Source organism: Ictidomys tridecemlineatus, chromosome 10, assembly GCF_052094955.1.
Source record: "Ictidomys tridecemlineatus isolate mIctTri1 chromosome 10, mIctTri1.hap1, whole genome shotgun sequence".
NCBI classification, from domain to species: Eukaryota; Metazoa; Chordata; class Mammalia; order Rodentia; family Sciuridae; genus Ictidomys; species Ictidomys tridecemlineatus.
The window spans coordinates 1,616,655-1,686,823 of NC_135486.1; the positions used below are offsets into that span (position 1 = coordinate 1,616,655).

At 58.7% G+C, this 70,169-nt stretch overlaps 1 protein-coding gene across 1 annotated transcript; it reads right to left on the reverse strand.

The window, feature by feature from the left end:
- Nucleotides 1-3,082: 3,082 nt before the first annotated feature.
- Nucleotides 3,083-50,207, reverse strand: LOC101957788 (LIM homeobox transcription factor 1-alpha). Its single transcript, XM_078023141.1, has 7 exons — nucleotides 50,131-50,207; nucleotides 41,559-41,791; nucleotides 14,780-14,952; nucleotides 12,019-12,096; nucleotides 10,787-10,856; nucleotides 8,154-8,324; nucleotides 3,083-6,194 (listed from the first exon to the last, which is right to left on the reverse strand). Exons 1-7 carry the CDS (start codon nucleotides 50,205-50,207, stop codon nucleotides 6,034-6,036), a joined length of 963 nt encoding a protein of 320 aa, XP_077879267.1. The 3' UTR covers nucleotides 3,083-6,033.
- Between the last annotated feature and the right edge of the window lie 19,962 nt (nucleotides 50,208-70,169).

Sequence of the window (70,169 nt, forward strand, 5' to 3'; positions counted from 1 at the left end):
CTATCAGGTGATCCTGGCCACACGCTCCTGCATCAGCATCAGCCTCTGCCTGAGCTCCAATTCCTCCAAGAGTCAACCCACAGCCCCAGCCCAGAGCCCCTCTGCTTGCCCGCAGGACAGGCCTGGTGTCCAGTCTTGCCCACGCGAGCTCTTCGGTCCAGAAGGCCCTCCCTGCTCCCCACCTCCTGACTCCCACCCAGCTGAGGAGGCGAAGTCAAGCCCACCTTCCTCCCTCCCTGCTCCCAACGGCCTCTCGGGGCTCTGCGGGGGACACTGCAGCCTCTCGGGACCCTGAGGGGGACACTGCAGCCTCTCGGGACCCTGCGGGGGACACTGCAGCCTCTCGGGACCCTGAGGGGGACACTGCAGCCTCTCGGGACCCTGAGGGGGACACTGCAGCCTCTCGGGACCCTGCGGGGGACACTGCAGCCTCTCGGGACCCTGAGGGGCACTCTGCAGCCTCTCGGGACCCTGAGGGGGACACTGCAGCCTCTCGGGACCCTGAGGGGGACACTGCAGCCTCTCGGGACCCTGCGGGGGACACTGCAGCCTCTCGGGACCCTGAGGGGGACACTGCAGCCTCTCGGGACCCTGAGGGGGACACTGCAGCCTCTCGGGACCCTTCGGGGCACACTGCAGCCTCTCGGGACCCTGAGGGGGACACTGCAGCCTCTCGGGACCCTGCGGGGGACACTGCAGCCTCTCGGGACCCTTCGGGGGACACTGCAGCCTCTCGGGACCCTGTGGGGCACTTGGCAGCCTCTCAGGACCCTGTGGGGCACTTGGCAGCCTCTCGGGACCCTGTGGGGCACTCTGCAGCCTCTCGGGACCCTGAGGGGGACTCTGCAGCCTCTCGGGACCCTGCGGGGCACTCCACAGCCTCTCGGGATCCTGTGGGGGACACTGCAGCCTCTCGGGACCCTGAGGGGGACTCTGCAGCCTCTCGGGACCCTGTGGGGGACACTGCAGCCTCTCGGGACCCTGCGGGGCACTCCGCAGCCTCTCGGGACCCTGCGGGGGACACTGCAGCCTCTCGGGACCCTGAGGGGGACACTGCAGCCTCTCGGGACCCTGAGGGGCACTCTGCAGCCTCTTGGGACCCTGAGGGACACTCTGCAGCCTCTCGGGACCCTGAGGGACACTCTGCAGCCTCTCGGGACCCTGAGGGGGACACTGCAGCCTCTCGGGACCCTGAGGGGCACTCTGCAGCCTCTTGGGACCCTGAGGGACACTCTGCAGCCTCTCGGGATCCTGCGGGGGACACTGCAGCCTCTCGGGACCCTGAGGGGCACTCTGCAGCCTCTTGGGACCCTGAGGGACACTCTGCAGCCTCTCGGGACCCTGAGGGGGACACTGCAGCCTTTCGGGACCCTGTGGGGGACACTGCAGCCTCTCGGGACCCTGCGGGGGACACTGCAGCCTCTCGGGAACCTACGGGGCACTCTGCAGCCTCTCGGGACCCTGTGGGGGACACTGCAGCCTCTCGGGACCCTGCGGGGGACACTGCAGCCTCTCGGGACCCTGCGGGGGACACTGCAGCCTCTCGGGACCCTGAGGGACACTCTGCAGCCTCTCGGGACCCTGAGGGACACTCTGCAGCCTCTCGGGACCCTGAGGGGGACTCTGCAGCCTCTCGGGACCCTGAGGGGACACTGCAGCCTCTCAGGACCCTGAGGGGGACACTGCAGCCTCTCGGGACCCTGAGGGGGACACTGCAGCCTCTCGGGACCCTGCGGGGGACAGTGCAGGCTCTCGGGACCCTGAGGGGCACTCTGCAGCCTCTTGGGACCCTGAGGGGGACACTGCAGCCTCTCGGGACCCTGAGGGGGACACTGCAGCCTCTCGGGACCCTGCGGGGGACAGTGCAGGCTCTCGGGACCCTGAGGGGCACTCTGCAGCCTCTCGGGACCCTGAGGGGGACACTGCAGCCTCTCGGGACCCTGAGGGGGACACTGCAGCCTCTCGGGATCCTGTGGGGGACACTGCAGCCTCTCGGGACCCTGAGGGGCACTCTGCAGCCTCTCGGGACCCTGAGGGGGACACTGCAGCCTCTCGGGACCCTGTGGGGCACTTGGCAGCCTCTGGGGACCCTGGGGGCACTCTGACACCTGGTAGTCATGGACAGCCGTGAACCGGCCACACACGCGTCTTTGACCTGCGACACGGACATGGCGCCTGGATGGAGGGAAGAGCCCTCCCTGTCCTCTCACAGCACCTGGGCACCATGGGGTCCTAAGGCTCCCATGTGCCTGGCCACTTAGAAGGCAGGGTAGGGGCATGCAGGACCAAGGGCCAGGAGAGGCCGTCCTGAAACTCCCCTCTGACCCTCACTCACTCCACGGCCTCCACAAGGAGCTCCACTCCCTGAGCTTCAGAGAAGAAAACCTGTCTGACCAAATCCAGGGGCTGTTCTGAGACCACCACACGCACACACACTCACACACACAGGCTCACACATGCACTCACACACACGCACACACACAGGCTCACACACACAGGCTCACACATGCACTCACACACACACGCACACACACAGGCTCACACACACAGGCTCACACATGCACTCACACACACGCACACACACAGGCTCACACACACAGGCTCACACATGCACTCACACACACACGCACACACACAGGCTCACACACACAGGCTCACACACGCACTCACACACACGCACACACACACTCACACACATAGGCTCACACACGCACTCACACACATGCACACGCACTCACACCTCTGCAGGGCACGCAGCCCCACCTTGGCCCCAGGCTCTCTGCTGTCAGACCAGCCTCTCATCTCCCCCAAAGCAGGCCGCAGGAGGAAGGACAGAGCCTGTGGCTGCAGAGACCCCGCCACGCCACCGGAGCTCTGATTCCTTCCACGTCTTGGTAACTGGGACTGATCTGCAGGGTTTTCAGTGGCCAAAGATCTGTGTGCCTTAAAATGACACCCGACCCCTGGCTCAGGATGGGCAGGACCCGCAGAGAACCCAGGCCCTGTCCCGTGGGGGCTGGACGGGGGGGGGGGGGGGGGGGGGCTGACGGGGAAGCAGCCTCCTCGGCTCAGGGGAGCCAGGGCCTCGTGTCTTTACCCTTGATCTGAGGTTCCATTCACCTGGTCAGCGACCACACCTAGAACAGGCCCGGCCCACAGCAGGGCACCAAGGCTACCCCCCAGGGCAGGGCTGGAGCTCGCAGGCTCACCCCTGCCCTCTGAGGGAGGAGCTGGGCCATCCCTGCACCCACACAGAAGCCAGCTCAGGGCATGAAGCAGCCCAAGGCCACACAGCACACAGGTGAAGGGGCTGTGGCCCAGGTCTAGAGGCATCCGCTCAGAGGGCAAAGGAAAGAAGGGCAGCCAGTCGACGGGGAGAGGGTGGGAGCCCTGTACAGCACTCACTGTGCACAGGGGAGAGGGGCCCTCACAGACCGGCCTGGACTTCACCTGAGGACAAGCCCACATCTCCACTGCGCCTACACTGTAAACCCTAAGGCCTGGTTGAGGCAGCAGCAGTCCGCTCCCCATGGACACCTGTGCGGCCCCACCGGCTCCTCAGGTAGGCCAGGCCCTGGTCCTGAAGGACACACAGGTGTCTGTGGGTAAATGTCCACTCCTAGCTGCTCTGGAAGCTGGAGCTGGGAGCTGAGGCCCACGGAGGCTGGGGACAGACACAGGCCTCCCTGGTCTGTGACTCATCTCCCTCCTCCCAAGCCCCAGTGCAGTGGTGAGCCCCGGGGGAGACAGGTTTGCATAATTAAAGGTGGGGAGAAAACAGAAAGCAGGGTCCCCTTTGAGCACGCTCCTGGGGCCTGCAGCATTCGGAGCTCCTACTCGTGTCCCTCTTGGTCATGGCCTGCCCGTTCTCTACACTGCAGGTGACTGGAGCTCTGCCCTCCTGTCCTGGCTGGTGTCGGCCTCCAGTCCTGGGCAAGAAGGCTGCCCCGAGGCCCACCCTCACAGCCAAGCCAGCGTTCTCATGGCAGGAGTGCACGCTGCTCTGTGCCAGGGAACATGAAGCCAGAATGACCACACCTCTGCCTCCGGGGCCTGTGAGGCCGTGCCCTCGCCCCAGGGAGCGGGAGGCCTTCCCCGGGCTTTGCTTTGGCCACCCCTTATGTTTGCTAAAAGCTTCGGGTCAGGCCGTGCCCTGGCCCCATAGACACCACTCTGGAGCCCCGGCCCTGCTGCCCTCCCGCCCTGGAATGAACACAGCTCATTTACAAGAGGTCTTTAATTTCACCGTGGCCAGGAGGAAGTGCGGTTGACCCGTGTTCCTGTTCACTCACATGATGTCGGCCACGCCCTCCAGCTGAGCTTCACACAGAACCCGGGCTGTCCAGCATCTGCGAGCTCTCGCCGGTCACACTGGTGTGGCTGACTTGGTGGTTTGCATAAATCATACACGAGGGCACAAAAATCACAGGACACAGACTCTACCTTAAGGGACATGCTCGCTCCAGCTCACAGGGAGTGGAAGGGACCTGTGGCTGTGTGCCAGGCTCCAGTGATGTCCCCGCAGAGGGACCACACCTGTTACAGCCCCTCAGAAGAGTCCAGCCCACCCTCTCTGGTTCCCAGAAGCCCTCCTAGCACAGAAGACCCTTCCCAGCACCCGCTGGAGACCAGGGAGTAGAAGCCCCGTGCACAGGGCTGCTGCGGGCTGGGCAGACCCCCATCTCACAGGTCCTCCCAGCCTCGGAGAGCACCACGGGCTGTGCAGAAACAGCACCTGGACGACAGGGGCCTCGAAACGCTGCCACAAAGAGCCAGATGCTACAGGCAGCATGTCCAGCTTTCCGGGCCACCCAGCCTGACACATATCCTCTCTCTTATTTAAATGCCACCTTAAAAACCAGGAAGCAGGCCCTCAGGACATAGCTGGCCAGCCCCTGCTCTGGCACACCACCACGCCTGCTCTGTCCCCTGGTCCTGAGCCTGTGCCACTGAAGGACGCCAGCCTCCTCCCGAGCTGCCAGCTCTGCCAGTATGGGCTTCGCAGAGGTACGGGCGGGCCTGCCACCCTCAGCTGTGACACAGAGGCCTTCCTGCCTGCAGTCCCAGGCAGCCTGCTGCACCAAGTCGGTGAGCTGCTTCTATTTTAAACAAATACCAGATCTGGGCTGCAGCCCTACTACGTGTCCTGGCACCTCAGTGTCCCCAGGGAGGTAGGTCCACATGGTCAGCCTCACCCACACTTGTGAATGCTGAGGGCCCCCAACCGCCCAGCAGCATGTCAGAATCTGAGGGAAAGCCCAAGAATCTAGCCACACGGCTTCTAAGAACGTGATCAGAGATTGTTCTGTCCCCACCCCCCAGACCCAGTGATTGGACCCCAGGGAGCAGGACTCCTCTGGAGGAGACTGGCAGCACAGGGAGCTGCTTCCCAGGCTCGCAGGCTCTGGAGCAGACGGGCTCCGGCACCACGGGGCAGGAGGCAGCCTCTCCGCCCTGCTGACAGATCTCTTCAAACTAAAAATAAAGCTTATAAAAAGTAAATTATCTCATTTTATAACTTAAGTGCATCAAGCATTTCCTTAAATATAGTTCACACTGAAAATAAAGTTACTTTTGCTGTACAGTTGGAGTCTGTTATAATTATGAATAAACTTTGATGACAAGGTATGAAAGGTTATGCAATCACGCACACAGCTGTCTGTCTGTCTGTCGTGGGTGTACAGACAGACAGATATATGCACCTCTTCACAAGAGCTTCCCCAAACTGCGGGAAGTTGTTGGGAGCCCTAGGCATCTAACTTGCTTGAGTGTCTATATTAAAGTCCCTGTCCTTAATGATAAGCACATCTTCCTATCTAATCCTAAGACTCTTATTAGAAACACTGAACTAGGCGATCCGTAACACACTCAGTCTTTGGAAATGCTGAGCTACGCCAAATCATTATACGACAGCACCCCACACACCTCCCTCCCCAGCCCACCTCTGCCCTGGCCTCCCCGTCCTAAAGCCAGCGGCCCCTCACAGAATATGGTGGTTCCACGTGGGAGCCTAGCCACAGACGCTGGGAAGACTCAAGAGGTGAAGTACGAATTCTGCATGGAGTACAGGTGGTCAATGGGGTTGCCCACTCGGGACTGCAGGGGTCCGGATTCTGAGGTTGCTAGGAAACAGTCACCCAGGTTACTGAGGGAAGTGTCGTCACTATCCAGGTCATGGAACAGGGGCTCAGCACCTGAAATGGAGAAGAGGCACTGACATGAGGTCTGGGAGGAGAGACTTGCCTCAGTGTGAGGAAATTCAGCCAAACGCCCATCCCCTGTGACTCTTTCCCCAGGGGGAGGAAAAGCAGGGGCTGGGGACAGAGAGAACCAGGAGGGACATGATCCAGGGGTCTGTCATCTCCACAGGGGCTCCTGTCCAAAGTGCAACACATGGAACCATAACCAGGACACACAGTGCTAAACGGAGTGCCACAGAGCAAAGGACAGAATGCACAGACAGCAGGTGTGGGAGGCAGGATCCTCACAGAGGCTGGGCCAGGGACCCTGCAGAGGCTGGGCCAGGGGTCTGCAGAGGCTGGGCCAGAGCCTGCAGAGGCTGGGCCAGGGGTCTGCAGAGGCTGGGCCAGGGGCCTGCAGAGGCTGGGCCAGAGCCTGCAGAGGCTGGGCCAGGGGCCTGCAGAGGCTGGGCCAGGGGCCTGCAGAGGCTGGGCCAGGGGCCTGCAGAGGCTGGGCCAGGGACCTGCAGAGGCTGGGCCAGAGCCTGCAGAGGCTGGGCCAGGGGTCTGCAGAGGCTGGGCCAGGGGCCTGCAGAGGCTGGGCCAGGGGTCTATAGAGGCTGGGCCAGGGGCCTGCAGAGGCTGGGCCAGGGGCCTGCAGAGGCTGGGCCAGGGGCCTGCAGAGGCTGGGCCAGGGGCCTGCAGAGGCTGGGCCAGGGGCCTGCAGAGGCTGGGCCAGGGACCCTGTAGACTTGGCCTCAGAAGTGGCTCTCGAGAGTCTGACAGGAGCGTCCAGGATGACCACTGCCTCTCCAACAGAACACGCAGGCCGAGTGCCTTCTGTTTCCCAAGCTGCGTGATGCAGGACAGGGGCGGGGGGAGGACGGGGTGCACCCCCAACACAGAAGCCAGGAGGGCTCCTCCTGGGACAGCCGAGGGAAGCAGCAGCCAGAGGGGAGGCAAGGTGGCCTTCACCTGTGCCTGAAGTAACCAGGGGCAAACAGTGCAACCTTGTGAGGTCACCAGGGGCCTTCGGAGACTCTGAGAGGAAGAAGGTGACACAAACCCCCTCTGGCTGCTTACCAAGGCCTAGTAAAGAGGCCCCACTGGACTGTGCCATCTGAAGGATGGACACCAGGGAGGTGCTCGTGTGTCACAGGACGTCAGGGATATGCGTTGTGTGCACAGATCTGTGCATGGATGAGGTCAGCCAGAGAGACCCTGCGAGGTCCAGCCTGGTGAAGGCTTGCTGAGTGTGAGGTGTGTGCAGGTGGCGCGGTTTAACAAGAGAACTCATTTGGAGGGGTGGAGGGCTGGGGATTGAGGCCAGGGGCGCTTGACCACTGAGCCACATCCCGAGTCTTTTATTTTTCATTTTAAGACAGGGCCTCACTAAGTTGCTGAGGTCCTCACTAAGTTGCTGAGGCTGGCCTCAGCTTCCTGAGCTGCTGGGATTACAGGCGTGTGTCACCACACCTGGCCGTGAATGTTTTTAAGCGAGGGAGAAAGGTGGACAAAATCTTCGTGAGGATTTTGTCTTTGATACTTCTTTTAGCTATCAAAGTATCTTTTAGCTATCAGAGTGAGAGGCACAGTGATTCCATCTACAGATCAATGCATTGCACTCCTCCGAGACTCTGTGAGTGGCCCACAGTCAACCTGAGGTTGAGCTGTTAGCCTTGCAGCCCTGGGCTCACCCTCCTCGGGGGCCCCCGGGCCTCACCTCCGAGCACTGGCTCACAGAGAGAGTGGAGGGGACATGAGGGGTGCCCAGGGAGGAAGCCTGGGAACTCTGAGACGAACCTCACTGGTGAGCACACAGGAGCCTTCCCCCTGCAGCCACCAGTAGCTGACCCTGGGGTGACTCTAGCCCTGCTTTGCGGGTCACTTGTCATGCGGGGAAGCCACAGTGAGCATCTGGGAGGGAAGGAGGGGCCACGGCAGGTGGGAGCCCGTGGGCTCAAGTCCTCTTACCATAAGGGTGCATGTGATCTCCAGGCATCTGGGGTGGGGTGAGGCCCTGTCGGAAGGGGTCGGAGCTGTAGACGCTCTGCTCGATGGCCAGCAGCTGCTGCGGGGTGGGCAGAGCCGTGTAGGGGTTCATGATCCCTTCCATCCCAGCACTCCCGCCACCATTTGTCTGAGCTGCGGAACAGAGAAGGTGGCAGATCATTCTCGATTTGCAGCCCCAAGCCCCACCCGGACCTCACACCCCTCACCACCAGATGTCCATGCTGTGATCCAGGACGCCCCAGGCAGACACCACCACATCTCTCCGGACATTTGGAAATCACACTCTAGGTCAGACCTACACAGTGTGGGAGTGGCCACTGAAGGGTGCAGACACCAGGTGCTGAGAATTACAGAGGCCACCTCGAGCTGCCCCCCAGTGATGTGATGGAGGCTGCAGAGCTTCATGCCTGGGCCTTATCCCACCTTTACAAGATGGAAGGAGCTGAGCTGACATGAGTGGCTTCAGCCTGTGCCCAGCCAAAGGCCCTCACCTTGGAGGTCAGGGATGCAGTGGGACTGGGCAGTTGAATTTCCAGCACACCCTGGAAACATGGCATTTAAACAAAGGCTCGGATCCACACTCAGGTGTGGCAGCCCTGGAGGATGAACATAAAGGTCCACCAATCACCCATCAGGAGCCCCCAGTCCAGTGGGAATCATGACATCTGACCAGCAGACCTCACCGGATGACGGGAGGACTCCAGGACACTGCGTGCTCTAGAGCCAGTGTGCTGCTGGTGCCCAGGGTCTCGCCTCCTCCGCCTCCCAGTGTCTGCTTCCTGAGTCTCCCCAGGAGCCTCCGGGGAGCTCCCTAAAGCCAAGGATTGGAGTCTGTGTTCTCATAAGGCCCCGCCAGTACCTTCTAGATGGGATCAGCTAACATCACCCCAGGCCCTCCGAATATCGCAGGGCCCTGGGAGGCAGAACTGGCAGGGGCCATTTCCCCACCTGAGGATGCACAGCCCACGGTGTGAGGGATGGAACAGCTGGTCCCAGTCCCCTGGCATCAAGGAGAAGCCGAAGCAGCTCTAGCTCCTGACCAGCTCGCTGCCCACTTCCCAGCAGCCCATCCAGCTCAGCTCATCCCTCTGTCAGCATCTCTCGTTGTTAAGTGAGACTTAGGGGACTCTTGGCTGCAAGGGCCAAGTTATGGATCAAGCCTAGCCCAGACGTCAAGCAAGCTCAGGGTCTAAGCCAGGACGAGGACCAACGTCTGGTGGCACAGCCTTCAAGAAGCGGCCCATGGGCCTGCAGCAGTGGCCCCGCCTGAGAGCTTGTTAAACACCTAGGCTCTTGGGGCCACACGACCTTCCTTAAAAATCAGAACCTGAACTTCACCAAGGTTGCAGGAGGCCTGTGCGCACACTGCGTGTGAGACCCAGGCCCAGGCCCAGGCCGTTCAAGGAACCCGGGTGGGTGCTGAGTCCTTTAAGAATGACATGGCTCTAACACGCGAGTCTAACACGCTTTCTCCCTAGCACTTCTTGAACACAGACTGTCCGAGAAGTCCACTCCCCTCCCAACTCCTCACTCCTCCCCTATTAAAAAAAAAAAAAGAAGAAGGTACATCCAGCGAGGGGTGCGTGGAAAGCCCAGCCCAACAATACAACAGACACTAGTGTGGCAGTGCGTAAAAACGTGGACGTGTGACCGATGGGATTCTGCAATCTGTATACGAGGTAAAAATGGGAGTTCATAACCCACTTGAATCCAGTGTATGAAATATGATATGTCAAGAGCCTTGTAATGCTTTGAACAACTAATAATAAAAAAAAATTTAAAAAAATAAATAAAATATATATGATGTCGAAAAAAAAGAAAGAAAGCCCAGTCCAACAGAGGTAGTCAAAGACGACTCCCAAACTGGGTCCGACCCTCACCGACGTCAGAGGTGAGACTGGCGGAGCCTTCGTCCTCTGCGAGGGGGACTGTAACTTCGGCTCACCTTGGGGTTTATGTATTGTCATTGTTTTACACTATTTTGAAGGGGTGGCTCTGGTTTGGAAATGGGTCTCCTCCAGAGGCCGATGCTAGAGGCTTGGTTCTGAGCCTGTGGCACTGTGGGGGACGGGGCGGCTTCGGGGACCAGTGGGAGGAAGCGGGTCCCTGGCACGTGCCCGGAAGCTCCCTCTCTGTCCTTCCAGCCCCCTCGCCTGACTCTGCTTTCTGGTCCCCACGGGGCAGGCAATTCCTGTGCCACACACTCCCCACGGACCCCAAGGCAACAGGCCCAACGTGGCACCCCAAGCCAGACCATCTCTCCTGTGCTAAGTCGGTGGTCTCAGGTAACTGCACAGGGATGACAGGGTCTTCTACCAAACTGGCCGTCCTAGGAGGAGGGGGACTGGACATGAGAAACAGGACCCGCCCCTGGCTCCACAGACGTTCTGACGTGTGCCCTAACCCTGCCCGGTCCAGACCAGGCTCTGCACGAGCCAGAGCTCTGGAAGTGCTGCTGGGGCCCACGTGCTCTCACGGGCTCCCCTGGCTCACCCCCATGTGGCGGGCTTCTCTCTCGAGTGGGGGGCTGGGCTCCACTGAGTGCCCGTCACTCATGGAGCTGGGCAGGTGCCGGCCTGGGGCGCAGGGCTTACCAGAACTCAGCCGCTGCGTGTTCTGCTGGTCCTGCTGCTGCTGCTGCTGCCGACGGGCCAGCTTCTTCATCTGGTGGGAGAGACGGCCCATCAGAGTCGGCCACGACAGGCCACTGACCAGGGGCAGGGAAGGGCCTCCGCCCTCCGCTGAGAGGCTGGCACGTGGAGGAGGCACCTACCCCCATATGAAGCCAGGCTGAGGACGAGCACCCCAAGACCCCTCCCAGCTGCTGGGGAGCACGCTCACCCCACAGGAACAGGGGCTCCCTCTCAGCAAGGGCTGACCGCAGGTGGCTTGGGTGAGCCGGGACACTCTTCCTCCCCACGGCCACCTTGAGTGTGAGAGCCACCAGAGCCTCGGCTAAGACCCTTGAGCCCCACGTTTCCCAAACTGTGTCCTGTGGAACACTGGTGCCCTGTAGTATGTAAACACATGGTGTGTGTGTGTGTGTGTGTGTGTGTGAGAGAGAGAGAGAGAGAGAGAGAGAGAGAAACACTGCATTTTAAAACAAATGTCTTTACTGCAAGGTTCCCGGAGGTCTGAGTGCTTCTCTGCTTTATGCCTCCGTGGGGAAGGGAGCCTCTTCAGATGACTCACCCACCCCCAGCCCCACTCTGGGGAATTCGGCTGCAGGAACGGTCCCCTGGCCCACCCGGAGCAAACGCAGCGATGCAGCCCCTCGGCAGACCAGGGAGGCGGGACACGGGCACTTGCAGGGGTAGGAAAAGGCAGGGGCAGAAGTTCCAAGAGGGCCCACGACAGGGTGGCAGGCCCTGGCCAGCCAGGAGGGCAGGAGGGCAGGGTGGCAGGGTGGGCTGAGCTGAAGGGGAGGGAGGGCTCTCACGCCACCACGCCAACAGGCGGTCTTGGGCCAGTCGTCAGAGTGCTTTTGGGTTTCTCTTTGAAATATCAAAAATGAAATGAAACGAAACAAACAAAGATCCCCTGGTATCTGTAGTGCGCAGGTATACATTGAAAAATGTAAATTAAAGAATATGGTTTTCCAAGGACCTGATGGTGGCTGGCCGGATTCAGAGGCAGGGCCACCAGGACATTCCCCCAAACAGATGCCTCAGTGGGCCTTCCCTGGCGCCTGGCTGAAGACCCGCGGCAGCAGGATTGCTGCTGGAGAGAGCTGCTCTCCAGGAGCTCGGGCAGGAACTGGTGGCCAGGGCACAGCCCTCTGCTCCCGCGGCAGGAAGGGCGACACGGAGGAGGCAAGGAGCCTTACCTTAGCCCTCTGGTTCTGGAACCACACCTGCACCACTCGGACGCTCAGCCCCGTCTCCGCGGCCAGAGTCTCCCTCACCTGGAACAAGCCACGGTTACTCCTGTAGCGCCCGCGGCAGTGCAGGGCGGGAAGGAGGCAGAGCACTTCCTGTGCAGCCTCGGGGAGGCCAACAGGCCGCTCTGTGCAGAGCCCAGGGCCTGATTCATGCTCAGCCAAAGTCAGCGGCCAGACAGGCTTCCCTCCAGGTGGAAAGGAGTCCAGGCAAACAGACCCCAAAGGCCGGTGCTGAAGGCCTGTCCCCGGGCAGCATGACCAGAGGTGAGCTCTGAGGACTGGCAGGATCGCAAGGGCTCCAGCCTCGTCGGAGGATCAGTCCTGGTGACTGAATGGACCGCTGGAGGGGAAGAAGTGGGTCTGCCCTTGGGGACTCTATCTTGCCACCGGCCTCTTGCTCCAGCCCTCTCTGTTCCCCAGCTGCCAGGAGGTCGGTGGCCTCCTCGCCACACTCCCACCACGATGCGCTGCGTCACAGCAGCGGAGCTGGGGGACCCTGGATGAGGCAAAATAAGCCGCCTCTCCTTTAACTGTTCTGTCGGGGACCTGGTCGCAGTGATGGGACGGTGGCCGACCCCACCCACTTGTGAACTCAGACCCACGCTCCCAGGAGAGCTGCAGGCGTCCCCCGCTCTGGAGTCAGCCCTAGAAAGTGCCGGATGCTGCAGCTGCAGGCCACTGGTGGAGGAACAGGGTGAAGACCGCTTTCCCAGGGCTGTCCACCCTCCCTCCTCCCACCTAAATCCATGGACCTTTGTCCCTCTAACTCAGAGACTCTGGGGGTTCTGCATTGTTACCCTGAGGGAGCCCTTCCCAGAAAGAGACAGAAAATCGGGGCCACCTGGAACCCAGCAGGGCCAGCGGACACATGCACTGGGGCCAGGTAGGGACCAGGATGAGGGGTCCAGATAATAAAGAAGGTGTTTAAACATCTGTCGGCCATCCAGGCTCACAATGAGGCTGGCAGGAGAGCGGGAGAGGGGCAGCCCATAAAGTAGATTTGCAGAGAGGCCAGAGAGACATGGCCCCTCCTGGGAGTCTCGGGAGAAGATGGGATTGGAAAACGCCCTGAACAACACGCAGAGAGCGAGCCCCGGGCCTGGAAGTGCTCACCCTAATCATGCCACTGGGCTGAGCTCACATGGGGAGGATCAGGACTTTCAAGGCCCATCCACCCTCCTGCTAAGCGGGGCCCTGCACCTGCTGAAACCCTATCCACTGCTCAGAGGCCCGGCTCGGAAGCCACCTGTTCCCAGGGCCTTGCCTGATTCCAGAGTGGACGCCCCTCCCATGGCCCAGGGCTCCTTTGTCCTCCAGCCCACACCCTGGAGCTACATCCTGATGGACGCCACTCCTCGCTGTTGGTCTGAAAGGTGCCCAGGAACCAGCCTCCAGCACGTGGCCTCACGGAGGCTGGGAAGCCCTCAGGGGAGGACAACCTGTCCTGAGCAAGCCGCCTCCGGAAGCCGCTTCCTACAGTGCCCCGCGGAGTGCACCTCTGTGAGGGCGGGGAAGGAAGGGCACCTGGTGACAGAGGGCGCTGTGTTCCACCAGTTGTGACCCTCAGCCCCTGCCCCGTGGGCTAAGCCCCAGCCTCGACTGGCCTGTGAATCAGGGTGACATCCAGCAAAGACTTCCCTGGCTCCTCTGGCCTGGCCTCTTGCCTTCGGCCACCTTCAGGAGAACACGTCCCAGGAGGGCACTGCTTCTTCAGCCAGGACCACACAAGAGCAGGCGGAGCCGCCCACACCTGGACCCTGGGGGGCCGCAGCCCGAGCCCAGAACAGGCAGTGAATGTCTGTGGGGTGACTCCGACTCCGGGCTACCTGCTCGCTACAGCAAAGGCTGAGGAATTCCAATAGGAAGGAGAAGAAGCAATGCTGACCTCTTAAAAACGGTATTTCCTTCACAGATTTCACAACAACGATCACTCTCCTTTCACTGTGTCAAAGACAGTGCCCACACATGGCAGGCAGCTGGTCAACCATGAACGCTCAGTGACGGCCACAGTCGTCGTGGCAGCGCCAGGTCACTGTCCCAGACCCACCTCCTCCCTCCCACAGTGAGTCCTGAGCACAACAGGGCACCGGGTCCTCTCCTGCAGGACTGAGCTTCGCCCCCTCACCTAGGGAGTGGCCGAGCAAACCCGGGAACCGGCGCCTGGCTGCACGGCCCCCTCCCCTCCCTGGTGGTGGGAAACAGAGTGACAGCTGGACAGCCCTTGGGCCCCGTGTGATGGACAGCGCAGCTGCCGTCAGCCTCGGCCTGCTCTCCTTGGGACTGTGGTGTAGGGAGAACACACCCCTCTCTCACTAAGGCCCGAGTTTCTTTATACCAGGTTCACTGCAGCCCCCTGGGCACAGCCCCTACAGCTCGGAGGGGGCTTTCAAAGCCAGGGTCCATCTCCACCAAAGGAAAGCCTGTAGCTCGAAGGGGTCCCTGGCACACTGCACGGAACAAACAGGCCACCGCATCCCACATTCCTTGTCACAGCGTCTTAGCCTACACCAAAACGAAGGCTTCTGAGTGTGGACGGGCACCACACACGGAGGCCTGGGATCCCTGCCCAGAGTCCCCAGCAGAGCTCAGCTCCTGCACAGACTGACCCCTCTTCCCCACCACTGGGACCCCGTGTGCCAACCTCCAGAGGAGCCTGGCACCCAGAGAAGCAGTGCTGTCCCCTGCCCTCCCCTCTGCCCTCCTGTACCTTCCTGCAGGGCTTGGAGGAGACTTCGAACGAGGCCTTGAACGCTCTCCTTTGCTGGGTGGTCAGGATGGTTCTGGGGCGTTTGGGGCGCTTGTGGTCCTTGCCGTCCTCAGAGGCTCCCTTCCCTGCCCCCGGGGCAGACTTGCAAAGGCTCTCCTCCTCGTCGCTTTTGCCTGAAAGAAGGAGAAGACGCTGCAGGGAGTTCAGAGGTTCCTACAGCAGGGTGCACACCCCGTCAGGACAACCCTGCTGCTGCATGCAGCAGCCCGCGGCAAGGACCCAAAAGCTCCCAGGAAGAGCTAAGGAGAGCACTTCGAACCCAGGGCAGGAATCAGGAGGTCCAGGCTACACTGGGTCGTCGCCATAGTGCTCCGCCCTGGCTGGTCCAGCGTGCTGCCTCCTCGGCAGGAGAGCCTGCTCATTGGCCTCCCCGGAGCAAGAGGTAGCGGCTGTTGCTCAGGCACCAGCATGCTGCTCGGCCTGCAAGTCAGCAGTGGGTGCTTGTCATCAGGAGGACCCCCCAGGCCTCAGCTCAACACCGAGTGCTCCGAGCTTCCCAGACACCGTGAAGAACTCTGCTCCAAAGGCCATCGAGGACCAGCACTGGGTGGACCACCTGCAGGCTGAGGCCATCAAAACTGCTGTCCATAGCATAGATAACCCTTCACAGAGTAACTGCAGACCATGTGAACGGCATCCATTCCGTAGGCAGCAGGCAGGACAGGGGTGACTTTAAGGGGTCAAGACCTAGGACCCAGGCTACCTCTTGGGAAGCTGCGCCAGGCCCTGCAGAGCCGTGTGAGGAAGGCTTCCTGTACAGGGGCTTGTGTCCACTCATCCTAAGGATGGCCCCCCAGATCTCCCGGGTCCTCTTGGCTCTAGGGAGGACCTCTGCCCTGGGTTTGCTCTGCGCCAGTCCCTCTGGCCCTTCAAGGAAGCCCCCAGAGGGCCCAGCCACGTGAGCCTGGTCCCTGACCTCTTCAGCTGCCACCGAGCCGCTCCTATCGCCTGGCCAGCTCCGAGCTCCCAGTTTGGCTCCACCAGGGCCTTCTCATCTGAAGCTCAGAGGCCCTGTCCTCCTGCAAACATGTAAACCACAGCTTGGGCACGAAGGGCACTCAGCCGAGTCCCCTGGGCTGAAGGGGCACCTAATGCAGGCACAGCCCCATGCCAGTTGTCACCTCCCCGCCGCTTCCTCACGTGCAATAATGCCCACCCAGTGGGTGTCCTCGGAGTCCTGTGTGCAAGCAGCTGGGATCCTGCCATACAGGTGGTGCTTAATAGGTGCTGTCTTTTTCCTGGGCCTCCCTTCCTCAAGAATACAAATAAGAGACACTGAAAGGTCAAAAAGGGTCCCAGCCAGGGTCCTCCTCTGTGTGCCTTCCTGGGGACAATGCAGCTGGTCTCAGCCACGCTGGGAGAGGGGCTTCGGGTCCTCCTGGAAGGGGGAGACTGACCCTAGGAACTGAACGCCTCAGGAAGGGAAGAGACCCTCCCGGAGGATGAGAGGTTCACCCTGCAGGCCTGGTCAGTCCACTGCTCAGACCACCTGACCCTGTGTCCAGGGAGGCCCCCTGGCCCCAGGGAACCTCCAGTGGCATTTCTGCAGAAACAGGCTGACATCCCACCCACGCATGTGTCCTGTGGAGTCCTGCCAGGGTCAGGCAGCTCAAGGATGAGTCTGCAGGGCTGTGAACACTTTTCCAAGATCCAGTTTTCTCATCAGGAAGAGTAACTGTGGCCTAGCATGGTGCACTCGCCTGCACGCCCAGCCCGCCAGGAGGCTGAGGCCGGAGGACCACAGGTTTGAAACCAGCCTCGGCAACTTAGTGAGGCTCTAAGCAACTTAGCGAGACCCGGTCTCAAAACAAACAAAAAACAATAAAAAGGGCTGTGGATGTGGTTACGCACCCCGAGCTAAATTCCTGTTAGAAAGAGAGAGACAGAGAGCGAGAGAGCGAGAGAGACAGAGAGAGAATTGTAACTATTGTTGAAATTAAATGATGACTGCATGGGAAGGCCTGGGCTGCCTGGAACATGAAAATCGCCATAACTACTTCAACACAAAGGACGTGTCCTCAGCCCTAGATGCCTGTTTTCAGGTGCCAGCAGCCTCGTGTCCAGGGGAGGGCTGAGCTCTGGTGCTGGACTCTGGCATTTCTCTCTGCAGAACTGACCCCAGCCCACAGCGAGTGGGCTTTGTGCAGTGTCCCTGATGGGGACATCACGGCGTACACACTGAGACCCCTCCCCTGGGTGCTGGCTGCAGAAGGAGGGGTGAGTTCTGAAGTTGGTCCAGGGACAGGATGGCTGCGGTCCCCTGGGGCTCTCGGTCACTGTGCTCACCTTGCCTAGGGCACATGCCTATTTCCAGAGAGCTGTTCTCCTCCATGAACCAACAGGGAAGGGGGCAAAAGAAGGGCCTCCGAGGTCAGCCCTGGAAGACGTCAGGGGCCCAGCCAGGTGTGCCCCACCCCCTCCACACCCTGTAGGGGGTCAGGAAGCCGCTGTGTCCAGAGGGAGGAGGCGGAGAGGGAAGAGAGGAGGGGAGGGGCCGGGCCTGCCGAGGAGAGCCTGCCCTGGAGTCTCTCCGGACCCCTCTGCCCTTCGGCCTCTCACGCCTTCTTTCCTCAGCCCCCGAGGGGGTCTCCAGACTCTCCCTAGCATACCCGAGAGTGAGTCTCACCGGCTTTGCCTGACACAGAGGGCAGCCTCAGCAGCTTGAAGGCTGGGCTCTGTTCACTGTGCGAAAGCGAGGGCCTCACAGATGGACGGGGCTGCCCAGGAGAGGAGAAAGGGAGCCTTTGCCAGGAGTCCCCTGTGGCAGGCAGGACTGGCACCAGGCCAGATGTGGCTGCACGCTGTGGTTGCTGACCCCTGCCCTGGACCTCTCCAAGCTGCTCTCCCTCACAGCTTACACCTGAGACCCCTCCCCTGGGCTGACCCTCGGAGTCCTCCTGGCACCGTCTGAGGTTGCTCCCGGTCAACAGCACACATTCACTGGGCAGGACGTGCCTCTGCCCGCCCCACCACCCAGGGACTCTCGGGTGTCCTGGCAGGTCTGGGTGAGAGAGTCTGAGGACGGAGGGGTGGAGGGGCACGTGGCACCTCCCACACGCAGGCAGATGCCACACCCAGCTGGCCAGGGTCAGCTGGCCATTGCTGACCCTCACCAGCTTCAGGCACCGTGTGTAAACATGAGGGGCATGTGACATCCTCCGCTCTGCTCCTGGGACGGTCGGAGTGCCCTGCTCTTTCAGCAGTGCAGACCTGCTGGACTCGGGTTCCCATTTCTCCTGGGAGCACAGGTAGGACCTGGACTGCAGGCTTTGAACTTGTCAAAGAGAAAGGGAAGCTCTCAGAGCCGTGGGAGTGCTGCGAGCGGAAGATGAAGGAAACGTTCAAACAGCAGAGGAGCGGCTGCCAGAGACTCCCACACCCAGATGGGGCTGTGGCCGGGCCTCATAATTTAAGCCGACACCCCTCAGTGGAGATGAAAGGAACACCACTCGAGCTCTCCCACAACAAATGTCAGCATCCCCGGAGGCCGTTTAGACAGGCCCAGCATAAATCTGACTCCTGGAGGGGAGGCCAGAGAGCCAGTCTCCACGCACAGCCCAGCAGAGTGAAGTGAACTGGCTTGGCACCAAGTCCAGACGTGCTTCTCGGGGCCTTTCTTGTAAAAAGAGGGTCTGGAACGGCTCAGGCTGCCTCTCCCCCGCTGCTGTGCCTCCCACCTGCCTCGGACCCAGGCAATCGCAGATGAAAGCCCGGCGTGGTTTATGGCTGGGAGGCGGAGGTGCACTACCTGTGGGGCCTGGTAGATTCATCTCAGGTTATTGGAAAAATCCCAGCAGCCCATAAACAAGAGATATCCGAGGGCCAGGGAGGGAAGCAGAGACCCTCAAGCCAGGGAGGGCCGAGGCAGGAACAGCCGGCCACAGATGCAGTGAGGAGGCGCACAATGGAGGAAAGGTCTGGGGTTCTCTCTGGGTGGAGGGACAGGGGAAGAACAGGGAGGAATGTATGAAGACAGGAGGTGTAGGAGCTCTTCCAGCCGCGGCCCTGCAGTGCGAGGCTGGAACTCCATTCTTCCCTGAGTCATTGTGTCACCTCTGGACGTGGGGAACTCAAAGCAGCACTAAGAATCCAACAGGCCACAGTGCAGCAAGCTCAGAGAAGCCAGACCCAGGCAGCTGCAGCCTTGCACACAGCCCTCCAAGGAGGCCCCCACCTGCCAGCAAGAGCTCCCAGAATACTCCACCAGGAACCTTGCACTTGGTCACTCCTCCATGAGCCCCACAGAGGCTTGTGGGCAACACTCTGCACAAGGACACCCCTGGGACAACTCTCCTCCCTCCCATCAATCAGAGGACAAAGACCCAGCAGCACCTGCTGAGGGGAAGGCCACCAGGGCAGGTGTCACCTGTGACAAGCAGAGCTGACCTGGGAAGGAGACGCGGCCAGGGAGACTCCTCGCACCCCACTGCACGCAGGGCCGAGTGCCCTGAGCGCAGGGGCAGGTGGAAGAGTCCGTGCTCCTAAGGAACGGAAGCGGCCCTGGGGAGGTGGCCTGTGGGTGAAGGGCACCCACAGCGTGCGGCGAGGTCCCCGGGAGGGCAGGGACAGAAGCCCGCCATTAGGAAAGAGAAGCATCAATCACCAGAGAAGTTAGAGAAGGGAAGGGGCCCCGGGTCAGGGAGCAGGTGTCCCAAGAGGGGCTCAGCCGGCCAGGAGAGATGCAGGAGAGCGCGGCAGAATGAGTGGGGCGTGCCATTTTGGGGGGAGGTGGGGTGCCACCTGGGCTTCCTGGAGGGGTTGGTGTTGGGGAGCGGATGTCATCAGGAGGATGGACTTGGGTGCTGGGGAGGGGCTCTGTGGCTGCCTCTGCACAGGAAAGCGAGACCCCGCGACACAGGGCATGGTGTGCCAGGGACGCCTGGCCTCGGCCTCTGAACTGTGATGCTCATGCTCACACCTGGGTGGCAATGTCACTTCAGGCCTACTTTGTTCCTGGGCTAAGGGAACCTCTTGGGTCCCAGCACCAGACATGGACCCTGAAAAGATAAGCAAATGCCCATGTCCCAAACACCAGCTCTGTGCCCAACACCAGCTCTGTGCCCAACACCAGCTCTGCACCCAACACCAGCTCTGTGCCCAACACCAGCTCTGTACCCCAACACCAGCTCTGCACCCAACACCAGCTCTGCACCCAAACTCCAGCTCTGCACCCAACACCAGCTCTGCACCCAAACTCCAGCTCTGCACCCAACACCAGCTCTGCACCCTAACACCAGCTCTGCACCCAAACTCCAGCTCTGCACCCAACACCAGCTCTGCACCCAAACTCCAGCTCTGCACCCAACACCAGCTCTGCACCCTAACACCAGCTCTGCACCCAAACTCCAGCTCTGCACCCAACACCAGCTCTGCACCCAAACTCCAGCTCTGCACCCAAACTCCAGCTCTGCACCCAACACCAGCTCTGCACCCAAACACCAGCTCTGTGCCCCAACACCAGCTCTGCACCCAAACACCAGCTCTGCACCCAAACACCAGCTCTGCACCCAAACACCAGCTCTGCACCCAAACACCAGCTCTGTGCCCAAACTCCAGCTCTGCACCCAAACTCCAGCTCTGTGCCCAACACCAGCTCTGTGCCCCAACACCAGCTCTGTACCCAACACCAGCTCTGTGCCCAACACCAGCTCTGCACCCTAACACCAGCTCTGCACCCAAACACCAGCTCTGTGCCCCAACACCAGCTCTGCACCCAAACACCAGCTCTGCACCCAAACACCAGCTCTGCACCCAAACACCAGCTCTGCACCCAAACACCAGCTCTGTGCCCAAACTCCAGCTCTGCACCCAAACTCCAGCTCTGTACCCAACACCAGCTCTGTGCCCCAAACACCAGCTCTGTCCCCCAAACACCAGCTCTGCACCCAAACACCAGCTCTGTGCCCAACACCAGCTCTGCACCCAAACTCCAGCTCTGTGCCCAACACCAGCTCTGCACCCTAACACCAGCTCTGCACCCAAACACCAGCTCTGTGCCCAACACCAGCTCTGCACCCAACATCAGCTCTGCACCCAAACACCAGCTCTGCACCCAACACCAGCTCTGTGCCCCAACACCAGCTCTGTGCCCCAACACCAGCTCTGTGCCCAACACCAGCTCTGTCCCCCAAACACTAGCTCTGCGCCCAAACACCAGCTCTGTGCCCCAACACCAGCTCTGTGCCCCAACACCAGCTCTGTACCCCAACACCAGCTCTGCACCCTAACACCAGCTCTGCACCCAAACACCAGCTCTGTGCCCAACACCAGCTCTGCACCCAACACCAGCTCTGCACCCAAACACCAGCTCTGCACCCTAACACCAGCTCTGCACCCAAACTCCAGCTCTGCACCCAACACCAGCTCTGCACCCAAACTCCAGCTCTGCACCCAACACCAGCTCTGCACCCAAACTCCAGCTCTGCGCCCTAACACCAGCTCTGCACCCTAACACCAGCTCTGTGCCCTAACACCAGCTCTGTGCCCCAACACCAGCTCTGCGCCCCAACACCAGCTCTGCGCCCAAACACCAGCTCTGTGCCCAACACCAGCTCTGTACCCTAACACCAGCTCTGCACCCTAACACCAGCTCTGCACCCAAACACCAGCTCTGCGCCCCAACACCAGCTCTGCGCCCCAACACCAGCTCTGCGCCCAAACACCAGCTCTGCGCCCAAACACCAGCTCTGTCCCCAACACCAGCTCTGTCCCCAACACCAGCTCTGTACCCAAACACCAGCTCTGTCCCCAACACCAGCTCTGTGCCCCAACACCAGCTCTGTGCCCCAACACCAGCTCTGCGCCCAAACACCAGCTCTGTCCCCAACACCAGCTCTGTGCCCCAACACCAGCTCTGTCCCCAACACCAGCTCTGCACCCTAACACCAGCTCTGCACCCTAACACCAGCTCTGTCCCCAACACCAGCTCTGTCCCCAACACCAGCTCTGTGCCCCAACACCAGCTCTGCACCCTAACACCAGCTCTGTGCCCCAACACCAGCTCTGCGCCCCAACACCAGCTCTGCGCCCAAACACCAGCTCTGCGCCCTAACACCAGCTCTGCGCCCTAACACCAGCTCTGCGCCCTAACACCAGCTCTGCGCCCTAACACCAGCTCTTGCCAGGTGAGAGAGGACAGGCCTGGTCCCATCTGCACTGCAGCATGGCACGGACAGTCTTACTGCTGTCCCCCTAAGGGGTAAACACAGCCTCAGAGAGGCTCAGGAACCTGCACAACATACACAGGCCTCTGCGGCAGGCTGCTCTCACACAGGGCTGACCAGTCCAACCACCCCAGAGACACTCCCATGCACAGCAAGGAAGCCAGCTTATCAACCAGCACCTCAGCTATAGCAAATGACCGTCCTCACTGTGGGTTCTGGCCCAGGTGGGGGGAGACCCGAATGCCCCTTCTCCCACCAACACTGGACGGCTGTTCTTCATGTCAGAAGACCACGTGCAGCCATGCACAGGAGCTCTGACAGCCAAATCAGGAATAGGGTCTTTCTGTAAGTTTGCTGCTGAGCTGAGCACTCTTGTCTAAAACTCTCACGTCCCGAGGCCCAGTCTCTCCTTCTGCAAAACGGCCTAACAATTCCTCGTGCTTGGCCGCCAGCTGAGTGCGGCGTCTACATCTGCAAGGCCCGCCGGCTGTGCCCCGGCTCCAGGAGGCAGGGACTGCACTGCGAGCCTTCTCCTGCACAGGAGTAAACTGAGGCCGGGTAAGGGAAAGGGGTCTCCTGCCCAAGGGCACGGGGCTGGGACACTCCTCCTCCCCCGTCCTCCCCCCTGCCTGTCTGCCCGGCCTCCCGGTGACTGTGGAGCTCCAAGGACACCTGGCCCTGCAGAGTGCCCTGTGACCATTATTAAAGAGTGAGGAAAGAAAGGCTGGAGGGAGGCTCCTGGGAGTCCACCTGAGCTCCCGCTGGAGAAGGGACAGACCTCCTCTAAGTCCCCGTTACCACAGCCCCGCCCTGCAGTTCCCCTGCCTCCCACTGTCCTGCCCGCCACTGCAGCCCCCAGAGGGCAGGCTCGGGAAGACCTGCTGGCCGCCCGTCACCAGCAGAGCACACGGGAGCTGCGCTGCACTGCGAGGGGGCACAGGTGAGGCGTTTCAAGAAAGGCCCTTTGTTCAGAGAGGTCCTGGGCAGAGGGGGTTCCGTGCCGGGCAGGGGAGGGGCTGGCGGGTCAGAGCCAGGACATTCCCGGGTCATTCTCCAGCCTGCACTCCTGAGCTCCGGCAGCCTGCCCGGCTGGGAGCGCCCTTCCTCGCCCTCAGCAGCTGGTGCTGCTGAAGGGGCCCTTGTGTTTGGAGGAACCAGGACGCGCACCGAGACGGCAAGGCCACGCAGCTCCCCCAGACCCCCAGCCACGGCCACCATCACGCAGGCCCAGTGGTGGCAAGGCCACGAAGCTCCCCCAGGCCCCCAGCCATGGCCACCATCACGCAGGCCCAGTAACTGCAGGGCCACGCAGCTCCCCCAGCCACGGCCACCATCACTCAGGCCCAGCGGTGGCAAGGCCACGAAGCTCCCCCAGGCCCCCAGCCGTGGCCACCATCACGCAGGCCCAGTAACTGCAGGGCCACGCAGCTCCCCCAGCCATGGCCACCATCACGCAGGCCTGTGTGGTGCAGCAGCCCAGGTCAAGTGTAAGCAAGTGCCCCCTCACCGTCCGTGGCTGCATCTCCGCTGATGCCATACATAGACGCATCAATAGGGTATCAGGGAGTTTGGCAAAGAAGAAGTCGCTTGACACTGTGACACTCTGCAGGAGGCCAGGGGGCTGTGACATCTGTGGCGGCACAACCCTCCCACAGGTTTCAAGTCAATGCAGCCTCTCTTCACATCACGCACCCTGCTCTAAAATGGTGGGCACCTGAAGTTGTGCAGAGACCATCCTGTCGAGGTGGATTCTCTTCTCCCCATTGGGCCTGGGGACACGGCTCAGTTGGTAGAGTGCTTGCCTTCATACACAAGGCCCTGGGTTCCATCCCCAGCACCCAGAAAAGAGAGGAGAAAGAGAGAGATCTTCATTTTATAGAAGGTATAGACAAACATTTTTCAATACACAGAGGGTCCTCGCACAGCCGCCATTCGTATATTCACCTAAAAACGCCAGTTTTCAAAGTGCTTCACATCCATCTGTGGGCAGGACAGGTCCCTGCCTCAGTCCCCGCAGCCTGGTGCCTGGCAGAGCAGGCCAGGTGTGCTTCTATCAGGGGAAAGTGCAGGGATACAGAGGAGGGCGAGAGTGTTCCAGCACGGCGTGGGGCACGGACTGCGGAGGAGGGGAGCAGAGCTGACCACGAGGGCCCGGGGCAGCAGGGGGCTGAAGGAGCAGTTCAGTGTCTGGACGACCAAGAGCCCCAGACTCCAGGATGATTCTTGGGAACAAATTCCTGTTTCTGGGACTCTGGGTGTCCTGTGGGGGCCACCACACACTTTAAGGATTCAGACCATGACCATTCCCAGTCTCAACAGCAGCACCACAAAGTGACACCACACTTATTAATGTGAGGAAACCCAGAAGTTCTTCTTCCTGTGTCCTGAGCAGAGCAGGGGGTCTGGGCCCAGAGTGGAAGTGAGGGGAGCCACAGTGGGCAGAAGCCTCAACAGGGCGGCCAGGCATGGCTGGGCCTCCGCTCCCCAGCCTCCGCTGTACTGAGATGCTGTGTGAGGTAGCACGCCACTGTCCCCACCGACGTCTCTGCCACAGTCACTTCTCTGCCCTGTTTCCAGCCCTGCTTATTCCTAAGTCCGACTTAGATTCTAGAAGTTCTTAGTTCCCTCTCCGACTCTGGGGCGTCCTAGCTGAAGGAGGAGGAGCTGCTCTTGAGAGTCTCTTCTATCCTGGGCTGTCAACCTGGCCGAGGCTCCAACCACGTGGGTCAGGTTTCTGCAGCGGCGACCCATGGGTCCCTTCACGGCACCAAAATCAGCTGCTTGTGTGACTGTTCCCCAGTGGTGACCAAAGACCCCCTTCTTCCTTCCTTCCTTTCTTTTCATAAAGATGAAAGGACTTGTGGGTTTTCCTCACATTAAGAAGACCCACACTCGGGGCAGGGGGACGACCCTGCTGAGAGAGATACTGAAGGCAAGGAGAGGAGCCAGGCTGCGGCTGGAGGTGAGGTCCGCCCTGCAGGCTGGGTCACACCAGCGTGGCATGTCCCTGGAGAGGAGGAGCAGCTGCCAGGTCAGGATGGCCGCACCGGCATCTCAGCACAGCAGAGGCTGGGGAGCGGAGGCCCAGCTATGCCTGGCCGCCCTGTTGAGGCTTCTGCCCACAGTGGCTCCCCTCACTTCCACTCTGGGCCCAGACACCCGTGCTCCGCTCAGGACACAGGAAGTGCCAGCTTGGCTGAGCTGACGTTGACGTTTCCTCTGTCGGTGCCTCTGGTTTCTTTCCTACCCATGTTACAGGTTTCCTAAGTCAAGGGCCATCCTTTGATGCTCGGATTTATTCCTGTTTTCCCCACCTGCTCCGTCGCCTGGGCCAACCCCTGCAGGCTGCTGCACCCATCTGGCTTCAGCCGACGGGCAGCTAGGAGACAGTCTGAGGACACAGAGAAGCGGGAGGAATCGCAGTCCGCCTCGCCCTGCCTCCGCCTGGTGGTGTCTTTGGCCCTGCTGCCACCTCCTCCATCCAATTCACACCTGCCGGCTGGAGCAGCTGCAGCTTCCCCCAGCTGCTCTCCACCTGCTGGCCCCGCCCTCGGCCTGGGTGGAGGCAGCCTCCCTTTCCGCTGAGGGATGGCCTCACCGTGCTGCCTGGTGGGCAGCCCTCATCTCACCAGCCACACCCTCGGCTCTAGTCTCGCTGCGGACAGTGCCTCTCCTCGCTGGTTGTCCCTGGCTGACTCGGCACTTGAGGCTGGCTAGGGAGTCCGCAGGTGTGCTGACCGACACTCCATGTCGCTAGCCTCACTGAAATCAAGCCAGCTCAAGGCAGCTCCTACTCCCTCCGTCGTCCTCCTCAGAGCCAGGGTTGTAAGGCTGGTGCCAGAGACGGGAGGTGAGGGGACCAGCAGAACCGACCCCAGGACTCCAGTGCAGAAGTCACTGGACAGAGTCCCGAGGTGTGAGCAGTCAGCACCACGGCCAGATCCAGGGCCAAGCTGGAGGCCAGAAAGACCTTCAAAGGGGGCTCATTCGAGAGGCTGGACAGAGAAAGTGGACAGCTTATCCTTCTGCCTGTAAGTTCCCTCTCACTCTGTCTCCAAGATCTGCGCCTCTGTGGCACGTGCAGACCCCACAGCTAAACAGACAGTTCGGCCACGTCCTCACCACCTCCAGTTATGGTCAGGATGGAGACGTCCACAACCCGTGCTGGAAACGAGCTGCAGTTCGTGATTTTAAAATGTGTGACTATCCACTAGATCACCGCAGAAAGAAAAAGGATACGTGCTTTCTCACCACCCCAACTGGGCCACATCCCCATTTTAGGTACACTGTAATGTCACTTTACGAAGTGACCCAAAAGTGTCTTAGCAGATGAAATGTGGCATGAGCTCTGCTCTAGGCACCTGAGTCCTCTGAGCCAGTGAGCTGTCGAAAGCACCCACACCCTGGAGTCCCCAGGCTCAGGGCCTTGGGGAGCACACCCACCACCGGGGGTCACAGGTGGCCCGTGTTATCCGTCATGGCTGCTTCATGTGTGCGAAGCCTCTCGTGGCCATGCTCAGACGGAGTCAAGGGAGGCAGCCCAGCGGGCGGGAGAAGCCGACACCCTCCACCTGCCCAGCAAGGACGAGGTGGCCCGGGCAGGGTGCCCAACCTCAGTTTCCTCACTGTGAAATGGAGGTGATGCAGCGGGTGCTTTAGAGGACTTCCGCCTTGACCGACCCTGTTGAAACCGAAAGGGGAAGACATTTCTGAACCTGCCACCACAACCTCTAACTTGACCCATTCGGTCAGGAATGCTCTGTCCCCGGGAGCACTGGCCAATGGAGCAGACACCTTTTTCTAGTTGTCAGTGGGGGGCGGGGCACAGATGCCAAGAACAAACTGTCTCACCAAAATGCCGACAGTTTTCCTATTGAGAAGTGCCAACTAAGACAGTCACGGAGCACTCGGTCCCTTCAAGCTGATGTGCTAACCCCCAAAACCCAGGTGACCGTCCTAGGAGCTGGGTCCTTTTGGGTACCTGGCCCTGTGGCGGGGTCCTCATGAAAGGGTCACAGCCCTACGAGAGGATGCGGAGAGCTCTGGGCCCTGGCCCTTGTGGGTACGGGAAGTCTGCAATCAGAAGAGAGCCCTGGCCAGATGCTGACCTCTGGCACCCCAACCCTGTCTTCCGGGCACAGGAGTACAGGAAGGACTGTTCTAAGTTGGTGGGTGGCGTGTGTGACAGCAGCCACTGTGGACCGCCTCAGTGATCTGTCTATACAGCTGCACCTGTAGGAGGAGGAGGAAGTCGGCTGGGTGAGGTTGGTGACAAACGCTTCCCCCAAGGTGGCTGTCTAAAAAGAATCCTTGGATGATGGCTAATTATTTTTCTAATTTCTCCCTTTTATTAACGGAGGATTCCAAATGATGGATGGTGCCTGATTGAGATTTCTAGTTAATTGGGTCCCCGTGAACCGGGTCTGCCTATGCTCGCTGAAAAATTACAGTTATTGTTCTTATGTCTGAATCATTACTTCTTCCCTAGCAAAACTGGCCTAATGGGTGCTTTTACCCGTTCTGAAATCTCTGAACTCTAAAGCCTTCGGTTTGAAGCTAGTCTTTGAGACAGTCTTCGACAAGTGACTCATGACGTTCTGGGCCTAATGTCCACAGCCCTGTCCTTGCTGGAAGTCTCCCCACACAGATGACACATGCGCATTGAGGGCAGCACAGACTGAAGGAGTGTGTCTCACGCACCCCAAAGCATCCCCACGGGGGTTCTCTCAGCTCACTGATCCTGGGTGGACATAGGGGAGCAGGGCTGTGAGGCCATCCTCCAAGGCCCAGGGAGTGGGTTGGCAGGGAGACAGCCCTGGGTGGGGTGCAGAGGGACCCAGATGGGGTGTGGAGAGGCCACTTGTCCCCAGGCCTGGCCTTCCCACTGGGAGCTCCTGCACCTGGTTCAACCAGCTGGGGTTCATCAAGGAGGGACCGGTTTCCCACTCTGCTTCAGCCTGGGGGAGCATCAGACAATGCCCGTGCCTGGTTCCACCAGCCTCTCATGGGAAGCCAGGTCTCAGTGGCTGTCCCTAGAGAAGGCGCACAGCCCCCTGGAGCCGCGAGACACTGCAGAGGGAGTGGCGCAGGGGACGCTCCTGCTTGCTCTGAGGGAGGCTGCTGGCCTCACTGAGGTCTGCCTCCACGCGGCACACACCTCTGCAAAGGCTAGGGGCTCCAGGTTGTAGGCCAGATTTAAGAACCAAGGCCCCAACTGCACAGATCCAGAGACAGTCTCAGGAAAGGACCAGAATCAATGTCACATCCTCTTTCCACGCTCCACTCTGCAGAGACTGCATCTGGTGTCCTTTGTCCCTCCTTCAAAAGCCCAAAATCCCTCTGGTCACACCCCAGCTGTTAGATTAGGTAATGCCAGCTGTGGCTCTGTGTCATAGTCACGCATCCTGACATGTGAGAAGGGCACTTTGGTGAGTCGGAGGGTGGCCGCTTCTTGGGTCCCTGGCCCTCCTTTGCCTGTGCATGAGGAGATGCTGAAGGCGCCAATTGAGTCCCTAATGCTCAGGTTTAAGGAGGCGCTCCCTTTCGTGAGCACTGCTTAGAGTCAGGCACCACCACAAACACCTGTGTGCTGGGTCCACCCACCTCACCCACCGAGAGGGGAGGGGGCATCGAATGCCCAGGTCACCAGCCCCCCGTGGGAGAAGAGGAAGAGGAAACTGAGCCATTAACTGCTCATGTCCTCACCAATTTCTCTCCTCTCTCAATCATTTAAACATGGACACACCAAACAGTTGCCAATTTATCCACAGACAATTACTTCTTATTTTCTGATTGCATCAAGTGTGTAGAGGTCTGTATGGACCATAGAAAAAGTATCTTTTGTTGATTTTATCTTCCCTGGGTGGCCAAGGATCTGGTCACAGAGGAGAGACACAGAGTGTTGACTGAATGAACAACACTAGTTGTGACAGTAATCAGGAGGGGTGTGTGGAAACTGTGTGTGTGTGAGAACACGTTTGTGTGTATGTGTGTGCATACACGTGTGCACCATTTACACTACATTCAGAGGCCAGAGGGACTTCAGAAACTGTTGTGTGCAAACCTTAGCTGGTGCTTAAATCCCCTCCCCTCCATCCACTCTCCATGTGCTTGAGATAGAGCAAAAACTAGCCAGAGCCCCGGGTTGGTCAGTCCTGGGTGTACAGGATGGGCGAGGCCCCAGGACGGCAGGGATCACTGTAGGAAACGGGTGCTGTGAATCACTGGGCAGACACTGGGGCTTGCTCAGAACTGCCCAAGATGCCCAGGGTGGGAGCAGGCCCACGGGTCTTTGAAGACAGTGGTCACTAAGAAATGCAGGTGTCCCTGCTCAGGCCTGGGCTACCCTTCTGTGACTGGTGTCTGTGGCCTGGGGGGACTGCTCTGGTTCAGCACCTCTCCAACGTCACGAGGCAACGGGGGCACAGACTTGTGGCCCAGAGTGCCCAATGTGGTCGGCCCAGCATGAGAGTGAGAACTCGATTTCCCACTCGCTCCCAGGAGATGCTGGATGCTGGCCTTCTGGCCCCAGGAGAGACACTGAGGACACTGCTGTGCTGAGATTTGTTGATGAAGTGCGTGTGTGTGTGTGTGTGTGTGTGTGTGTGTGTGTGTGAGCCACGCAGACCCAGTCAGCTGCAGCGGTGGAGACACTACTACAGAATTACCTGGTTTCAAACCCTTGGCTCTGCTGTGATTGCGGAGTCCATGTCTGACCTCTCCCTAGAGCCCCGGGTCCATGTGCTCAGCCGCCCAGAGGATGTCCGATACACCTCGTTCACAAAACCAGACCTGTCCACCTGCCTCTCTGAATTCATTACCTAGGTCCTTGTTCTTTCCTGAACTTGCTGTCTCTTCTCAGGACATCGATGTTCATATATTTAGAAATCCCACACCATCCTCAAGGTCAACCTCTCTTCCTAGATTTTAATTCTGGAATTTAAGCTCCTGGTGGGAGGTGCCTGGCCTGTGCCGTTCATGACTATACGCCCACCACTCGGAATGATGCTGGCACTTAGTGGGGAGCCATCAAGTGTTGAGAGCACCAGCAAGTGACGATTTCCCTGAAACCTCTAGCGTGTGCTTTGGCCCAAACCTTTGTCTGTCACTGGAACGCTGCAGTGGTCTCCTGATCCTCTCCCCATCTGCAATGTCACCCAACTCCAATCCACCCGCCCGCCTTCTCTTTCCAAAGATCAGACTGGTAGCTTTGCAACCCTGTTCATAAACTTCTGATGGTGATTCTCAACCCAGAATGTATTCACGTAAGATCCAGAAAAGCCCTTCCCACTCACACGAGGCCCTCAGTCCCTCCGGGCCTCCAGTCTAGGCCTTCCAGCTCAGGACAGGCTGAGCTACCCCCTTCTTCCCCCCAACACGCCTGCCTTTCACCACCAGCAAGCACCCTCCAGTGTCAAGCCCCCGTCACCACGTCACATCCACTGGAACACATTCTCCACACAGTCCCTAACACATACCCCAAGGACAAGCACCGCTCCCCCGCAAGACTGCACTCACGACGTGGCTCTGACAATCGTGCATGTTTGATTGTAATTATTTTCTTACAGGAGTTCCCCATTCACTGGGGAACCTGGTGTCTGGGACACAGAGTTGGCTTTCTTGGCTCCGGTGGTAGCTAGTGTCTGACCCAGCCAGTGCTGGGCAGAGAGATGGGCCCTCGAAATGTTTGCTGAACTGGCCTCAGTTTAATTTAGTGAGCATCAATCAGAGAGTGAGGAATAAACAAACAGCCTCATTCTCTGAAGTCCTCACCTCCAAGGCCAAACTCAAAACTAAAGTAATTACTTGGGTAGATAATTCACGAAAGGAGGAGAAGCATTTGCATTTGAATGAGCTGGTGAGGATTTTCTGCTTATTGATGTTTCTGGAATTTTGCAGATAATGGCTTCAATTCTTTGATTCTTTCATGGTATAGAGAGTAGGCCAGAAAGTTAATCTATCCACCCCTCTCCCATCTGAAACCAGGCAACTTTCAACCAGTTCTGCTGAACAGAAAACATCAATAGAAACCAAGTTTTCAGAGTGTCATGATACAGAGGCTGAAGGGCCCATGATGCTCAGATTCCGTGCTCTCAAGAGCTCCTGAAATCAGGAGGCCTGTTGCTCTCCAGTATTTAAATAACTCACATCTGGCCTCCATTTATTCATGCCCTTAGATTCTCAAGATTGGGGCACCAAGAAGGGGGAGGGGCCACCATGCAGAAAATGGTATTTGCATACAGCCTGCAGGGGACCTGGGGCTGAGGCCCACCAGGACCAGCTCAGGAGGCTGTGTGCCTCTCTCTGAGTGAGTCTCTCCGTGGGAGGCCTGAGCCAGGGAGGAGACCTCCAGCTTCGAAACTGGACAACTGACTTTTACTGCACAAGCACACCCGGGACGACATGCCCCCCACGGACACACACCACGTGGACACAGGGGAACACGCACACACAGATCCCCAGCACCTGCCTCGCCCAGCGGATTTGCGGGCGCTGCTTTAATTAACTCCATGCAGCCCGACGCAGCGGCCTAATCCCGCGCTGACGTCACCTGGGAACGCAGAGGGGACCGCGACGACCCCGCCGCGACCCGGCCGCGCCTCCGCCTGCGCGGGCTGCGCTCGGCGGGAATTAGGGAAAGAGAAATGTTAGTACACTTTTAATTGGAAACCGAGCTCTTCTTTCAGCGCGCTGTTTACTCAGGAGCGGGCACTGCAGCTCAGGGAGGCTCTAATTGAAGTGACGGCTTTGGAGATTACGGGGAACATATGGCCCTACCGCCGGGCCCTTTATCTGCATTTTCTCATAAAACTGCCGTCCGTGTGTGTCTGCGCGGGCCCCTCGCTCCCGAGGCCTTTGAAGAGGAGCGGGATGCGCCGGCGGCGGGCAGCCAAGTCTCTGCGCCCTGCGCACCTGAGCGCCCAGCACCTGCGCACCAGCGCACGGACCCTGCCTGCGCGCCCGAAGGCTGTGCCTACCAGAAAGCAAGCAGGCGCGGGGGAAATTCCAGCCGCTAGGAGTCCGTGGCAGGAGGGGTTGCCAAGGTAACGGAGGTCCTGCTGGCCCTCGCCTGGACGGAAGCCTCTCCAAGGCCAGGCAGGCGCACAAGGCAAGTGGGCACACAGGTGTCCTGGGCAGAATGACCTTCCTTTCTCAAACAATCAACATCTAGCCATACACCCTTGCAAGTTCCACCGTCAATGGCCACCCTATGAGTCCCCCACAGCTGGCATGTTCTTACTCTATCTGCTCACAGCAGACAAAATACAGGACACACAGTTAAATCTGAATTTTTGACCATCAACAATATTTATGTTGCAGTGAGTATACTTATTGGAAAACATCATTCATTGCTTATCCAACATTCAAGTTATCTGCTCATCCTGGGTTTTCCTTGCCACTCTCACAACTCCAGCTACTCTGGCCCACTCTAAGGAAGCCCTGCCCCCTCTAACTCCAGACTCACTCTGCCTCAGCACCAAAGCTCTGCAAGGAGGAGCCACCGAAAACAGCACCCACATCCATGTCCCTGAGCTGCAGTGCCTCTGGCAGTGGTTCTCAGCCTTGGCTGCACCTGAGGCTCACATAGGGAGCTCTACAGAACCCCGAATCCCAGGCTGCATCCTAGTTACATTACTAATGTCCATTTTCAGGAATCCAATGTATTTTTAAATATGTAAGAGCAAGTCTTATAGGGAACAGCTTAAAGGGTAGCCCACAATCTTTTGCCTGCCTGTTTATTTGGTTATTGGTGGTCTCTACTAGAATACTACACTTTTAGGAACAGAGCTATCTCACTCCAGCATCTACAACAGAACTTTACACAGTCTGTGCTCAGAAACAGTTGCTTACTCATTGAGCCCTGTGTATGCAAGTGTTCAGCAAATTCCAGCACGGAACAGGTGCAGAGCTGCCTCCGCCAATGTTTTCCTACCCCCACTGATCCTCATAAGGAATGCTACTTGGACTCTGTACCTCGAACACCATCAGGGTCCATGGCTTCTACCTGTCTTGTGTACACATGCACACAGGACTCCCATCCCAGGTCTGATCAGCAAAGAACCCCAGAGAGCACACTGCTGCTTTCTGTGTGTAAAGTGGACTCGGAGCACTAAGATCCCAAGTGGTGTTAGCTACCCTGACATCCGTGTCCACTTAAATCACCAAATGCCACAGTACTCGGAGGAAGCCGTAACCTGTCTTGCCACCAATTCCTAGTAAACTGGGCTTTGGGGTTTTCTGTGGTCACAGACACCAGGCCCGGGGGAATATTAGAGGTGATTCTTCTATTTGCTCAGTGAACTGTCTAAAGTATCTCGAGATCCATCTTGAAATCTGCTGGTTGGAAATCTAGATGTGGGTGGGCTTGGCTCGAATGTCAGGGCAAGAAGACCAATATCTTCCCTACAGGTCACCCCGGCTCTCATGCATGAGAGCGAGAGGTGAGTCCCTGGCCACTTGCAAAGTTGGGTAAGGAGAGTTCTAAGTCGTGAGCTGCAGTCCTAATGCTCGCCAGGCACACGCAGAGTCCTGCCAGCATGCCCACAGAGGACCCAACACAAAGGTGGCACACAGTGCGTTCTTCTTGCCTGTCACTTGTCATGACGCCACTTGCGTCCCTGTCTCCTGAGAGGAAGTCTATGGCAGAGGCGGACCTTGGGGACAGCATGTAGATTTTTATACATACCAACTCGCTCCACCTCAGACCTTTGTTCATTTGATTAATGAGGCTGCGGTTTGCACAGCTGATACCACTCATCTGAAAAAAAAGGTCACTTGGTTTTTCCTGCTACCATCAAATAAGCCACAGGAGCAGAACCAGAAGTTGGCTGAACTGGAAAAACAGGACAAGACGCCCACAGTGGTCCCTGATGTGTGCTTTAAAGGGCTGGCCCATCTCACACCACGTGGCACTGGGCTACTCCCAAGCCTCCACCACCCACGGGAGGTGCCTAAGGAGCACAGTGCTGGTGGTGAACTTGAAGGAGGAGGCCAGCGGGGTGGAGCAGGGCGCACATTGTGACTGACCAGAGGGGCTGGAACCTGGTTCAGATCACCTCCTTCTTCAGCTGGGGTCTCTCAGGTAAGTAGTCCTACTGCCACAGCCAGCCAGGGAGAGCTGTGGGTGCGAGGTGAGCACAGCTGTGAGGTCCCCTGCCACACCCAGAGCCCCCCTGTTGGCTGGGCACCTCAGTGCAGGCTTGATGGTTAGCTCTGGAGCTGGGCGGCCTGGGTGGAAGGCTGGCTCTGACTTCTTCCTCATCTGTAGAACAGGAATGATCACAACCCTGCTTCCTCATCCCGACGTGAATGCTGAGTGAGTTCACTCGTGGAAAGTGCCTAGGGTGAGGCTCTGTGCAGAGAAAGCGCTCCAGGGAGTGCACGTCATCACAGTCGGCCTCAGTGTGCAGCCTTCACAGCCCTGAGCTGCCCACCTGGCCAGCTTGCTCTGGTGGAGTGAGTGCAGGAGGAACGAGAGCTCATGGACAGCACACGATGACATTAACGTGCCACCAAGCAAATGCTCTTAAACTATGGTCTCTATCTCTCATTTTAATCAGAACTGTTAAGTGCAAATGCACTTCCAAAATTAAGTTACAGTCAATGAGAAAGAGGTAATTTATTGTCTAAACCTGTAGACTGCCTGTCACTTTTTAAGCTCCAAAGATAACTACCCAGCTCACAGGCACCACCTTCTGCCTCAGTATCATGTATCCTGCCTGGGTAATTGGTAGAATTAAGTTCTTACTCTGGCTTATCCCTGACTCGGGTATCCTGTGTCTTTAACTCTCCATCTATTTTATGAAGACAAAACAAATACCCTAGAAGACAAAGGCTTGGTACAGAGGAGTGCTGAGCCTCGGACGAAGGGCAACGAATGATCCTGGTGTCAATTTTAGGGCTGTGACACTAACAAGAGACAAAACTATTGATTCTGCAAAGAACCAGAAAGGGTCAGCAACGTCACTGCCCTGCCTGCTCTCCAGAGGTGCCATGTTAATACGTCAGAAGGTGTCCAGAACGCCTTCCTGCTGGCCCAGTGTGCGCGTGTGCTCGACGTCTGGATAATAAAACAGCACTGCATAGACACCGCAGCTACCACGCACTTACTGTGCGCACAGCATGCTACCGAATCCTCAGGGCCACAGATGGCATCCTCATCTCATTCTTCACCCTCACCCAGGATAGCAGACTAAAAACACCTGTGGTCCTGAAGTTTCAGGGGTTTTACCAGCTCCAAACCTGGGGGTCGAAGTCCGTGACTGCTGTCTGAAGCAGTATCTTAAACTTACTCCTCCATCCTCGGGAGCTTATGAAATTAACACATTGACCAGGTGAGAATTAAACATGAATCATGGCAGATGTGGGAGTGTGGGGCAAGCAGTTAGTCAGAAAGTGCCGGAGCTTATTTCATAGACACAGACGAAAGCGTCGCCAGGTCCTGGTGATGTGCCTGTGCTGAGCGGCAGTTGGCATTTTCTGAGGAGTGCTGCTGGAGTCTTCAGAACGGGCTGCTTTACAAGGAAATATGACTTCCCACTTTCTTCATCAACACTCTCTTCATCAGAGTCTTCTCACCTTCATTAGCTTCCCAGGGAAGAACGGCAAGGCGGATCCCTGTGGGCAGAGCTGCCTGCTGTTCTCCTGGTGTCAGGGGCTGGGCTGCTCAGGATTCACTACCTGCCTTACGTTTGCTACAACTGAGAGACAGCATTTAGCACAGAGCCCGACACAGCCTGGCTGACTGTAAGAAATCCGTGCTGAACTGAGGGCTGGTACAGCACTGCCTGGAAGGACAGATGGAGGCGTGTAGGACTGCAGGGGGCAGACCTCTCAGAACAGACGGACTCTGGCCGAGCTGTGCCTTCGCTCACAGGAAACTGTCAGGTTTGTCCTTGCTGGACTCAAAGACCCATGCTGCAGGAGATGAGTCTCATCCACTCCAAAAGGGATCCTCAGAGACACTGGACACAGCCAATCAGACCAGGGGCAAGACAGGTCCACCCTAGGACAGGGTCTGTGCCGTGAAGTTTTGTTCAGAAATCAGACAGCACCTGGGCACTCAGAGGCACTCAAATCATGACCACAGTGACTCTGTTTCCTAGTCTATCCAAGAACCATAGTTAAGCTTGGTAGATCCTTCCCATTCTTGCCTGGAATCCTAAGTAAGTGCCAGAGATGACTTCAAGACGACTCCTCCTGGCTTTCTGCACTGATTGTCCCAGATGCCACACGAGCGAGAATGTTCAAAGCTGGAGCTCAACATCTGAGATGCAGAGCCCCAGGCTGTGAACCCCCATCCCCTGTTCATGCACCCTGCTACCTTCTTCTGCGGGCACAACCCTGAGAGGCCTCGGGTCAGCCACCTAGGGGCTCTGAGACAGAAGAGCACGGAGAGGAGAGGTGTGTGTGAAACGATGGGTCTTTGAGCCTCGAGCCACCCAGAGGTGCAGGAGGCCCTGCAGCAGAAAAGGACAACGGAAACTGTCCCTCGCTGGCGCCAGCCAAGCTCTGGTTGGCACGGCCTCTTGTCCTTCACACAGCCACCCACACAGGAGGTATTTCCAGCCTCTTCCCTCCAATGAGAGGCAGAGTGCGGGAGAGGGGATGCGGCTTGCCTGGGGCTGTGTGGCTTGTGGGGGGGGGCGAGACTCGCCTTCAGACCTGTCGTCTCCACGTCCCAAGACCCCGGCACGGCAGTGCAGAGAAGGAGACCTCCCCCTCCTCCGGCTTCTCACCTCGTGTCGTGCAACCCATGACCAAGAGCTGACAAGGTGAGTCCCAGGAGCCGTCAGGCATTCCCAGGGCTCGTGAGGTACCCACTGCCTCTCAAGCCAAGTTACTGGAAAACAAGAGGAGCCTCAACCCAGACGGAAAGAACTGCTCCTGTAGGGAACAGAGGAACCCAAGCTCCGGGGCAGGGGAGGAAACCACGCCGCAGGCCAGTGCTGTTGAGTACGGCTGAGAAGAGGAGAAACAGGCAGTCGAGCAGCAAGGAGACGCGGGGCCTTCAGGAGCAGCAGACCCTGTGCCCAGGGAAACCCCAACGTGTATGAGCAGTCTCCTTTTGGCTCTAATAAGAGCAAGGTCTCAAAGCCAAAGCTGGCAAGGACTTTAAAAGGTCACACAAACAGGACACAGTTCCTTGGTCCACACAAGACACACACACTGTGCAGTACCCGCTGCACACCAGCCCCATGCTGAGGCCAGAGGGCCACACCCCACATCTGCGGCACCAGCCACTGCAGCGTGAGCCCTCACACCCACTGGCACTGGGAAGACCCTCCATAGAAGCCCGGGCGCTGGGAAGAGCCCACATGCCAAAGAGCAAGTCTCAGGAACACCCTAAAAGTCATGAAGACATTCAGCAAGGGAGATTTCCAAGCAGGCAAACCCACACAACATGCTGACCCACCAGGGGCCCCAAGGTGAGAAGTGCAAAACGGGGTAAGAGGAGAAAGCCCAGCTGTGATGGGAGAGGACAGGGAGTTCTGAGGAGTGGTTCCCAGAGTACAAAAGGAACTCAAAAGTCACCTAAAACCAAACCCAATGGGGTACGTCTCCCGGGCAGGATGAAGACACTCGTGGAAAAGCTCACAAAGTTGAATAGTGCTATTGCTGTCCTCCTCCTCCTCCTCCTCCTCATCATCATCCTCTGGCTGTGTGCTGGAGAATGAGTGAGTGCGGGAGGGACCCCACACATCAGGATCCGAGTGTATGCAGACTGGAGAAGGAGGCTCAGGAAAAGCACTTTGGTTTGTCCCTGTGTTTGGACCCCATGAATGAAATTCCCACACAGAGGCCAGAGGAGCCCCTGGTGTAGTGTGGGCTGGATCACCTCCCAGGCACCCACCAGCCCACCACAAGAGCCTGGGGTTCTCCCTGGTCCACACTGCCCAGGGAGCCAAAGAAAACTGTCCACTGCTGGCCACTAATTCCATCTGTCTGCTTGGGCAGCTGCTCCCAGGCCACTGGCAAAGCAGGACAGGACAGGAGGGTCCAGGCCTCGTCAGACAAGTACACCCAGCACCTAGAACCTCCCGCACAGAGCCCCGTATGGCTGTGAAACCAGGAACCCTGGACGGAGGCTGCCCAGGCACCGCTGATACAGTCCTCCAGCAATGTCCATTGAAGCGCAGGACCAGCAAATGCACTCCCCACACCGCAGGCCAGCCTGCACCCTGTGACACGCTCTGCGACCACCATCGGCCACTTCACCCTCAGCCCTGCCTGCAGCCTCGGCTGTGGCTCCTGGGTCTCCATTGGCCTTGCTTTTACGAAGCTAATTAGACGGCGTTTGCTAGTTAGTTGTCATTAACAAGCCAATCTCTCTCTACAGGACTCTCAGGTGATCGGAGCCCTCCTAAATGCACCATTTAAATCCAGCCCAAATGTTCTGAATGTGCTCTGACCAAGGCACAGCAAGCCAGCAAACCGATTACATGTCAGGGACGCCAGAATTCTATTAGGGACTGTATGTCTCTTTGGGATCCTACAGACTCTGCTATCGACTACAGCCCCCAGGGAATTCCATTAGAACAGTCCCTGTTTAGACAATTACGTGAATTTAGGGACCTGTCAATGAGATGCCACCTTGCCAACCTGCCCTGCTCTGTTAGCTCGTCAGAGTCCTTCTGAACGTTGGGTGTGCCACGCAGCACTCCCTGCCAGGACTGTGTCACCCGCACATGGGATAAGCCTGCCTCCTGTGTCCTTGATGCTTCACTCAGCAAACGCTGATGGTACTGCTCCCTGAAGCACCCAGGACAGAACCTGGGGGCGCTGCATTGTCCTGGACAAATCCTCAAACTGTTGGCTTTCTGTTCGGCCCTCATAGGAGGCAGGTGTCTTAAAGGTGTGATTCACCTCCTCAGGTATTTATGGATTGCTTGAGCTTCTCCCGACACCACGCCAGCTCTGTAAGGGAACAAGGAGCCACCGGATTGCTCTCTCGCGGTCATGGCCGAGGCGATCTTTGGCATGCAAGGCACTGGCAATGCAAGCCAAGTGGCGTTTATATAATTGACAAAATTCTGGTTGAGACGCTGATGTCACCTCTCCAAAGCTGCACCAACAGTCCAAGATTTTAGTGCTGAAAAGGACAACAGGCTCTGCCAGAGCCACCTCCCTCCCACCCGCAGAGCTGGTGCCCGCCCGAGGCAGTGTGTCTCTTGAGCAACTGGCTCCTGGCACCTGTTCAGCCAAAAGAGACTCCCAGGTTCCCCGTGTGAGGTCAGAACTGCCTCCTGGTGCCCGTCCATCTGTAGTGCGAGGTCCTGAAGGTTTTGTTCAGTGACTGAATGAAAGAATTCTAATGTTCCCCAAAGTGAGGAAGCACCGTGGGGGCTCTGACCACTGAAGCTGACACCTGTGCCCCATTTGGTCTTTCCTTTCTGCCTCAGCCCCTGCGGTTTCTTCATCGGGAAAGTGAGACCTCCGCACCTGGCCCACTCTCGTCCTCAGGCCAGGGTTCCACACATGCATACAGCAAGCACTCGAGCTGTGTCTCCTGGGCCAGCGTGTGAATGTGGCAGGCTCCCAGGGACAGAGTGGGATGAACACACAGCTTCCAACGTGGCCAGGAAAGGGCCGTGCAGCTCCCCGGCTGCGGACGTCATAATTCTACCCACATTTCTGGGCCGCTCTGCCTCTGCCCTGCTGGAGGCACCACGGTGCAGCGCCCCCTGTGAGGTCAGCTAAACCCGCCAACCTTGAGAATGCGGCCCACTGAACAGCCAGCTGCCATGCCCCACAGCCCTAGGTCTGAGGATGGCCTGGCCCAGGGCTTATGTCCCTAGAAGGAGGACTGTGGCCCTCTGGTGTGCACGTCCCCCTTAGGTCACACTGGCCTCTGACCACCATGGCCCCAAAGCCTTTGGGAATCTGAAGATTTCGCATCACCCTGGGGAGAAGGCCTCAGTGGGTGGGTACAGCAAGACAGTGACAGGGCAGCGGGTGAGCCCACCTGGTCCAAGCAGACCCCATGCAGCTCAGTGTGCAATGGCTCCGTCGCCCCAGGAGACATGTGTCTGGGAGATGTTTCCCTCCAACTGAGACAAACCCGGAACACTTGGGACCATCAAGCCGGCAGGAGCTCTCTGGTTCCAGCAAGTCGGGCTGCAGGTGAGGTGGCCAAGAAGAGCCCACTGGGAGGCAAAGCAAGCCCACAGCAGCTTCTGGGAGCAACGCCCACCCCCTCCAGCCGGTGCCCGACACTGGAAAACGCCAGGCTTTGCCCACACAGCCTCCCTCACTCCTCGACAGAAAGCCTGCTGTTGGAGGGCAGGGGGTCACCACCATGTCACCACCCTGGAGTGGCACTGAGAGTTCAGGAAGCTTCCCAAGGTCAGATGGAAGTGCCCGCTGGGGTGCCCGCTGGCCAGTGTTTGGCTCTCAACCCCAGCACCACGCTGAGGCTGCTCAGGCTTGTTCCTTCTTTAGGAAACAGTGTGTCTAGTGAGGTCCCAGGGTCCGGCCTGGCTGATCCTTGGACCTACAGTGGCAAGTCAGGCCCAGGAGGACCCTTGTGAGGCTTGGCTCCAGCAGGAGTGACGAGCGGACAACACGACGACAGTGCCTGGCCCACATGGTGGCCGCTCGCCCGCTGGGCGCGGAGGCTGTCCTGGAGGCGGGCTCTGGAGGAAGACCAGAGAGGACCCTGAAGATCTGGTGGGAGTGGGGCATGACGCAGCAGGCTGGGGTCGGGACTGGCCTAGGGTGGCACAGCAAGACCTGGCGAGGTCCCACGAATATCACCTCGCAGGATCTCGAGGGAGCCACTGTCCCGAGGGGCGGCACCCTGAGCACATGCCGTGCCCGGCCAGTCTCCACTTGAGGTCCATCTCTGGCCCCTGCTCTATATTCTGCCCTGCCCACCTCCTCAGCTTCCCTGCCCTGGAGGCACGGGGTGAGGGCAGGGCCGGTTGTGCGGGAGAAACGTACCCTGGCCGCGGTGAGCCTCCAGCCCCCCACCGACAGCTGAGGACACAGGCTCAGAGCAGGCCTGCGACTGTCCCCTTGCACGTCCAGCTCCAGAGCGTCACGTACAGGGACTCTGAAGCCCAGCAGGGGTCCACGCTGTGGAGCACACACCTCTCCTCCTGAACCTCCCCTCCTTCAAGTGCCATCTGTAGTCTGCTTTGGCCACAGGAACTTGGTAGACATGACGGGGGCTGGACACATGGCCCACACTACTGCCACACAGAGCAGGACCTGCACCTGGTCTACACCTGGCACTAAGCTAAGAGCAGCAGACTCTGTCAACGGAAGTTCCTCAGCCCAAAGCAGCTGCTCCAGTTAACCCAGGGACTTGGGAATGCACGGTCCAGGGCGAGGACCACACGCCCTGGGATCTGGGAGTTACTTGTTACACAGCATGTTCCAGGCATTAGCTGCCTGGTAAGAGATGACTCCAAGCTTACCAGGAAAGTTCCTGGGCCACACAGAAGTGTGGCCAGGAGCAGGGCTGTCCGGGGGCCTCCGGGAGGAAGCACGGAGCTCGCCCTGCTGCCCCACTCCACCCCCCACTGCAGCCCCTGCCCAAGCTCGGCACTCACCTGAGTCTGAGGCTGCGGGGCTCACCAGGCTGAGCAGCTCCCGCTCCTTCTCATAGTCCCCTTTGCAGAGCAGCTGCCCCTCCTTCAGGACAAACTCATCGCCCTTCTGAAGCTGCCGCTCGCAGACACAGCAGCAGAAGCAGCTCAGGTGGTATACGCTCTTCTGGGCCCGCATAACAAACTCGTTGGGGGCGATGGCCTCAAAGCAGCCCCCGCATTTGACAGCAAACAGCCTGGCAGCAGGGAGAGAGAGGGGGGACAGCGCTGTGAGTGGGGTCTGGGGTGGTCAGCAGTGCAAGGGCCTTCCAGACCTGGGTAGGGATGCCTGCCCTGCAGTGGACTTAAATCCGGGTTACTCAGTCTCTTCCCGGTCACTCTGATCAGCAGCAATCCTGGGTGGCCAAGAAAGACCTAAAAGATCTCTGGGGTTTCGTCTTCAGCTGCCTCCCACAGGACAGTGCCTTTGTCACGGCTCTGGGACGAGCACTCACGTTCCCGAGAGCCATCTCTGGGGTCCGTCCTTTGCAGCATTTGTTTTACTGTTTCCAAAATAAAGACTTGTTTTCCTTCCTAAAGAGCACAATGGTGGGGGTGGGTTCTCTGAAAAACACTCTCTCTGTCCCCATACGCAAGCGGAGTGGGTGGACGTGGAAAGGTCAGGTGGTGTGAGGACAAAATGGCCACTGTGAGTGCGAGAGACTGCATGCCACTCTGCGTCACCAACACAGAACCAGGTGGCTCCAGGGGCAGCAGCTCGCTCCAACAGCAAGCCCTCGGCAGGGGCTTAGCACGTGTCTCCCTGCCGCCAGGCCAACTCCACAGTGGCCTGAGCGTGGCCAGGGCCCTCCAGGTGCCCCCATGTTCACTCAGCCGCGGCCCTTCCCAGCCGCCCCTTCATTCACTCAGAGGCCTCCGCTGTGTACCCTGCGCAGGCCACACACTCTGCCCCACAGGAGGGGAGGGAAAGAGCCAGCACCGGCGGCAGGCACGCAGAGGCCAGTAAGTGTCCAGTGTCTGCGACACGCCGGGCACAGGCAGGCACAGACGAGGCCCGTGCAGCACCATGGCCTGCCTGAGGAGAACCAGTGAACCCAGTGTAAGTGAGCCTCGTCCCTGGGGACGTGTGTCCAGGAAACAGCACGAGAACAGGACAAAGCAAGGCTCCGTGAACACAAAGGAGGCTGACATCCAGCCACTGTAGGTTGACACATCAGAACGTGCGGGCCCTTCCCAACCAGGGAACCCCACCAGCTGGGGCCCAAGGCCTTGCTGCGCAAGGTCTGTATCCTGGAAGAGCAGAAGGGTCGGCGCCCAGGGAAGAGGACGCGAAGGAAGCAGGTCCAGAGTGGCAGGAGACAGGGACACCACCGGACACTCAGAGTGAAGGAAGCAGGACTTGAGGAAGGGAGCAGAGCCCCCTGCCACAGTCACGCTGGGGCCAGCTCCCAGAATGGGACAGTCTGCCGTCCTACCTCAGACAGGAGCCTGAGCCACCACCCCCGTCTGCCTGCCCTGGCCACAGGGATGCCTCGGGAACACCTGTCCTGATGCGCCTCCCACTGCCTCTCTGCCCTAGAGAGGAGCTGGCGGCCACACGTGGGTGACCACACATCAGGTGCACAATGCCCCAAACCAGAGCTCCAGGCCCCAGCGCCCCCCACCCCCAGCTGCAGAGCTTCCTCTGTGTCTGACCCTCTGGGCCCACCAGTCCTTTCACTCCCACCTCCAGTGCTCGGCCAGGCTACCACTTCATCCCTGGCCCCAAGTCCCCGGTCACCCTGGCTCACCTGAGCCACCTCATCCGTGCTTTTCCAGCAGCTGGTCAAAGCCCCTTTGTCCCAAGCCACACTCCTCCTCGCTCCCCTGGAATGGGCTGCCTGGAGGCCACAGTGCCCAGGGGGCCGCCCACCACGGAGCCCCTGAGCAGGTGGCAGCAGATGGGCTGGCCTTTGCTCCCGGCCAGCTGACCTCCCGCTCTTCCCTTTTCATCTACCCCACTCCACACACGCCCCCAAGTTGAAGGAGCTCAGCAAAGAAAGCCCACCGTGTGGACCCAGGAAGGCCGCAGGCAGGCACAGGGGCTGCCTGCCCGGGTCCTGCTGGGGTCCCCTGGGGATTACGGCCTGAAGGGGCCGGCACTCGGTTCCTGCGTGGCCTCTGCAGGTTCTGCTTCTGAGCCAGGTCAGCCTCCTCACTGCCTGGGCACCCTCACCACCGGGGAGTGCTGGAGGCACACGCAGCCCCCCGCCCATGTGCCAGATGTGTGCACAGCTGTGCCCGTGCCCTGTGGTCCCAGCTGCTGGCTGCACAGCTCCCACACCCTGTTTTCCCTCAGGCTCAGACTAGCCAGGAAAAGGATTTGTTTAAAAGTCCAGGTCATAATTAAAACACAGCCTGTCTCCTCCTGGAAGTGTCCCCATGGTCACCTCCCCTCTGAATGCTAATGAGACCTGGCCATGGGCTCTGAGCCTGGCCGGCGGCTGGCCCAGGGTCCCCAGCCCCTCCAGGCATGCAGGACCATGCCCGCTTCCCCTAAATCTCCTCCCCCTCATCTCACTCCCTCACCTTCATCTTCCCAAGGAAAAATGGCTGTGCCCATTTCAGAGACCCAGCCCTCAGGGCCACCCTTCCTGGACTGGTCATCCGGGTGGGACGGTGCAGGACAGAGGCGGCTGCCCCTGTCGTTGGAGCCCTCAGCTCTGCAGGCAGCAGGCTGGAAGGGAGTGACCTTGGGGGGCGTTTGGGGAGTGAGGGGAGAAGCCGCTGGAAGGAGCCCGGCACCTCCGTCTTCTCCTCTCCCTCCTGTCCTCCCTCGCCCCTGCCCTGGCCCACAGGCTCCTCCAGGTGGAGCCCCCAGCACTCACCCAGTGCCCTGCTCACGCCTCTTCTGGTACAGCCACAGTCCTGGTCACAGGCCCTCCACGGGCTGAGCACCCCACTCCTCCCTGGCTGTGGTGGCGCCCATCCCAGGACCAGGAAGGACAGATGAGGAAGTGGGAGGTGGGCCTGGGCAGGCAGGTGGGCCGCTGACCCCGCCTCTGTCTTTTGACCCCCCGGTTCTCCTTTTTGCTCCTAAGGCAGTTCTCGTGCTTGAGTTGTCCAGGGCCCTCCTGGGAGATGGTTCCTCCTCAGCGGCAGAAGCCCTGGTGTCCAGGACCCTGGCTCTGGCATGACCTCAGGGCACAGCGCCCTGCTCCTTAGACAAGCCAAGGCCTCCGTCCTCGACCACCAGGGGCAAGGTCACCCAGGGAAGCTGCATTTCCTGTAACAGCCCTCTTCCCCTTGCCTACGTAGGAGCTACAGGGAAAGGCAAAGACCAACAGGAAAAGCCACTGACCAGGGAGGGAACAGAGGAGGTGGAGCAGGGTGGGCTCCACGCAGCCTTTCCTGGGCCTCGGGCTTGTTATCTTCTTTTTTTGGTACCAGGGATTGAACTCAGGGGCACTCAACCACTGAGCCACATCCTCACACCAAGTTTATATTTTATTTAAAGACTGGGTCTCACTGAGTTGCTTTCCTGAGGCTGGCTTTGAACTTGTGATCCTCCTGCCCCAGCCTCCCAAGCTGCTGGGGTTACAGGCGTGCTATCATCCATTTTTAATAAGCAGTGCCGCCCAAGGCAGACTGTCCAGGAGTTCAGGGACAAGCAGGAGTGTCCCTGTCCCCAGCCCAGGAGGGACTATCCAGGAGTTCAGGGACAAGCAGGAGTGTCCCTGTCCCCAGCCCTGGGCAGACTGTTCAGGAGTGTAGGGACTCCAGGCCTGACAGGTAAAGGTGACAGCAAGAGCTGCCAGGCCTGAGTTCTGGGCTCAGGGTAGGGTGTGCCTGCGCCCCGTCACCTGGCTAACTGACGGCTGACCCCAGGTGTCGCCTTGACAGCACTCAGGGACACGCGGGAGCTCTGCGGGGAGAAGGCAGCTCGAGGCGAGGACTAAGGAAGGTCGCACCATCGGCCTGGGCTGGGCTCCCCCTCCAGCTCCCCGGGGCTGCGGCCTCAGGCCGAGTGTGCTGCTCTGGCTCAGGATGGCGTATCATGGGAGCCCTGGGACCACGGGAGCCAGGTCCCCTGTGAAGTCCCCTCTCGGTTTCTGGCTCTGCGCTGTTGTTCTGTTTCCCTGCAGCAGCCTGGCTAATGTGCCCAGTGGAGAGTCCTGCAGGTGCCGAATGCCCTCCTGTCTTCGTATCAAGGGGAAACCAAGAGGTAAACTGAGGCCTGACTTGCCCTCCGTGTCAGCACACCTGCCACGTCACTCATGAGTGGCCATGGCTTCCTCCAGTCTCCCTACCCCCTGACCCAACTCCCACCAGCCCCATTCTCTTCCCTGCCCTCCTGGCTGCTGCCCACTCCCCCGTGTAGGAACAGCACAGATGATGCAGCCTCCTGCACCTCAGAGCTGTCCCAGGGCAAGGCTTCAGGCCCCCGAGGGACGACAAGAACAAGAGGGGCGCTCCAGAACTCCTGACCCCAGGCTGTGTCTGGAGAGGCCAAGATGGTCATTCACCTTGACCCAAGTCCTGCAGACTTCAAGGGAGATTCCTGAGGCCTCCACGCCACACCATCAGGTGGAAGGAGCCGTGTACTACGCTGTCGCCCTCCAAATGATAAATCAGAGCCATCTTTGCCCTGGGCAGTAGCTATTGCAGGCCCCATGTCCACCCTGAAACTCATCCATCAGGTGTGAGGAGCCCTGGTTAGGAAGCAGAGGGTGTGCTCCGCGTCCCCCCTCTCCACCAGGGGGCAGCATGGCAACACTCGCCAAGGGCCATGTTGACTTGGTAACTGAGGCCATCCTCGCAGAGACAGGGACTGGCCAGGAGCCAGCGATGTCTGCAGGCAAGTCTGCTGCGGGGAGTCTGGGAGAGCATGTATGAACTGAAGGAGAGACGGTGGGAGAAGAGCTTTCAAAGGCATGGGGAAGCACGAGGTGGCTTGTGGCCTGGGCACGGCACATGAGCAGCCTTGTCAGCTGGCTGCAAGCTGTCCTTGAGGCTGGGCCAGCAGGCCACAAAGAGCACTGAGCACCGCGCGGCGGTGGGAAAGTCTGCAGGCACAATAGCAGTGGCAGGGTCTTCTGCAGGAGACAGTCTCAAGGCTCACAGTGGAGAGAAATGGAGAACAATACCAGGCCAGCGGGGCCAGGCAGAGCCCCTGTCCCCCGCAGCTCCAGGGGAGCGTGGGGAGGCCCGCACAATGGGCTGGCAGAGCGCAGAGCGGGCTGCAAGGGTGATGTCTGCACGCCCCAGAGGCGCCGGGAGGCCTCATCAGGAACACAGGGCTCCTCGCCTGTCACAATGCCCCTGCCGATGGGTGGTCACCCTGCCATGGTGGGCAGAGTTCTTGTTCTCACAGAGCCTCTGTCCCCGTCGGGAAGCCTCTGCTTCTTAAGTGTCACGGATTCAAATCTCAGCTTGGCCTGTAAGCCCCTGAGGGAGTTGCAGACTGGTTGGGAGTCTCCGCTCCTCTGTCTGCAACATGACGTCCCCCATCTCAGGAGACACTTTGGAGATTAAATGACGTGCTTTATACACACCTGCCCATGAAAATACCTGAGACACTTCCAGGCAGCCCGATGGCCTGCATGGAGCTCGGTGGCCTCAGGCCCTGGGCTTCCTCACCAAGAAACACTAGGTCAGACGCCAACCAGCCACCGCACGGCACTGGGAAGAGGTCAGCAAACACGAAGGCTGAGCACTTGAGAGGCAGCCGTGGCCCTGGCCTTCCCTGGGCCACGGCAAATATTGACCCACCACCTGCTGCTGAGCGACACCCGTGGCCACCGCCTGGTGCCCAGCATATGCCCAGGACATCGGGGCGCGGGGGCTGGCCTTGCAGACCAGCAGCTGCTCCTTCGCTCACAGACACCATTGGGCAGATACCTGGAACAGAACCTTCCCTACCTCATTCAGTGCTCAGGTGTCGGCTTCCTTCCCAGGCTGCTGACCATATGCGGACCTGCATCGGGACCCCCACCTGTCCCCAAGACATCCGTCACCTTGTCCCTCATCTTGGAAATGGAAACCCAGGCCCCCAAAGAGCTGTGGCCTGGACACAAAGAGAGCCAAGACTGTTTCGGGACCAGCCAGGCCTGAGACTCAGCCATGGTGGAAATAAAAGAGGCCAAAACACGAGCAGAGAGTGGACACTGGGGGACAGTGAGTGTCTCCTCCTGGCAGCTGACTTTCCATCTGCTTCACCACCACCCGGGAGGCTGTCTCCAACCAGGCTGGATCCCGGAGCTGGGGCCATGTGGCACGGCCTATGTGGCAGTGTCCTGAGTATCACAGACACGCAAGCACAGCAGGAGACAGAAAAGAAACACAGGACAGCACACGCCCAGGGAGCTACCGTTGATCTCCTCTGGGAATGCCACTCTCCCTTCCCGACCCTCTCGGCCTCCTGGGTCTCTCCCAACCACCCCCAGCAAACACGGCGCAGGGCGCGGTATTCTTAGCTGACACTCTGGGCACAGATGCCCATTGTTCCTCCATTTTTGGCTGGCCACATGGCACGTGGCCAACGCAATGGACACTCCTACAAGAATGCGTGTTTCCTGGCTGTGTGGGTGCACGTGTGAGCGCGTGCGTGACGACAGCAAGGACAAGGGCGTCACGGGTGGGGACGATTCTAGGACCCCGACTAGGCGGCTCTGCACGCTCCGTGCGTGCTGCTCGTTTTGGTCACTGTCACTTCATTCAAGAGCACTGTTGCACCACAGTGAACACGAAAACCAGAGACGACTTTGTCACAACCCAAGGACTACCCGTAGCAGCCGCTGACACCAGCAGCACGGCGTGGGGACCGAGGTGGGCGGAGACCAGAGAGCACATTCCCAGCATGCTCGGTGCCCTGGCGTCTCCACCTGGCGCTGCCTGCCGTGGGAAACCTGCTCTCCAGGACCCCCGCCTTCCAGGGGAGGCAGAGAAGACGTCCACTGACAGTTCAGGAAGGAAGCCCACCAGGGCCCCGAAGGGCTCTGCCTTCCCAGCTGCAGAGAGGAACCCTCTGGTCATGGGGTTTCCAGAGGGCACTGAGCCTGAGAATCACACAGGTCAGTCTTATAGGACATGCGGTGGGGGGCAGCAGCAGCTTCTTTCATCTGACCACTGCCCTCCTCCCGTAAGGCCTGTGCCGAGGACCCTGGCAAGAGGCAGGGCCGGACCCTCCACATAGCCCCGGCCCGAGCATCTCACGCTCCTCCCAGCTCTCCCGAGGGTGAAAGGGAGCTCCCAGAGTCGACCTAGCGACCAGCACCCGTGGCCCCACCCTGTGTCTATACTTTTGAGTTGGCCCTTCCTGTTCTCCTACTCTCCCACCGTCCACCTCAACTCCCTGCTTCCCATCCACAGCTGGGTGGCACCACACCTGCTGGGGTGGCACGGCACAGTCAATGCCACTCTGACTCTGACTTGCCCTGCCCCACAAGGAGCTCGCAGTGCTGAGCGGAACAGGCCAGTCCCAGAGCACAGTGCTGTGTGGTCCTCTTGAGGATGTGCAGGCAGACTCAAGAGGCCAAGGGAGCCAGGAAGAGGGGGCACTGTGTGGTGGGCAGGGTCACTTGTGTAACAGGAAGAGGCCGGATGGGTGACAGGAGCAAGCACTGAATGTGCTCCACGTCTCCAAACTGAGCACACTCAGCGGTGGAGAGGCTGAGGGTACCTGTTACCACCATCACTTAAAGTTCTACAGAAATGTTAAGAACCTGGAAGGTCAAAGGGCTGTGTTCACCCTGGACCTCCTGCACCCAGACCTAGGCCGCTGTGTTCCCAGCAGCTGGAGCAGCCCTGCCAGGTGGCACGTAGGCTGCTGGGTGGGGCAGAGGGACTGGGGGTGCTGGGAAGGCCGCTGCTTCCCTGTTTAGCTCCTCATCTTTTCCGCCAGAGTTCAGCATGCAGTGGAGACCAGCACCTTGGCTCTCAGAGGTCAGAAGCTGTACCCCACGGACCAGAGCCAGAGAAGCCAGGCTTCCTGAAGCCTCCTTGAGAAGAGGCACCAACCAGACTCCCTGTTTCTTGACTCCATTTTAGTGAGAAAAACTGAAGCCGGGGGCAGCCCTGCTCAGCCCGAGGTGCTGGCGGCCACAGGGACATGCCCTCTGTCTGCTGCCTGCCGGTCCCGCACTCCTGTCTGGGCCAACCCTTCCTCTGGCCTGCTTTTGTGGTCTTATTAGTGCTGCAGAGATGCCTAATGCTGGGGCCCCTGTGACACCATCACACAGGCGTGGAACAGAATCCCTCCGCTGCCGCCCTCAGCTCACAGCGCACAACTCACCACAGCCGAGCTCTGAGCCCAGGTGCCCAGCGACAGACCAGCGGATCAAGAAAATGAGGTCTCTACAGACAGTGGCGCCTTGCTCGGCCCTCAGCAGGATGGAACCACCCCATCTGCAGGTGCGGAAGGGACTGGAGACTGCGGGGACAAGGGGGCCCGCCAGTCCAGAGGTCCAGGCACGGGCTTGTATCACCGCCCACTAGGCAAGAGTTTTCCAAGTCCGTTCCACGTGTAGTGCTCCTCCTCCTCCGATGGACCAGGTACCCACTCTTGACCCATTTCCTCCACCACCTATTTCCTCACCTCTCCGACGGCTTCTGTAAGGAGTTACTGCTGGTGGCGACCTCCAGCTCCCCCTGTGAGGCCAGCCTGGTCAGCATGTGTCCTGAGCTCCCCAGCAGGACTGCCTCCTGCAGACCATCACCGCCTCCACGTCACTCAGGGCCAAGCTGAGCCTTCCCCAGGATCTGACCTCGCCATCCCTGGGCCTCAGCCCCTTGATCTCGGTTTCCTCCTACCTCACTGGTCCCTCTGTGTGGTCTCCTTGTAGCTCCTCTTTGTCTTGGTCACTGAGTGCCACCTTTGGTGATCTCACTAAAAGCCAAGGCTGACTTTCCGGCCGCCTGCTCACTCTCCCGAGTCTGCCTCATAGCACACCTATCTACAGGTATCTCCACCTGGATTTCTTTCCTGACAGTTAACTCCTGTTATTTTACTTGTGCATATTTACAGGGTGCAGACCATGCAACCATCAAACCAGGGAGCTTAGCATTTCTGATTCCTTTGAAAACACTTCTAAAATTGTTTGATTGACACATAATAACATGCACATCTATGGGGTACAGTGTGGCAGTTTACAATCTAACTATTCAAAACCAAAAGTAGAAACATAGGATCTCTGGTTTTCCAACCCAGCTGACTCTCGCTAGATCTGCTCCAACCACAGCCCCTCTCCTCTAGTGGAGGACACCTGCGTCTCTCCTGCTGCTCAGGACCCCAATCCCAGAGTCACCCCGACTCTCGGCCACACCCCACACCCAGTCAGTCAGCAAGCCCCCACTTGGCCCTCCCAGCACACCCAGAGCTCCCACGAGGCCCTCGCTCTGGCCCCGCAACCTCAAGGGAGAGCCGTCTGCTTCCTCTTGCACCTGCCCAGTGGCCTCCCACACAGCAGCCAGGGTGAGCCCACCAAGAGCTAAACCAGACCATGCCACCCACCTCGACTCCCCATCTTGCAGGTGAGGAACAGAGACCCTGCAGGTCCAGGTCCAGGAACTGGCTCCACCCAGCTAGTAACCAGAGAGGCCAGGATTGGGCTGGGCAATCAGAGCTGCCCTAGGTCACTGTGCAGCCTAGCTCTGACGGTCTCCCAGTCAAAGGGTAGGATGGGGCGTTGCAAGTTGGGGGCCCTATGGGACTGCAGTGTCACACCACCACCATTGCCAGCCCTCGCTCTCGAGAGGCAGAGCTGAACGGATGAGGTCATCCACTACATGGAGATGCTTTACCAGGGAAGATAGGCCGGAGGAGATCCAAGACCTGGGCTGGATCCCCCGCAGGAGAGCATCAGCCTGGAGAGTCTGCTGAGATGAGCTCAGGGCGCTGGGCGAGTGGGGAAACCAGGGCTGGTGGCAAGTGTGCAGAGCCAGTGGCACCCCCATGCCAACCGAAAACCTGCCATCTGATTTCCAGTTAGGAGGCCTTTCCTCTGCTCCTCTCCCTGCCCAGCTCTATTCAGAGGGTTAGAGAACAGGGACGAACAGGAGCTGCAGACACAAGGACCCCTGTGAGACAGGTTCCGTGCGCACAGACACAGCAAGCGGCATGCAGGCTGGCAAGCTCCTGCACACGCCACACGCTCCCTGGATCAGGGGCTGGGGCTGCAGAGTGTGCTACAGCCAGAAGCTTCCAGACCTCCCACCAAGGAAGTGAACAGTGGCAGGCTGGGGTGTCCCTTGGGGTGTCCCAAGCCCCAGGAAGTCTGAAGGGAGCAGAGCTTTGGAGGACCTCTGTGTTCTGCTGAGGGCAATGAGCTCTCAGAACCCCACGGTGGGACGGAGGGACGGAGGGAGCCCAGGTCAGCCACACCCCCGCCTCTCCAGACTTTCAGATTCCAAGTCACAACTCTGAGAACAACTAGGAAGTTGAAGATCAGTCCTCCCAGGTCAAAACTTGGAGAAATGCTCCAGGAGAATCGCCTGCACCCTCACGGGATTCTGTAACCACCCAGCACCAGGCGGGAGGCAGAGGAGCAGAGCAGCAGGAGCTCCGGGAGGCCACTCCAGCGTTGACGCTGACCCCAGAGCCAGGAAGAGGGGACCTCCCTAGCTTGCACACCCCCATTCAAGCAAAGGGGCCGTTCTAGTCAGCTTTTATAGTATGGTGACTAAAAGACCCGACAAGAAAATGCTGGAGGAGAAAAAGCTTATTTGGGGGCTCAGGGCTTCAGAGGCTCAGTCCATAGACACAGGTTCCTTCCCCGGGCTCCAGGTGAGGCAGGACATGATGGCAGAGTGTGTGGCAGAGGGAAGCAGAGAGAGACTCCACTCACAAAGGGGTACACCACCTCCTCCAGCCACACCCCACTGCCTTCAGTTACCCCCAGTAACACCCTCAGGGGGTCAATGCACTGATTTGGTGGATGCTCTCGTAACCAGTCATTTCACCCCCAAGCCTTCCGGCACTGTCTCCCACGTGAGCTTTTGGGGGACACCTCACATCCAGGCCAGGAGAGGGACTTCTTAGGACTCATGCTGTGGGTGTCGAGGCCCCGGGCCAGGTCCTAGGAAGGTAAGTGTGAACAGACCACGCAAACTCCCTGCCCTCGGAGTTCACGTTCCATTAAAAACCAACAAATCTCAGATTAAAACGTCGGATGATCACAGTGGACTACAGAGGCGTAGAGGATGACCGGAAGTGCCGGGGGACCTAAGGTTCTCAGGGAAGAGCTGATTTCTGAGCCAAGACCTGAAGGAGCTGGTAAGGGAGAGTCAGTATCGAGGGAAGAGCTGGCACAGAGAACAGGTGCAGAGGCCCCGAGGCTGCTGCACACGCGCCCGCGGAGAGCAGCGGAGCCCGTGGGGCAGGGGAGCCCGTGGGGCAGGGGAGCCGTGCCAGGGCTGGAATCAGAGAAACCAGCAGACCAGAGAGGACTTGCACCATGGGCAAGGACTTCACTTTTCCCCTGGAAAGTCCTTTTGTCCTTTGAACGTGCGAAGAGGGAAGTGCAGTGGAGGAGCAGGAAGTGAGTGCTCCCAGACGTAGGAGCGACCACAGGCCAGGTCGGGGCAGGAGGAGCACTGAGCCCAGACTCGGGGTGGCCACCCACCAGGCCAGGTAGGGGCAGGAGGAGCACGGAGCCCAGACTTGGGGTGGCCCGGGGCAGCAGGGCGGGCAGGCACCAGGAGAGGAAGCCTCTCCCAAGAGTGCTCCTAGAGGGAGATGGGGCCAGCGAGGAGGCTCTAGGGCCAAGGGTCAGAGCGGTTCCAGGAGGCCGCCGTGGAATGTTTGGTGGGAGGGAAACTTCAGGGTGGAGGAGGGAGGGTAGAGCGAGGTAGGTTGGGAACAGGCACCTATGCAGAGCGCCTGGCCTTGCTTAGGGCAAGGGAAGCCTCCTGCCTGCTGAGGGAAATGTGGCCACTCGGTGGAGAGCGGTGCGGTCTGGGCCACTCTGGACAGCCTGATCTGACCACGGGAGCCCAGCTGCAGCTGACATCTGGCTGTAATTCCCAGGGTGTCTGGCTTTGCCAGGTCTCCCCTCCTGTGGAATGTCCGTGGAGTGGGGCTAAAGCCCCATCAGGGTGGGGCTCAGGAGGGAGCAGAGTGCCTGGTAAGCTGAGCCCTGAGCTGAGCCACACCCACGCGGCTGGGGCCTTGGGCAGGTGCTGGAGGTGGCGGGACTAACCTGCACGGTGGCTAGGAAACCATCCCCACACCTATTGCCAGTGCACACAGGCAGTAAAGCCGTCCGTGTGTGTTCACATGCACTTTAGACTCCTGGAGGGGAGCCCTGGCATAGTGCAAGGAACACCAAAAGGCCTGGTGTGAGTCCCCCATCTCACTTATTAGCTGCGTGGCCTTAGCTGAGCTACTGAACCCCTCTGACCTGAGACTCTTCGACTGTAAAAAGGGATGCGATATCCAGACCACCAGTCACCCTCTGCAAGTGAGCAGGTAGCTCTCGAGTTGGCAGAGCAGCCCATGGCTACCTAGATGACCAGGTCTAGCTGTCTAGAACTGCTTCCGTTTCATGAAACATTCTGGAAGCCACTGCAAAGACCATAAGAAGGGTCACATACAGCCCCCAGGAGGGGCTGGACTTTCTGTAACTACACACTGGACAAAAGCCAAGGACCAGGTCAGAGTGAAGCCCCAATGCCCAGGCTTGTGGTCTCCTCCAGAGGCCATGCACCTGTCATCCCTGCTGAGCCGCCCCAGGCTGCCCAGAGCTGCCCAGAGCTGCCCAGATGAGGGTTTCTGGTTGCCGCCCCTACGACCCTCCCCTCTCCCAGCTCCGGTCCCTGGGAGCCCCTGAGACTAAGGAGGGTAGATGATGAAGACTCCATGTGGGACGGCCTGGAGGGTGTGGTCACCTCAGAGCATGGGTGCTCTGGAACACCCTGCTGAGAGCCAGCTTCCCTTCCCTGCTGCTGTCCAGGACCTGCTGCCATCCTCACCATGGACATGGCCACCAGAGCCCAGCAAACTAGCAAGACAACTGTGAGCACTATCTGGGTCTCAGCTTCGCAGTAGCCCTCTAGATCCCTGTCCAGCAGACCCTCCTGTGATGGCAGAGACCTCTCTCTGTACTGTCCAGTATGATCGTCACAAGCCAGGTCCACGGGCCTCCGAGGAAGGCGCACAGAGGCAAAGGCAGAAGCCGGGAAGCACAGAGCCCACCCTACCCCGCCTCCTCCCCTTGCCCCAAGGTCAGCACCAGCCCTGAAACCCCTAGGCTGTCACCTGGGCCTACACAGCGCTCCCTGTGGCTCCGGTGGGCACACGATGAGGATGACCAGAGCCGGGAAGTCAGAGGAGGCTAGGAAATTCCCTGATGGGGCCAGGCAGGAGGTGCTGCCCAGAAAGGGCCAAGTCGAAGGACAGCCTCGAGTCGCCAGCACCCAGCAGGCTGCAGAGAGGAAGGGCCAGGCCAGGGAGACCCAGGAGCCCGAAGTCAGGGGTGTGGAGCTGCCCTGGCAGAGGCAGAGGAGCTGAAACCGGCACCATGCTTCCTGCAGCAGAGGCGGGTCTTGAGTGCAAGCCCACTTCAGCCTCCGTTTTACAGACACGAGGAGTCTGGGCACTTCTGGGCAGGGGACAGGGTGAGGAAAGCACTCTGCTGGGCCAGCACACGGACAGAGGTGAAGGGCTTGGGAGGGCATCCCCTCCTTCTGCCCTGCAGGAGCGGACCTAGGTGGTCAGCACACAGGCTCCCAGTGGTCGTGCCCACCCTGCTGGAGGGCCTGGCTTTGCAGGAGCAACGTGCCCCCCCCCCAGGACAGGCCCTGCTGGTCTGAGGCCTTCTCTTCCCACTGTGCCCTGGGGTGGACGAGTAGCCCTGTTACAGCCAAAAGGACAGGAGCAGGGCCTGCCAGAGGCTTTTCAAGGTACATTTTCCTCCATGCAGATGAAGCAAAGGGTGGAGAGCCACCCAGGGCCAGCCTTCCTGCCCACCTTGGGCCTGTCAGTGAGAAGGGGAGGCCAACCCACAGGCACTGGACGTGCTGGACGAGGACCCAAGGCCCGAGGACAGGAGGGGGAGTGGGAAGAGGTCAGGCCCGGACACTGCTACAGGGCTATTCCAGTCAGCAGCACGCACCTCCAGACCAGGCTACGGGGACATGTGGCAGCCTGAGCCCTCCTCTGGGCTTTCTGTTCCTCGCAGCCCAACATCTGCCAACCCACAGAGTGACCAATGAGTCCTGCAACAGGGCCTGTCAAGGCACGAGCACCCTGAAGGACATCCCTCTGTTGAAGGCACAGTGTCACCAAGACAGGAGAGCAAGGCCACCACCGTCAGAGACGTCTGTCCCCATATCAGAAGCCCAAGAACGATGCTGTCCCCTTGCAACTGGGCAGGGGCAAACATCCGGCAGGAAGAGTCTGTGCCAAGCAGAGAGAGGGCTCAAGGCCAGCTGAGCCCTGCACAGCCATCCAGCTGCCCACGAGCCTCAGCGTTCCCTCCTGGCCAGACCTGGGTGAGGCAGCAGGTACTCCCCAGCCTCATGCCCACTGCCCACCATGCTTTACGGACACAAGAGCAAATTCCGCCTATGTCAAGGTCAATGGCAAACACTTGCTGCTGCAGAGAGCTCCATGTGTCCAGAGAGAGACCCAGTGGCACGGGTGAGGAAGCACCAGCCACGGTCACTCAGTCCTTGAGAGCAGCAGGCCTCACGAGGGTGGCACCCGTGCCGTGGAAGACACCCACCTTCAGGGCTACTGCCCCTCTGCCCTCTGGTCTGCTTCCTCTGGGCTCAAACCACGCACACTCCAGATGTGGCCCCTCCCTCAACACAGGGAAGCCGAGGACGGGTGGGCAGGAGGGGGTGGACTGCAGAGGAACTCAGCAGTCGCGGGGCCCAGGGCCCTGGCGGGTCTGCTGGAGCTCTGCACAGGGCCTCTGAGTCACAGTCACTGATGATGTGGTTCAGGAGAGGCCATGAGGATGGAGCTGGGGCTGGCGGCCCTCAGCTCGATGCACCTGGGGAAGTCCGCCGGCAGCGTGGACAGCTGGGAGGAAGGAGGCCTAGACTGCCTGGAACATGCTCCCCGGGTCACGGAGGGACACTATGAGCGCATCCCTGCAGCATGAGGCGGAAACAGGACCGCACCACATTCCAGGCCTCCCACGAGAAGCACCTCCTGGACTGAATCCGCAATGACCGGCTGCTGGTGCGAGCCGGGAGCGCTTGAGCCTGTGCCGGGGCCAGGAGGGGCAGCTCCGCGGTGAGTCCAGAGGCAGAGTGTCTGGCTGACATACCCTCCCCAGCAAGCTCTTGGGGAGGGACGGGTGAAGCCAGCCTGGTTTTCTGGAGGCCCTGCCATGTCTAGTGACAATCCCCCCACCCACAGGCCTTTTCAAAGGTGAGCGGCGAGGGGCCTGGACAGAGCTTGCCTGGCCATCTTCCTGGGGGACCAACACCCAAGGTGGGCACCACTGAGAGCAAGTCCCACAACACCCGCTCTCTGTCCACGCAGAACAATTCATGTCACCATTCGAATGCACAGTTGACCTGAAGGGAGAATGAAGGTCAAAAAGGTCAAATCAAGCAGTCAGGGGTGTCTGCCTGTCTACCGAGGCAACCTCACGCTCTTGCCTGGCTCCTGGACACAGGGTGCTGACCTAAGTCTCCTGTTTATCTTCTGATCTGAATGTCACCCTCACACTTTGCTGCATAATATCTTACTCATGACCACAAACATGTACCAGCCACTGAATGAAGGCACCTCGTGCTACATACAGGTCTCCCCAAAATGCCCACTGTCCCTTATCAAGACAAGCCACTGGAGGCCAGAGCACATCACTGAGAAAGGCCCAGGCCACACAGGAGTGGAAAGAGCTCGCGGGGCACAGGAGGAAGTCAGGGGCCGTCCAGCCACGGTCAGAGGCTGCGGGAGCACAGGCACACCCCGAGGCCCACAGAAGCGGTGCCATGAGGGCCGGAGACAGGGGCGGCCAGCCTGGAGCTCACCTGATGCGTGCCAAGCGCCTCGACAGCACGGGCTGGGCATGAGTGTCCCCACTTTACAGAGAGGCCCCCACAGACTCTGCTCTACTGACGTGTGGTGCCCGGGTCCTCGAGGGTGCAGCCACCTGCCAGGGTCCCTGGGACCACCTCTCTGCTCTCCTCCTGTCAGGTCCCCCCGTGGCCCCACCCTCAGCCCCCTACACAGGTGCGGACACACACTGCCACTCTCGTGTGCGAGGGGTACTTCACCTCCTGCTCCGGGTCACGCCGCTGCGTTTACTGATGACGGTTCGCCTCTCACACCCCCACTGTCTCTGGAAGAACAGCGTTGTTCATCTCTACAGCACAGGGCCTCGTGTACCGTCGGCGATTAATAAAAGTGGGTCAGAGTGAATGACTTCCGACTGAACTGATTGGGGTTTGAATCGTGGGCAGGGAGGCCCAGGCTTGTCGCTGATTCCAGGAGCTGAGGAGGACCACACTGCCCTTGGCTGTCCACCTCCACAGGACTGGGCTCCAGGGAGGAATAGTCACTGCAGAAATCAGAGGTGGGTGGCAGCAGGGCTGATGGATGGCCACCACCTCAGATGGAACCCAGTGGAGGGGCCTGGGGGAACCCGTTCACAGGCACCAGTGAGCCCAGTGCCCCTTCCGTAGGCGGAGGTGAAAGCTCTCACCAGGCATTGGGGCGATTAACCTCAACAAGGTACTGCCCAGACATGCCTACGAAGCCAGGCGGGGGGCGGGCGCCAGCACTGCAGGGATGCCCGTTGCCTGGCCCGCCTGGGGGACCGGAGCTCCAGCACCCGCTTGATTGGGGGAGTGTGGGTCTTCTGCACCCTCCTGATTCAGGGGAGTGTGGGTCTTTGCACGCAAGTGATTCAGGGGAGTGTGGGTTTTTGCACCCGCCTGATTCAGTGGAGTGTGGGTCTTCTCTCCCGCCTGATTCTGGGGATTGTGGGTCTAAGCATCCGCCTGATTCAGTGGAGATGGGTCCTTTGGTCTGTTTCGACTCTCCACTTCAGCACTGGGTTGCAGGAGCTAGGGTTAATGATGGAAGGAACCCCACGGTTTCCAATAAAGGAGGCTGCCCTGCCCGTTGACCCAGCTCAGCCAGCCAGACTGACAGCTGAAATTGCCGCTGCAGAGCATCGGAACGCAGGGCTCCCGGCAGGCAGCACCCGCAGCCCCAGCACTGGGTCGGCCTCTGCCAGGCCAGCGCTTTGCTCCTGGGTCCCTCCAGCCACTCTGGATGTTGCTGGTCAGTACCGTGATGGCAGTTACTCATTAGCAAGCGTGGATAACAGCCCCAATAAGCAGCAGCCTGGGCCTCACAGGAGACAGTGTGACGGATCATTCCCATTTGTGAGAACACCCCAATAAAAATGTCAAAGGTGTCACACTGAGTCTGTTGGGGTAACAGGGTGACTTCCAGGTAACTCGTATCCTTCCTTCCTGAATTCCTGGCCAGGGTCCCTTCCACCACACTCTATCACAGGCCCTGGTGTCCAGTACCTCCGCAGCCCCTCCTCTCTTGACAGAGCAAATCCAGACACAAACACTGAGTAATCCCCCTCCAGGGAAGGAAGAGCGCTACATGGGCAGCTGGGTCAGGCCTGGGCTGGGAGCAGTGCAGGGACACACACAGCGTCCAGCAGAGACACGGGGCCTCTGGTCTCTGAGCACGCACAGCGTGGGTGCATGGGTGCCTCTGTCCTCCTGGGATTGGAACACCAGCCAACTCAGAACAGAGCAACCGGTGCCAGGCAGCAGACAACCGCGGGTGTGTGGGAATGTCCCCAAGGCTTACAGGGGGACGCCAGAGCGTGAGCAAAGGAATGCGTGCCCCAGAGAGGCGACGGGCAGCAGGAAGAGGAGGGGGAGGCTGGAGACAGAGGCCAGGGAGAGGAAAATGGGCCCTGGCCTCAGGCCCGACAGCCCATCTCTGACTCTCCTTGCCAGACTTGACTCCCGTGCCAGGCATATTTTGGAAAGGCCTCCCTGCCTCTGCTGACTGACCAGACCCTCAAGGTTAAGAGCTCTTTAAACACACAAAGAGTCCAGCCAGACAGCCATGCCAAGAGGCAGCCACCTTCCCCCGTCACCCTTGCTGTCGTTGGAGAAGCCTCACGGGAGCAGCTGCGGGCCCCGGGAAAGGTAAGCCTGTGTGACTAGTGATTGACAGCAATGCCACTTCTCAGCCCTGTGGAGACGAACCCTGGGGAGGCCTGAGGGGCTCTTCCTCAGTTCAGATGAATCGCTCAACTCTTCAGAGAGCCTGGGAAAAACGCCTACGTCCACGGAGCCGAGGAGGAGGGCAACGTTAACAGACAATGCTCGTGTACCGCCTGACAGAGGACACAGGGTCTGCACAGGCGTGCCACCGGCGGGACCTGATGTGGGTACGGTGGCTAGGAGAACTCCAGCTTAGAGGAGGAACATGCTTTGACAGCAAGAGAGGCAGAGGGAGGGACCCAACTGAGCCCCAGATTTGGGCTCTACCATCTGTAATGGCCCCATACAAGGGCCACCCTGGCCGCCCCATGGTCACAAGCAACTGGCAGAGTGGATCCAAATGGGCGTTGTGAGCTGCATACAGGCGCCAGCTCTGGGGACATCATTTCACCATGGCACAGGAATGGCGTGCGCCCGGGGCAGGCTCTGTGGCTACTGGCAAGAGGGGCCAGTGGGCAGGGAGGCTGGTGTGCTGGGAGTGGTGAATGGTGGACGGGATGCAGGGCCAGCCAGGGTGGGAATTCGCTGGAGACAGGAGCCAGGGGTCAGAGGGGCTCCGTGGGTGGCATGTCCAGTCGATGAAGTTGTCTTGGCATCTGCCCACCTCCCCCCAGCCACAGGGCTCGCTACCAGGAGCACCAGCTTGGCACGGGCATCTCTGCCAAATCCTCCCCATGGGAAGGGGCATGGCAGGGCCGGGCAGGCGCCTGGGAGACTTCAGGAGCCGTGAGCCGAGCATCCAGCCCTGTGATCTGTCAGTCGTGGTCTGCGCCAGTCTCACACGCCTCGCAGCGGGCAGATGGATGCAGGTTGGAGACGGACTGACCCAGGTCATCACTGCCCCACGTGAACCCCTGGAGCTCCCGACTGCCAGGGTACCCCAAGCCTCCTCTTCCCACTAGCTTTCTCCAGGCTCCAGGCTCCTGGACGCTCACTCCTTCCATCGTGGCCACAGGAAGTCGGCCCCTTCTTTGGGGTGCACTGAACCCTGACCCCCACAGCACCCTAAGTACCCTCTGACCCCTGGCTCCTCTCTCCCACCCTGGCTGGCCCTGGGGTAGCCACCCAGCCTCTTGCATTTTGCTGGATGATATAAATGAAGAAATAAAGTGGGACTCTCACCCAGGGGGTGGGAGGCGGGGCCTGTGGTTGGTCCGTGAACCCCCAGATTGTACGGCTTTGTGTGTGTTTGTGTGTTTCTGGGAATAACTGCAGATGCTGACAACGCTGACCAGGTGTAGAAGTCGCTGTGCTGAGGGCTTAACACATGACTGCTAATCCAGTCCTCACGCCTAGGAGACAACTGGCTTTGCCTCCACTTAAAGGTGAGGAAAGGGAGGTAGCAAGGGCTCGAAGGACTTGCCCGGGGCTGCCGAGCTAGTGAGCAGTGAAGCCGGACTTCCAACCCAGGCCACCTGCGCACAGCCTCACCCCCGGGGCCTCTTCTGGGAGCCCCTGGCTCTGGCGTACTCCTGCAGGGTGAGGAGCTGCGCTGAGCCCGCATGTGGGAGGCGCCCGAGCTGCTCTTGGAGGAGCCTGCTCACTGCCGACAGGTGCCCTCCTCTGCAGCTCTGTCCTCGATGGATCCTGGCACTTCTTCTTAGCACCTACGTGATGCCAAGTGCTTCACCAAATGCTGCCTTCGTGTGCCAAAGGCGTCCCCTCTGCAGCCGGCTGTGCTTCCTCCCGTCCCCCTCCTGTCACCAGCAGCCTCTCTGGATCTCACTTGCTCCCTATACCCAGGGGCACACACCGGCTTCCTGCCTGCCCCACGGTTTGAGTGGCAGTTGATGGGAGGTGGCAAGACTGTCTTCTCCTTCTGCCGGCTTGCTTCCCGGGGACAGGGATCCCTGGAGAGCAGCACAGCGCATGCCCGGTCTCACCCGAGGAGACTTGCCAGCCAGGCAGTCGCTCACAGAGGTCCAGGTTGAGGCGTGGAGCACTTGCCCTGTACCTGGTGCTGAGGTCCCTGAGGGCTCAGAAGGCACCGGCAGGAGCCCCACTGTGGCCAGAGGCGGAGGCAGGACGCCTGTTAAACAAGACCCTGAGGGGACCTTGGCCCTAGACCCCAGATAAGAGCTATCTGGGCAGGCTCTGCTTGTGAGGGTCTTTTCTGGATTCAGCTGGAGAGCGAGAATTGAACATCCTCTACCAGTCGATGTTTCCCTTTGTCCACAAGTTCTAGAATAGAACCGGGAGCCTTTTAATTTTGGGTTACAAACTCACCCGATTGGTCCATGGAGGCTGTTATCCTGACAGGGACTCCACGGCTTGTGAGACATGAACAGGTGGGGACTCCAGGGGTGGTCAGAGGCCAGGTCTCTAGAAACCACCCCTGTGGCCAGCAAGCGCTGGCCTAGTTTGCTTCCTGCTGCCGCTGAACCCAAGCTCTGTCCCCAGCTCTTAACGAGGGTCACAGCTCTGCACTTCCAGACCCAAGTGCATGCTTACCTTCTCCAACTACAGGGTACCTGAGAGGAGATCCGAGGGAGAAGCTGGTACCGCACCCTCCCTGAGAGGGAAGGTGCCATGCTGGCTCACCTATTCTCCCAGCAAAAGCCCTGCCTCTGCATCCTCGTCCCCCTTCAGTTCGAGGGGCTGGTGCTGCCTGTCCAGAGCAAGGTCATTCAAATGCTCCCATGTCCAACAGCCTGCACAAATGGTGTGGGGAACACGTACCCTGCTCTTGGCATCTCTGGTATGAAGATAACTGGCGTTCACGGAGACCATAGTTGGGGCCCATTCGACAGCATCAATAAACATATCAACCCCCCCCCCCCAAGACCCTCGAGTAGAGATTTGGGAGGAGGGCTTGAGCCGCCGTTTACATGACCCTGCCTCTCCAGCCCTCCCTGGGGCAGGCCAGTGCTCGTTTTACTGCCTGGCAACCAGACTGGGCCTAAGCTTGCTAAAATATGAGTGTTTTCTTGGCTGGAGTAGCAGAGAGCCTGCAGCCCTACAGAGAGAGAAAAATTGAACACACCAGGCCGTGGCTCCAGAAAGGGGAAGAATTAGGCTTCACACCGAGCAGGCTGAACCATGGCATTCTTCAGATAATGCTTAACAAACCCCCAAACAAAGGCAGCCAACTTAGCTGCATGTTCGTAAAATGTATTCTCAGCAGATTCGAGCCTACTGGAGCGCCGGGCAGCCCCGCAGCAGGTCCCCGTCCTGGGCTTCCCGTTTTTCCGTGCTACTCCCCTTGTCTGGATCCCAACAGATTCTGCCAATCAGAATTCCTCACCTCGGGCTCAGGAGGGCTTAGCAACCAAGGTAAATGGTAGGGCTTTTAAATTTGATCCTTACCCTTAAAAACAACTGCTCCCCGCAAGCACCCCACGCCGATGGGCCGTGACCCAGGCCAGTCCTCCTCGTCGAGTTGAGGGCCGACTTCTCCAAGATGAGGAGGTGCAGAGCCCCACTCACCTCCACAGCTCTCTGTTGGCTGCCAGGGTTGCAGTTCATGTCTACCCATGATGCACTGGGCTCCAGTGCCACACTCCTGAAGGCTCAACTGAGGTTTCACACACACACACACACACACACACACACACACACACACACACACACGTGCACATGTGCGTGTATACACATATTTCCTCTGCCATTCTTTTTTATCACCATGGTTATCATTATTGTGATCAGGTTTGTGTACCTAAAGAAAGCCAACTTGATAAACAGGAAGACAAGCTTTTGTGGTTGGGGCTGACTTTCTGTGCAGAATTTTCATGGCTGGTAGAAACAGTAAAAGGCAAGGCTTCTGTGTGCAAGACCCAATGCAAATATTGCTGAACTTCAGGATTACTCCCCCCATGGTACTGTGTCAGTCTCTCACCCCAAGTCCCAGGATCTGTGCCCTGGACAGGCCCCTGGTAAGAGTCTCTCAGGAGCAGGAACCCCAAGTCCACAGACCTTACATATAAACACAATCGCCCTCTCCCACAGAAGGCAGGGCCCCCTCCCGAACATGGAGGATCAGCCCTGCTGGCCAAAGTCCCCCTGATACCCCTTGCTAACTCTGACCTCATGCAGGATTCTGCTAGGGACTTTCGCCCCTTGAATAACACTCCCTATCCCTCTCCACACTCCCATTCAGGAGGGAGGACAAAGTACATTTAGTGCCTCTAAGAAAGCAGATGCCCAAATGCAAGATACGCAGCTCTGGAAACCTCAGACCCTCCGGCTCTTGACCCTCCTGCATGCGGCCCCTTCCCAAGGCTTGTCTGCACTGAAGGTGCCCTCTGGGAAGACACCTCCAGCCCCAAAGCACCGTCCAGGGTCAGCGTCAGCGTCAGGAGCTGCAGTCAGCTTGGACTTGTGGCCTAAACTTTGATCGAGTCACGTCTGGTAGACTCCAGTGGCGGCCACTACAAATGTGGAGGCCAGGAAACATGTCAAGCATAGAGTCCAGATCCATCCCCAGGAGGCAGAAGATTCTGAGACTGCTGGGGGTGAAGACAGGGGCATTTGTTTTAGGGGAAGGGTTTCAGGCTGAGCACAGCCCAGAAGAAGCAGGCTTTACACACAATAGCTACAACTGTAGGAAAAATCAAGGCAGCATGGGTGTGAGCAGCAGCTATTTGCAAGACCATCCATTCAGTCACACATACGTGTGTGTGAAAACACAAGGCACTGTCCTTTGAAAATGATGCTATCTTGTTTAGCATGCAGCCTCACCAGTGTAAAAGTCCAGGAGTGGCCTGTTGGCTGGTCAACAATTCCATTGATTCAAGATTGTCCTGTGGTTTAAGAGTTTTTCTCCCCCTAGAGATAAGGAAGGGTTTTCACTGAGAAGTCAGCCTCCTTCGCGGCCCTGGTGACCAGTGCTCCCAGGTGTGCAGTGGCAGGCTGTGGACAGGAACACGCCCAGGGCAGCAGACAAAAGGAGCAGAGTACAGTCCAGCCACCTCTGCTAACTGAGCCCCCACCAAGCTTCTGCAGCTTCCCTCCCACTCTGCCAGGGAGTCCATTCAGACCCACCCACATCTGCCACAGATCCCGTGTCTGTCACTCCAAACTCCAAGCTCCCACCAGCTGCCTGCTGACATCTCCTGTGGATACCATGGTGCCCATGAAGTTTCAGTGGCCATCCTCCACCCACCCTGCAAACTGCTCATCAGCCAGCTAGTATGTCACCATCTGCCCAGCAGCCGCCTTGAGCTCCTGTCTGTCCCCAACCAGTCCCGTCAGGCCTCCAAGTCCCCTCCTCGGTCCCTCCACCTTCACATCTCCACAGTCGCTGCCTCTTGTCTCCCTGAACCAGACCCAGCAGCCATGGTCTTTCTGGGATGTCCGTCAGCTGTCCCTCTGCTGTGGCAAGCCCCCCAGGGGTTTCCCAAGAACTTAGAATAAAAGCCGGGATCACTGCTCTGATCAAAAATCTCCGATTCGATCCTCGCTGTCTCCAAGAGCACTCCGAGGCACTCGCCCGCCCCGGGCAGCCCCAGCACAGCTCTTCTTCCTGGGCCTCAATATGCAAGCTAGTTTCCAACGCAGGGCTTTTCACTGGTCAGATTTCCTGCCTGGAATGACCTTCTTTTCTTCCTTTTCCCCTTCTCCTTCCTCCTCCCTATCCTCCTCCTTTACACACAGGCCCTGGGCATTCAGCTCTAAGTTCAACAGGTGTCCCTGATCCCCCAGCCTAAAGCCCTGTCTGGTCTCTTGACCATATACCCTTTACAGTTCTGCTTTTTTTTTTTAACTTTTTATTTTATTTATCTTTTTTTTGGGGGGGGGGAGGGTACTAGGGATTGAACTCAGAGGCACTCCATCCCTAAGCCACATCCCCAGCCCTATTTTGAATTTTATTTAGAGACAGGGTCTGAGTTGCTTAGTGCCTCATTTTCACGGAGGCTGGCTTTGGACTCATGATCCTCCTGCCTCAGCCTCCAGAGCCACTGGGATTACAGACCTGCACCACAGTGCCTGGTACTGCTCTCGTTTTCTCATGCTGGCTTGATTCCTCCGACTCCACCACACCCATGAGCAGAGGAGCCCCACTCATGGCAGGGTTTCAAAGCATGTTCAAATGCATGGCTCTTCTAACCGATGAAATCATACAAACGCACTCCTAGTCATAAACATGTAGCTCTTGACACGTTGGAGAAAGTGTCTTTATTGTTATCACTGTGCACAAGGAGCAGCACGCACAAGTTAATGCTTTCATTTTAGTTAATACCAGGAGACAGAAGAAAGAAATGGAGAAGAAATGATGAGACTTTTCCACCTCACTCCAACCTTTAGCACTTTCAAACAGCTCCATGGTCTGTTCAGACATGAACGGACTTAAGAAACAGTGTTGAGGACAAAAGACCTAAGTCTGCATCTGGGGCTCAGCCGATTACTACACAGGGATGCCAAGTCAGCCACACCCCCTCTGTGAACAAGCCAATTACTACACATTGATGCCAAGTAGGCCACACCCCCTCTCTGAACAAGCCAATTACTACACAGGGATGCCAAGTACGCCACACACCCCTCTCTGAACAAGCCAATTACTACACAGGGATGCCAAGTAGGCCACACCCCTCTCTAAACAAGCCAATTACTACACGAGGATGACAAGTCAGCCACACCCCCCTCTCTGAACAGCCAATTACTACACAGGGATGCCAAGTCAGCCACACCCCCTCTCTGAATAAGCCAATTACTACACATTGATGCCAAGTAGGCCACACCCCCTCTCTAAACAAGCCAGTTACCACATGGGGATGCCAAGTAAGCCACACCCCCTCTCTGAACAAGCCAATTACTACACGGGGATGCCAAGTAGGCCACACCCCCTCTCTGAACAAGCCAATTACTACACGGAGATGCCAAGTAAGCCACACCCCCAGCTTTGTTTTTTTTCTCCTGTTATGAGAATATCTTCAGCCCTGAGCCTGACAGGAAGGCAAGGAGGCACAGTCAGCCTATGACAGCACTCTGCGAATGTGCATTTGGCGGAGGAAAAGTGTGGCTTCGCCTTACTGAGACAGGAGGACTTTTCAATGACTGCAAAAATCCTCCTGACTGCGGATTTCGCTGGGTAGCGTCTGATTACCTGGCTCAGTGTTTGGAGTTGAAGCAGAAGATGAAGAAGGATGGACTGCGAAAGAAAAATTGTGAAGAACACGTCCTGACAACACAGTGAAGGCTCATTCTGGGAGGCAGAGCTAATATTAGGAGCCAGCCACAGGCAGGCTGCGGAGGTCAGAGTTAATTACAACCCCCGGCCTTTTCGGTGCGGCCTACCCAGCCCCCTCTGCTGGGATGCCACCTCTCCATCTGAGCTGGCTGATATTGGCCAGCAGTGATTAGAATATGCCTACAGGGGCTTTAATCTTCCCTCCTCTAGTTAAACTGTTTTCTTGCAGCAAGATTTATAGGCGCCTTTTCAGAGCACAAGCGTTGCCACTGCGGAAGTCTGTCCACTTGCAGACCTGGTCGCCCACGGACCCCAGCCCTCTCCTGGGAATAAAGGCAGCCTGTATGTGGGTGATTGCTTCCTGTGCAGAGGTGGCATTAGGTTTCCCGATCTCTGCCCGATCTGCAACAGCCACCAGAACCAGGAGTCACAACCAGAGGAAAAACAGGCTTGAGGTGGCCTGGAGGACAGCCAGAGTGCCCCCACACTCCCCATCTGCGAAATGGGCTCACCTGGCCAGGCTCTGACAGATGGGACCCACGGGGCATTTGGGAGAACGTCATTCACACCTTGACCATGCATCCCCCCAGGGCATCAAATGCAAAGGAAGGGGCTCAGCCTGGGGGATCTGGACTCAGGTTCCTAGGGAAGCAGCCCCAGCTAGGACTGCTTGTTAAACACTGCCACAGGTTCTAAAAGAAGCAAGTGGGCACCCTTTCCAAGCACCTTTGTCTGCAGTGGACCTCTGTCCATTTGAGGGGGCTCAATTGGTGGGGAGGAAGGTGGGGAGGAAGGGAGGGGTCATATTTGCCAACATAGGACACTGCTCCTGGAGTTGACTGGAGTGTGAGCTAATTAGGAAAATTAGTCTGTCTCCTTGGCTAGTAAAGAAATGCAGCCCAAGGCATGCAAACTGAAGGCTGAAATCCAAGAGGAAGCAAGATCCTGGGCCACTGCAGGGCAAGAGACCTGGCACCAAGCCCATGTTCAGAGCCCAGACGGCCTCCACTCCTACTCTGGCAGACCAGCCTTGACTGCCTCTTCACCAGGCAGCCTCAGGAATTCCAGCTTTAGAGGCTGGTCAGAGGAGAAGACTTATACCAGCACCTGCTACCCATGCACTTGACAACCCTCCGCTCCCTTCTTGACTCCAGGGCGGCGGGAGGGGGGGCTGGATCTGTGCCAGAAGTGCCCTGACAGCCTGCCCACCTCCCACCTGGAGGCGGAAGCCAGGGCAGAGCCAGGGAAGGGCTCCAGTCTCTTCGACTCACTTCCAGCTGGAACCAACTCTGTTTGGCTGGACAGTGAACGTACACATGTCCAAAACAGTCAGGTTTTCACACTGAGCTTCACTCTGGGCAAGTTACTTTAGTTTCCTGGGCCTTGGCTTTCCCTGACTCAGCAGACATGAAGTAAGAGGATCCAGAATAGAAGGGCACATTCCCACCATGTACCAGGCACCAAACAGCATTTCTCATTCTTCATCTCACTCAATCCCAGGAGAATCCTGCAGGATTATTACTGAGTCATTTTACAGAAGAGGAAACTGAGATCCCAAAAAATAGGATGACCTGAGCCCACACAGGTCATGTTTAAAAACCAGGATTCAAACTCAGTCTACTCAACTTCAAGCACAACCCTCTTTTTCAATTTTTAAACACCTCAAGGAGGTGAACTGAGCACTCGCAAGACCATGTCTGGAAAGAACTGCAGGAAAGAAAGTGACCACATCACACTGTGAAGCCCTTGAATGCAGGAGAGGACCACCATTCTCAAGTGCCCTGGAGTTCAAATGACTCTGACTCAAGCTCCCCAGCTCTCTGTCCATCAGCCACATGGGTTAAAATCTGGAAAACAATTGCAATGCAAATTAATGTTAAAATTGTTAATAGAAAGAATACTCACAAGGGTGGGGTGGTGCTCATCCATCATCCCAGCAAGTTAGGAGGCTAAGAGGAGGATGGCAAGTTGGAGACCAGCCTGGACAATTCAGTGAGACCCTGTCTGTAAATACAGCTTTTCAAGGCTCAGTGGTAGAGCCCTTGCCTAGCGTTTGCGAGGCCCTGGGCTCTGAAACCACATCACATGGTAGTCCTCACGTTTGTCCTGCCAGCGGGATGCAGGGAGCTTGAGAGAGACAGCACCACTTCTCTGCAGTACCTGCTCCTCCGCTGGCAGAGGGCTGGGCACCCTCCAAGCCCATCCATCCAACCCTGAAGACTGTCCTGGGGGCAGAACACACCTCATGAGGCAGAGTCCTCGCACACCGTGATCCCCCTCTCTGCGGGACTCAGGAACTGAGTTCACGAGCTCTGCTCCTGGAGGGGCACGGGTCTGGACGGCCCTCCTTACAGAAAGAGGCCCAAATTCAGAAAGTGATTTGCCAAAAGAACTGGCTGGGTGGTGGCCGAGGGTGCACTGCCGCTGGGAGCTCCTCTGCCCCCGCTGTGCCATGAGCATTGGGAAGGGTGCAGGACCCTCTCTCTGCCCAGGACCCCACCCAGCATCCCAGGATCCAGCAGTGCTGCTCCACTGACTCCTAGGCACCCCTTAAAACAGAGTCCTGGGAAAGAATCCCTGTCCCAGTACATCTCCAAGAAGCCGTCAGGGGACTGGTCCTGTTCCAAGATGCACCTTGGATTTGCTTAAAAACAAGGAAGCCAAGAATCAACAAGCCAACAGATTTCTGTATTCCCCTAAAGACTCTCTCACTTTAAAAATCCGATTTATAGACCATCCCCAGGAATGCCTCCATTGTGTGAACCGGGGTACCCTTGTCCTGGGGCGAGCTCCAGCCAGGCCGCTGTTTGCCTGCACAGCTTCAGAGACAGACTGAGTTATTCATTAACTCCAGCATGAAGGCGAATAATAAACTGAAGTGCGTTAAACAAACCCAGATGAGGGACTCCATCACCTCCCCGTCAGGAGGTTTAAACCACTGAAACCCCCAGGAACAGAATGCTCCCCTCGCTCAGGGCCCACGTCGCTAAACGGAGAGAACAATATTTATGCCCGTCCTGGCGGTCACTGGGATGACCGCTCTCCCAGGCAGGGTCAGCGTGGATGAAGAATCCACAAGCACTGGGGGCCAGGGAGGTGCTCCCCAGCGTCCACTTCCAGCCTGTGATTCCCAAACACGCGCAGAGATGGGGCGGAAAGAATCTGGGAGGGGAAGTGTGGTCTGGAGGAGGCAGGAGGCGGGCTGCGCTGGCCAGGGAGTCCAGCCCAGGGCCCCTCTGCAGCCACCACTTAGCTCTTATCTCTCCCCAGGGATTCATGTGTGAGCAGCA

Excerpts from the sequence above, each read along its gene's own strand:
- LOC101957788 (XM_078023141.1), bottom strand. The coding sequence starts at position 50,207 with ATGCTGACCAGGCTGGCCTCACAGGGGGAGCTGGAGGTCGCCACCAGC. Across the intron at positions 8,325-10,786 it reads CACGCAGCGGCTGAGTTCTG|CTCAGACAAATGGTGGCGGG; the intron begins GTAAGCCCTGCG and ends TCTGTTCCGCAG. Across the intron at positions 6,195-8,153 it reads AGATCACATGCACCCTTATG|GTGCTGAGCCCCTGTTCCAT; the intron begins GTAAGAGGACTT and ends TCTCCATTTCAG.